The following is a 72089-nucleotide window of genomic DNA, read 5'->3' as shown; positions in this document are numbered from 1 at the left end:
TATCATTAAGGTTTCCTTTTGTCCTTAAGAGTCTGCTAATTATGAGTATAAGTGACATAATTCCTCAGACTATATTACGTCTCATTTCCAGAGGCTCTTAAAATTCATATGCCTACATTTGCTAGACCCTGAAAGAGAAGAGTAGAGTGGCTGGGTAGGTGTATTAGATGGTTCTGTGCCAGCTCTAAGCCTCCATGGGGAAATCTGAGCAGACGTTTCAGCGCTATGCACTGGGTGAAGGTCAATGTAACAGAGCTTCCAGGAGGTGCCTCCACTACCCGGGGCTTCCGAGTAAAAGATGTTGCCCTGATGAACTGGTAATGCTCCATAAAGACAACTACAAGTATCATGAAATATCAGCGGGAGCTGCTCTGAGATCAAGGGCAAGCCATGGCGCACTGATCTTCTGCAAAACCTTAGGACACAAGGTCAAATGACCTAGGCCTCCCATTATTATCACATGATGGGGCTTTTTTCTTCTAAATCCATGTTTTTTAAGTGAGAAGTAATTATTGATTTGAAAACTGTTCTAGTCAAAACAGACTGTTCATATGCTATTTTTCTTGTCCCATTAGAAATTAAAATTTTCTATCCCTTTCAATTATGTCTGGGACCAACAATAGGTTTTCTAGAACAAATGTAGCTACTAAAGAGGGGGAAATATACTATTACATAAGTGAGGAAATGTCCCTCTTTTACAAAGTTTGGAGTTTACTATTAACAATTAAGAACACTAATGGAATTAAAATTTTGAGTTTTAATGAGAGTAGGAGTTCTAATTGGTAGCAATACTTTATGTTTTCTTAAATACAGTTTAAGCTAAATAAGACAAACTTTTCACTTTTCAAATTAGTGAAGATCTGAAAGTATAACAACACTCCATTGCTGAGTGTTAGGGAGACAGGCTCTCTTACATTAATGGTAAGATATGACTTGACAGAATCTCTGTGGCTGAAAACTTGGCAAAACTCTTCAAAATTAAAAATCTGTGTTGCATTAGGTGGGGCTGAGGAAATAAGCCTCAGTGCATGGTAGAAGAGAGGGAGCTGCGGCAGCCTGAGCTGACTGAGGAGGAGGTCCATACCAAGTGAGCCGACTCCGGGGGCCAGGGTACAGGAGGGTGAGAAGGATGTCCAAGTGGGTGGACGAAGGTCACAGCAGACCGCTGCAGGGCATCAGGGCCCAAGAGGATGGGGAAGCCACCTGCATGGTGAAGGGCAGCTCGACACAGGGTTTCAGAGCCCAAGTAGGGAGAGGGAAGGGGTAATCCAGAAAAAGGAATTAAAACCCAGTGGAGAGCCAATGTAGGGTGTCAGCATCTTAATGAGATGAGGAGGGAGTAGGTGCGTTGGCAGAGGTATCATTACTAAATATATTGAGTGTAACATGAGGCAGGATTCTCACTGTTGGAGAGTGGAGTTACAGATATGAGAAGGGAGAAGACTAGAGTGAACCCTGGGGTGCCGGATTATAATTGACGATATCGCTGTGAACTCTTGGCTTCTAGTTTGTAAAGATAGTTATACAAGTAAGTATGACATAAATGTGTGTGTGTGTGTGTCTGTGTGTGTGTCTACACATAGGTTCCAGCTTTGTCCACTGGAAAGGTCTGGGAACTGTAACACCTTAACAGCAGTGAACACACCTGGTGCCTAGATATTGGTTTCTAAACATCCATCTGTACTTAAAGGGACCAGAGATTCTTGCACAAATGGCTGATAGCAGGGCTGGAGCAGAGAAAGTAAACACAGATTCTAAACATCCTGTTACACACACACAAAGAACACACACAAGGAAGTGCTCCAATAATGACGGCGTTGTGTATGAAGTAAGCAAGCCAACTTAAATAGTTTCCCACTGACCAAATCTGGATTATTTGAACATCAAAATAAGTATTGATTCTAATGGATTATAGCCTATTGAGTAAGCCAGGAATTCATGAGTTCATAATGGTATGAATGAATGAACTGCATTGAAAATGTGAAGCTGTATGGGATACACACATGATTTCAAAATACCTCCCCAAAAAATGTTTATTTAAGGGGAAAAAGAGTCACTTGCCTGGTTGACACCCTCTTAGACAAGCAAATAGAAACTAATGGGGGAAATTGAAGTCATGCGCCATCTGATAGAAGGACAAAGAAGACTGCATGACAGCCCTCTGACAGCCGAAGTGTGCACGCTTGAATCTAATCATCAGGAAACAGCAGACTAACCTCAATTGAGGGACGTTCTGCTAAATAACTGACCTCAAATCTTCAAAAGCACCAATGTTGTGAGGGTCAAGGAAAGTCTGAGGAACTCCTAAAGAGAAAACTAAGCGCAACACGTGATCCCAGACTTGATCCTTTTGCTATGAGAACACTTGGGACAACTGTGAGATTTGAATGGAATCTAAGATGGAAGGCATACTGATGCTAACTTCCCGAATTTGAAGTTTATAGTTGTACAAGTGAATATCCTTGTTTGCAGGAAATACGTAATAAATTATTTGGGGACTGGGGCATCATGCCAGCCACTTATTTTATATGTTTGAGGGGAAAAAAAAATCTTTGCAGTATTCTTGTAAATAACTTTTCTGTGAACTTTAGGTTGTTTCCAAGTAAAAAGCTAAAGAATACACATTGAAATTCTACTTTTGTAAGTTACATGTGTAGATTTTTGTCCTACAGATATGTACTTTCACATGTGCAAAATATGTGTATGATAAAATTCACCTGTGCATTGAAACGGAAGATAATGCACAGTGAGAACACAATAAATAAAGCCTTGTTCTCGTTACTGCCTCTGTTCACCATTCCAGCTTCCACTGAGATCACAGTGGGATGAGGAGGTCATCCCTATAGGAAAGAGATTGCTGGGCATGAGTAGGACATCAGTGTGGAGGGTTGGGGTGGCCCGGAAAAAAGTGTGGTTCTCAAAATCAAATGTACAGAAACCAAATGCACTCTTCACCTAGCCTATTAGCTAAGTGGTAACTTAGAATACACTTTTTAAAAGTTCATGTTGGAACTCAACATGAAGAGAAGTGGGAGATTTTCCATCAGTTGTTCCTAACTCTGGCCGCACCTCGCAAAGGGAGCTTTAAAAATCCACCCATGGACTCACACTCGGAGATTCTTATCCAATTGGTCTGGAGTGGAGCCTTAGCATGACTGATTTTTTTGGAAGCCCCCTGGGCAGTCCTACTGTGCAGCTGTGATTGTGAACCACCTTCTGTGAGTTAAAGATACACGCCCAGCTTTGAGGACCCTAATAATGAGATCTTGGAATGTTAAATCAGTGCTTCCCAACAGTGTTCATTCAAATTCCAACTTCACAGATTTTCACCATGTGTGGGTATCATCTACACTATTAGTAAATTTCTTCTTCCAGGTGACCCTGTTTTACTTAATTCTATTGTAAAAAGAATTCTTAAAGAAATGCATCACCGCTGGGTGGGGACACTCAAGACTGCTTGCCATTAAGGGAAGGTAAAGATAAAAATAAATACTTAAATTCCCCTCAAATGTTATTACCTTCTTAATATTTAATGTAAATGAGACAATAATGATAAATCAAATCCATGTGTACAAAAAATGGATATCTGAAATATAGTTCATCCCATGGGATTAAAATGATTCGAGCAGTCATTCGTAAAAGGCATCATTTGGTTAGTTTTTATCTAGGAGGTAAAAGGAGGAATGAGTTTCTAGGCCAGTGAGATGATTGGATTTTCAGTTTTACAGTTAACAAGTTCAGAAACACTCTATCAACACGTCGTACAAAACTATAAAAACAGTGCAAAGGATTATCGGAGCATGGATTTCTAAGCCAAATGTTGTAAGAGACTTCTGTTCAATGAAATATGGTTTTAGGAAGCAATTGTAAATGAGTTCCAGATGCCACTAGTGGACTAGGGGCCAGAATCACTCAACCTTCTTTGCTCCCCTCCCCCTAAACCGCCAAGTCTAGCCACCTCCACTTAAAATCAGCAGGGCTGGCCACCAGTGGGAATCTCTTGCCAGACAGTTACCTGTTTACCAGTTTTTACTTGAGAGCATACATTTCAAATACACCTCTCTTCCTTTCCTCTTGTTCCTCATAATTGATGAGTCTTCTTTACTGCACATGTGCTTTCTGCAGTTGCAGAAAGTGAGGGCTGCTCTACCTTGCCGTGCAAGAGTTTCTCACAGCGGTGGCTTCTCTTGTTGCAGAGCTCAGGATCTAGGGTGTGGGCTCAGTCGCTGGGACCTGAGGGCTTAATTGCTCCGTGGCATGTGGGAACTTCCTGGACCAGGGATCGAACCTGTGTCCTCTGCATTGGCACGAGGATTCTTAACCACCGGACCACCAGGGAAGTCCCCCTCTTTCCCTTTTAAAGAAAAACTATCTCCTGAAATTCCAGGCAATATTTTTAAACAGGGTGGGCTTTCTTCTCCTGCTTCTGTTGCTTCTTTCTTTCCAACCCTGACTCCTGCCTAGGGACCAAGGGTCTCTCCCTCTGTCTCTCTAATCATGCTCAAAAGACCCTTTCAGAGAAGAGTTTTTGAAGGCAAAGCTAGAGATAAAGCTTGTAGGATGCCTGATAAACTCTGGACATCCTTCTGATTGATTGGTAGTGAGGTAAAGATGTTTTGAAAATCTTAACCACCAACCTTCTGGTTCTAACTAATCGGAGTCTATGGGTTTGTGGTCAGTATGCAGTTAACCCGGTGGGAGTTTCAGTATCTGCAAAACAGCTCAAGGAAATGGCTCAGGATATTATTAATGGCTCAGGATATTATGGCCCTTGAGGAACTTAAAGGTCCTTACTTTGTTTCATGGTTAAACCATTATTATTTTGTTTTGCTTGACTTTTTTGTTTCTGTATTTTTTTTTTCATTTCTCTGATTATTTTTTTCTTTTTGTAATTCAGGGAAAGCCTAAAAGACTAAAGCTTTTTTGCAAAGAAGCAAAGGACACAGGTTGTTGTTGGCAGGGGGAGGTCTGTCCCCAGGAAAACCCACTTGGTTTAGGAGTGTCTTGGATCCCTGAGTCACTGCTTGGAGCAGAGCTGCCCTGGAGAAAGCCACTTGGCTCACAGTGGCATTTTCATTGATTAAGAAAAAGTTTTTGAGCCACTAAGATGCCAAGATTTGTTTGTTCCTCTTGAATGGCCTCTTCAAGTACAAATATTCACCCTTATAAAACACTGGAAAGCTAGAAAGCAAAATGAAGACAGTGTCTACATTTCAGTGGTGGGCTTGTCAGTTTTCACTTACTCATCCCAACAAAGTTTTCCTGAGCCCGCGTGCACAGTGCTGTTAGAGGCACAGCAGTTTGGTGACAAGCATGGCACTGTCTCCACTTTAGGGAGCTCATGGGCCTTTCCTATGTCAGAAGACAGGGCAGGTAAGACAGTCTTCAAACAAAATGGAAAACATTTGCAAAAAGAAGGTCCTAAACACCTAAAGGAGAAAATCCTATACCCATAACCTGACGAGATAGAAGTAACTGGGCACACCCTCCATATACCTTTGATGGAGTGTATTTTGTACAAGTTGGTACAAACTAAGATGAGAAATACAGAGCCCCCAAGACGTTCTGTCACGCTTGAGCAGACCCAGTCGTGAACATGGCTTGTCAGAGATTTCATTAGATTGTATAAAAGTGCCACCTCTGTTTAAGACTAGATGTTTGTAATCTTTCTGCTCTATTTGCTGCATGAACATTCATTATTTTAGATCAAAGCAAATGGAGGAAGCCACTCACACTCCCCCAGTGTCTCTCTCATTAAAATTAATTATTTTCCCAGTTCAGCCCTCTTTGTTCACAGTTGTGTCCAGTGAGAGAAACAGGTCTTGGGAAACTCAATTATGTCGGAGGTAGTTTCAGAATCAGATAAAAAGGGCTGGGGGCTGGGGCTTAAGAAATGTCAGGCAGGGAGTAACTTCACACTTCCAAAGCACTGCCATATTAAGAATTCTCCTCTTCGGGATTAGTTTTGAAAGCACTTTGCCTTAAATACATGCATTTTCCAATTCTAATTTTTAAAACTGAAAAGAATGAATTTCATTCAGAAAGGAATAAACCAGCTTTCTGCATTGCTTTATAGCACATGAATTTAATTACCACATCAGCCAATAAAGGAATCCCAATGCATTCTGTGAAGTATTTTGCTAATATTGTGCAGCTCTGGGTTTCACTTGTTTTATTTAAAGAACCCATAACATAGGTATAAATGATTCCTTCAAACACAGGGATTTGATTCTCAGCTCACTGGGGAATGAATATATTGATCATTGTCAATGCATAAACCATACCCAATTAAATGTTTCAGCAGAAATAATCTCATCGAAATGAAGTCCTGACAGCTCAATTTCATGTAGTTTATTTTAATTCTCATTTATTAATAGAACATGAGAGCTTTGTGTTCCAAAAACAATGTCTTGAAAATTTCAAAGGAATGGTAAAAAAAAAAAAAAAGAAATATTACTGCTCTTTTTCTCTTAGACTCATCTTGACAGGATAGGAGAGTGTCAGTGTTAAGTGGATATATGAGCAGTCCAGGAAGGCTCTGGAGAACAGCATTCCACAATACACTGTGGTCTTCTGCGCTGGTAAGCTGGGTACCTAATGATCTGTTTGTCTATACTTGGAAACAATGGCAACCCCCCTTCCTAGGATGTGCAGCTGGCGACAGAGTCCCTGGAGGATGCTTGTTCTCCAGGGAGAGAAAGAATGGTCTGGGTGCGGTTTTTGAAGGATCTTACTGAGTTCAGGCTGCTGGGAAGTACCTTAGGAATGTGGGGGCTAGTAGTGAGAAGGGAGGACTCGCCGGGGCTGCTGCCTGCATGCATTATCTGCTGATGACTGAATGCTACGTCCCCCCAAATTCATACATTGAACTCTAATTCCCAGTCTCCAAAATCACTGCAGAAGTGACTGCAGCCATGAAATTAGAAGACTTTCCCTTCTTGGAAGCAAAGACATGACGAACTGTTTTGCTGTTATTGTTCAGTCACTCAGTCATGTCTGACTCTTTGTGACCCCATGGACTGCAGCACATCAGGCTTTCCTGCCCTTCACTAGCTCCCAGACTTTGCTCAAACTCATGTCCATTGAGTAGATGACAAACCTAGACAGCATATTTAAAAGCAGAGACTTCACTTTGCCGATAAGGGTCCGTATAGTCAAAGCTATGGTTTTTCTAGTAGTCATGTACGGTTGTGAGAGTTGGACCGTGAAGAAGTCTGAGTGCTGAAGAATTAATGCTTTCGAATTGTGGTCCTGGAGAAGACCCTTGAGAGTCCCTTGGATTGTATATCTAGTCCCTTGGCCTGCAAGGAGGTCAAATCAGTCAATCCTGAAGGAAATCAACCCTGAATATTCATTAGAAGAACTGATGCTGAAGCTGAAGCTCCAATACTATGACCACCTGACGCGAAGAGCTGACTCATTGGAACAGACCCTGATGCTGGGAAAGATTGAGGGCAGGAGCAGAAGAGGATGACAGAGGATGAGGCGGTTGGATGGCATCACCAACTTGAGGACGTGAGTTTGAGAAAGCTCCAGGAGTCGGTGATGGACAGGGAAACCCAGGGTGCTTCTGCCCATGGGGCTGCAGAGAGGCAGACACAACTGAGCAACTGAGTAACAATGATAATCCCCAGTGTGATGGTGTGTGAAGTGGGCCCTTTGAGAGGTAGTTAGGTCATGAGGGTGAGGCCCACATGAACAAGTGCCGTTAGAGAAGAGACCCAGAGAACCCTGTCCATCTTCCACTATGTGAGGACAGGGCAAAAGGGGCACTGTTTGTGAACCTGGGAGAAGGTTCTCACCAAACACCAGACATTCCAGTACTTTGGACTGCCCAGACTCCAGAACTGTGAGAAATACATGCATGTTGTTTAAATTACCAAGTCTATGGTGTTTTTGTTATAGCAGCCTGAGTGAGCTAAGACTCAGTGCAAATGTCCACTACAAATATGAGCAGTGAAGATGGTTTTCTTACTTACTTTTCATTACAAGTATTGGTTCATTTTTGCTATAAAATATAATATCACCGCTGCATAAAATGTAAACCATATGAATTAGCCAGAAGAAAGAAAAGTTTAAATCATGTGTATTCCCACTATTTCAAAGAAATAATCATGTCGATATTTGGGAGTCTTATTTCAGACTTTTTCCTGTGCATGTACTTAACAATTTATAAAAAGTGTATATTTTAATTTTTTTTAATTTGATTTTTAATTCAGTCATTTCAATAACACCTTTCCATAATACCATGTATGCACGTGTGCCAGGTCACTTCAGTCATGTCCAGCTCTTTACAACGCTATGGACTGTAGCCAGCCAGCCTCCTCTGCCCATGGGATTCTCCAGGGGAGTGGGTTTCCATGCCCTTCTCCAGGGGATCCTCCAGACCAAGGGACTGAACACTTGTTGTTTATGTCTCCTGTATTGGCAGGCAGGTTCTTTAAGACTAGTGCCACCTCGGAAGCCCATTACTATGTCTGCATCTCCATAATTTTAATTGCTGCAGCCTACTGTTCTGTTACCCCTCATCGAAGGTAAGGAGCAGTGGCTGCACTTTGCTGGAGCAGCCGTGAAGAGATACCCCACGTCCAAGGTAAGAGAAACCCAACTAAGATGGTAGGTGTTGCAAGAGGGCAGACACACTGAAACCATAATCACAGAAAACTAGTATATCTAATCACACTAGTACCACAGCCTTGTCAACTCAGTGAAACTAAGCCATGCCGTGTGAGGCCAGCCAAGATGGGCGGGCATGGTAGAGAGGTCTAACACAATGTGGTCCACTGGAGAAGGGAATGGCAAACCACTTCAGTATTCTTGCCTTGAGAACCCCATGAACAGTATGGAAAGGCAAAATGATAGGATATTGAAAGAGGAACTCCCCAGGTCATTAGGTGCCCAATAAGCTACTGGAGATCAGTGGAGAAATAATTCCAGAAAGAATGAAGGGATGGAGACAAAGCAAAACAATACCCAGTTGTGGATGTGACTGGTGATAGAAGCAAGGTCCAATGCTGTTAAAGAGCAATATTGCATAGAAACCTGGAATGTCAGGTCCATGAATCAAGGCAAATTGGAAGGGGTCAAACAAGAGATGGGAAGAGTGAACGTCCACATTCTAGGAATCAGGGAACTAAAATGGACTGGAATGGGTGAATTTAACTCAGATGACCATTATATCTACTACTGCGGGCAGGAATCCCTTAGAAGAAATGGAGTAGCCATCATGGTCAACAAAAGAGTCTGAAAAGCAGTACTTAGATGCAATCTCAAAATGACAGAATGATCTCTGTTCGTCTCCAAGGCAAACCATTCAATATCACAGTTATCCAAGTCTATGCCCCAACCAGTAACACTGAAGAAGCTGAAGTTGAACGGTTCTATGAAGACCTACAAGACCTTTTAGAACTAACACCTAAAAAAGATGTCCTTTTCATTATAGGGGACTGGAATGCAAAAGTAGGAAGTCAAGAAACACCTGGAGTAACAGGCAAATTTGGCCTTGGAATATGGAATGAAACAGGGCAAACACTAATAGAGTTTTGCCAAGAGAACGCACTGGTGATGGCAAACACCCTCTTCCAACAACACAAGAGAAGACTCTACACATGGACATCACTAGATGGTCAACACCAAAATCAGATTGATTATATTCTTTGCAGCCAAAGATGGAGAAGCTCTATACAGTCAGCAAAAACAAGACCAGGAGCTGACTGTGGCTCAGATCATGAACTCCTTATTGCCAAATTCAGACTTGAAGAAAGTAGGGAAAACCGCTAGACCATTCAGGTATGACCTAAATCAAATCCCTTATGATTATGCAGTGGAAGTGAGAAATAGGTTTAAGGGCCTAGATCTGATAGATAGAGTGCCTGATGAACTATGGAATGAGGTTCGTGACATTGTACAGGAGACAGGGATCAAGACCATCCCCATGGAAAAGAAATGCAAAAAAGCAAAATGGCTGTCTGGGGAGGGCTTACAAATAGCTGTGAAAAGAAGAGAAGTGAAAAGCAAAGGAGAAAAGGAAAGATACAAGCATCTGAATGCAGAGTTTCAACGAATAGCAAGGAGAGATAAGAAAGCCTTCTTTAGCGATCAATGCAAAGAAATAGAGGGAAACAACAGAATGGGAAAGACTAGAGATCTCTTCACGAAAGTTAGAGATACCAAGGGAACATTTCATGCAAAGATGGGCTCGTTAAAGGACAGAAATGGTATGGACCTAACAGAAGCAGAAGATATTAAGAAGAGGTGGCAAGAATACACAGAAGAACTATACAAAAAAGATCTTCACGACCACGATAATCATGATGGTGTGATCACTCACCTTGAGCCAGACATCCTGGAATGTGAAGTCAAGTGGGCCTTATAGAAAGCATCACTACGAACAAAGCTAGAGGAGGTGATGTATTTCCAGTTGAGCTGTTTCAAATCCTGAAAGATGATGCTGTGAAAGTGCTGCACTCAATATGTCAGTAACTTTGGAAAACTCAGCAGTAGCTACAGGACTGGAAAAGGTCAGTTTTCATTTCAATCCCAAAGAAAGGCAATGCCAAAGAATGCTCAAACTACTGCACATGCTAGAAAAGTAATGCACTCATCTCACACGCTAGTAAAGTAATGCTCAAAATTCTCCAAGCCAGGCTTCAGCAATACGTGAACTGTGAACTTCCTGATGTTCAAGCTGGTTTTAGAAAAGGCAGAGGAACCAGACATCAAATTGCCAGCATCCACTGGATCATGGAAAAAGCAAGAGAGTTCCAGAAAACATCTATTTCTGCTTTCTTGACTATGCCAAAGCCTTTGACTGTGTGAATCACAAGAAACTGTGGAAAATTCTGAGAGAGATGGGAATACTAGACCACCTGACCTGCCTCTTGAGAAATCTGTATGCAGGTCAGGAAGCAACAGTTAGACCTGGACATGGAACAACAGACTGGTTCCAAATAGGAAAAGGAGTACATCAAGGCTGTATAGTGTCACCCTGCTTATTTAACTTATATGCAGAGTGCATCATGAGAAACGCTGGGTTGGAAGAAGCACAAGCTGGAATCAAGATTGCTGGGAGAAATATTAACCTCAGATATGCAGATGACACCACCCTTATGGCAGAAAGTGAAGAGAAGCTAAAAAGCCTCTTGAAGAAAGTGAAAGAGGAGAGTGAAACAGTTGGCTTAAAGCTCAACATTCAGAAAATGAAGATCATGGCATCTGGTCCCATCACTTCATGGGAAATAGATGGGAAACAGTGGAAACAGTGTCAGACTTGATTTTGGGGGGCTCCAAAATCACTGCAGATGGTGATTGCAGCCATGAAATTTAAAGACACTTACTCCTTGGAAGAAAAGTTATGACCAACCTAGACAGCATATTCAAAAGCAGAGACATTACTTTTCCAAAAAGGTCCATCTAGTCAAGGCTATGGTTTTTCCAGTGGTCATGTATGGATGTGGGAGTTGGACTGTGAAGAAAGCTGAGTGCCGAAGAATTGATGCTTTTGAACTGTGGTGTTGGAAAAGACTCTTGAGAGTCCCTTGGACTGCAAGGAGATCCAACCAGTCCATTCTGAAGGAGATCAACCCTGGGATTTCTTTGGAAGGAATGATTCTGAAGCTGAAACTCCAGTACTTTGGCCACTTCATGCAAAGAGCTGACTCATTGGAAAAGACTCTGATGCTGGGAGGGATTGGGGGCAGAAGGAGAAGGGGACGACAGAGGCTGAGATGACTGGATGGCATCACCAATATGATGGATGTGAGCCTGAGTGAACTCCGGGAGTTGGTGATGGACAGGGAGGCCTGGCGTGCTGCGATTCATGGGGTCGCATAGAGTCGGACATGACTGAGCGACTGAACTGAACCGAACTGTTCTGTTATGAAGCTAAAACCCAATTTACTTAAACAAGACTATTGACATTTGGTTTTTCCTCCTTTATCCTATTATATGCCATTCCATAACGTTGCTACTTTCTTTTCTTTGTGTACATTTTTTCGATTATTTCCTTAGAACAGATGTGCCAATAAAATGAACATTTTTTTTTAACACTTTTGGCACCTATTGCTAAATTGTCTCCTGGGTGAGCAGCCTCCAAGATGAGGCCCAGTGATCCTCACTTTTGGTTCTTTTGTCGTGAAGTGTGTGGGCTTGAATGTGGCCTAGACGGACGTCTCTGACCAGAAAGAACCGATTACCAGCAGGGAGGTGGGTCCTCCCGGTCGTGGAGCCTCGAGATGACTCACTCCTCCAGCCAGGCTCGTGGCTGCAGTTTGAAAGGGTCCTTGGGCTAGGGACCCAGTTAAGTTGCACCCAGATTCCCAAGGAACTTGTGAGAAAATGTTTGTTGTTTTCATTGGCTAAATTCAGGGCAGCTTACCTGTATCCCCTCATGTCTGTCCTAATCAGGAGCCTCAGCAGTAGTGGGCGTGAGTGTGTTTCTCACGTGGTCTTCAACGGCGTGATACTGGTCCTTGCTGGACTGGTCACATTTCTTCCATCACCACCAAAGTTTAATATTTAAATAAATATGTGTAGTTTCTTTATTGAATTGTCCATTCGTGTCCTTTGCCTATTTTTCTATGAAAGGTTTGGTTTTTTATTGAAGATATGAAGAGTGCCTTTTGTATTTGGGATAGTGCAGACTTCTATTCCACCCCTCTGTGTACAGACGCTACACACACACACACACGTTTTCTTTATAACATCTATTTTAACTTGATATTGTTGTTACAGAAATCTTTTGCAGTTTCATGCCATCAGATTTTTATATAGTAGATTTTGTTCTTTCTTTGATATTGAACTTAACACTTTCTTTCAGTAACTTTATAATTTCAACATTTGTGTGCACCCTTAGTCACGCAGTCGTGTCTAACTGTGACCCCATGGACTGTAGCCAGCCAGGATCCTCTGTCCACAGAATTCTCCAGGCAAGAATACTGGAATGTGTTGCCATTCCCTTCTTCAGGGAATCTTCCTGACTCAGGGGCTGAATCCTGGTCTCCAGCATTGCACTCAGATTCTTTACCAGCTGAGCCAGGAAAACCAGGGAAACACTGCAGTATTTGTAAAAACCTTAAGTCTTTCTAGAATTTAACTTGGCATAAAACATAATATTTTTATATTTTATAAATATACTATAAAATTTTAGCCTTTCCCCACGATAATTAATCAGCTGTCCTATTACCATTTAATAATTCTTTTCCCAATTATTCTAAATACTGAGAAAGTATAATCTGTTTTAATATCATATTAGTCAAATCATCTCTTATTACCATTTTCTAAATAATTTTCCTTAGATATTTTGTGTATTTATTCTCATAAATTTTTAATTTTTAAATAACATAAGAATTAACATCTTTATAAGGTAACTATTCCCATCCAGAAATATAGTATATCTCCATTTATTCAGTCTTTCTTGTGTGTATGTGGGGTGTGTGTGTGTGTGTGTGTGTGTGTGTGTGTTTGTGTGTGTGTGTGTGTGTGTGTGTGTGCTCAGTTACTCAGCTGTGTCTGACTCTTTGCCACCCTATAAATGACAGGCCACCAGGTTCCTCTGTCCATAAAATTTTCCAGGCAAGAATACTGGAATGGGTTACCATTTCCTACTCCAGGGGATTTTTCTTTCTTTTGTGTACTTCAGCTAAAGTTTAGTATTTTCTTTAAAATGATCCTGCACACTTTATTTTACGTTTATTCCTAAGGATTTTGTTCTGTGCTTTATTTTGTTGTTGGCATTATTATGGTAGCAGTGGTGGTGGTGGTTCCTCTGACTCATAGAAAGCACTTGGTTTCTGCTTCTAGAATAAAGGAGTGAATGAATAAGCAAATAAGTGATAAATTGGCCAAATTTTTGAAAACACATACTGAAGCAAAAGTATGAAAGTTTCATAATAAGTGTACATAACTGCTGTACGCATCTATTGAAAGTGAAAATCACTCAGTCGTGTCTGACCCCCTGGACCACACAGTCCATGGAGTTCTCCAGGCCAGAACACTGGAGTGGGCAGCCTTTCCTTCTCCATTGGATCTTCCCAACCCAGGGATCAAACCCAGGTCTCTCGCATTGCAGGCAGAGTCTTTACCAGCTGAGCCAGAAGGGAAGCCCAAGAATACTGGACTGGGTAGCCTATCCCTTCGCCAGTGGGTCTTCCTGACCTAGCAAATCGAACCCGAGTCTCCTGCCTTGCAGGTGGATTCTTTACCAACTGAGCTTTCAGGGAAGCCCACATCTAGAATACCATTAAAAATCTGCAACATGAGAAGAAAAAAAAACTTACAAAAGAGGAAAAAAATCCTTACTGTGCAAATAACTCTTTCCAACAGAAGAGATAACACCAGAAGAAGTGGGCAAAAAACATTAATGGGTAATTCAGAAGAGAAGAAAGGCAAATGGCCAATATCTATATGAAGAGAAAAAAAGCATGCAAATGGAAACAAAATGAGCTATCACTTACAAAATCATGTTGAAAAAAATTTTAAGTTTGATAATAAAAGCCAGTTTTGTTTAGAGAAACAAGCAGTTTCTTATATACCTGGCAGATAGGGTTTTAAACTGGGACAATCAACCCCTACTGAGGGCAAATATACGTCAAAATTGAAAATAAGATTATGAGTAGATGCCGCAATTTAATCCTAACTTTATCTTTATCTCAACTTAAATATTTATTTTTAAAATAATTACACAAGAGAGTACATTTGGAAGAAATTAATAAGACTAACCACCAGGGAACCTACTGCTTGGATAAATCACCTGTATTCTCATACCAGTCCATATCACTGTGGAGTATCTCTTTCATCATCTTATGCTTTCTCTTTTTCCTTCCCTTTTCTTTTTCCCTCTGAGCAAAAATCAAAAATAGTGTTAATTAAGAAGATTAATAAATGGCAATTGAGATCAGTGAAGGGTTAGATACTGTTTGCATGCCCCGAAATGGATATTCCTCAACTCTTGATACCATCATTAAAGTTACGTTTATGTCTCCCCTTTTTGTAGGAAATTGAGTCTTCTTCAGCACTGCTTCTCATAGTGAGTCAAGCACATACACGGTCTCTCCATTCACAGGGCAAACTGGAAGCCAACCCTGGGGATTGCCTTGGCAGGCATGTCTGGACTCACCCAGAACAGGCAGGAGAAAGTGCACTTCCTAAGATACAAAACATATGGGAAACCTTTACACATTTATGACCATTTTCTGAGTTTGCACCAGTTCATTTTCTTTTTGTGCCGTGGTGTCCTGACCCCTGGGGTGAGACACACCCTGGGACCCACTGCCGCAGAAACAACTCCCTCTGTCCCATCACGGGTCCCAGAAGAGATGCTGAACAGGTGACAGGACCTTTTTCTCTTAATCAGAGATCCAGAATCTTGATCGTTGATTCCATGTTTCTTCCTCTTCCTCTACAGTAGGGTTTCTCCATCTCAGGAAATTTGGACATTTGGGACCATTTTTTTTTTTGGACTCATTTTTTTGTTGTTCAGCATTGGATCATGTTTTGTTGTTCTGAGCGTTGGAGGATGTAGGATGTAGCGGGCTCTACCCACTAGATGCCCGTAGGAATCCCCCACCCCGGCCAATTGTGACAATGAAAAATGTCTCCAGACGGTACCAAACGGGGCCTGAGGGCAAAAGCACTCCTAGCTAAGAACCAGGGCTGTGCACCCAAAGTTTACACTTGCTAAACTCATTTGTATGCAAAGCATATACTAGGTTTTTGGTGTGTGTGTGTGTGTGTGTGTGTGTGTGTGTGTGTGTGTGTGTGTGTGTGTTTTGCTAGGCATTCTTTAAAAAAAGGTGGTGGTCGGGGTGGGGGTGCCTTCCCAGGTGTCCCAGTGGCAAAGAATCCACCTGCCAATGTGGGAAACTCAGGTTCAATCCCCGGGTCAGGAAGACCTCCTGGAGAAGGAAATGGCTACACACTCCAGTATTCTTGCCTGGAGAATCCCATGGACAGAGAAGCCGCCTGGTGGTTACAGTCCATGAGGTCGCAAAGAGTCGGACATGACTGAGCGATGGAGCATGCATGCTTAAAAAAAAAAAAAAAAAGGAAGAAAGGAAAGGGGAGAAAGAAGACAGGAAGAAAGCAGACAGAGAGGAAGGAAGAAAGCAGACAGAGAGGAAGAAAGAAAGAAAAGGAGGAAGAAAGAAAGATAAGGAGGAAGAAAGGAAGAATGGAGAGAGGGAAAGAGGAAGGATGGGAGGAAAGAAAGAAAACAGTCAACTTAGGCCAGTATCTCTGGGCACTTACATTTCAAACAAGATGCTGCACAGATGTAAAAATATACATAATGCTTGATATTATGGACTTGCATTTCACATTCAAAGAAAACTAAGGTCAAGTGTCAACCCCTCTCTAGCCAAAAGAAAGATAACTCTTGCATTAATACATGTCACATGAACCCAAGTAGAGAGACCAGGATCATATCCAAATTTTATTCACCTTGAAAACTAGTTAAAAATGCAGGACCAGAAGTTGAGGTGACCAGGTGTCCAATTATAGTAATCCCACTAACAGCTGCTTGGAGAAAGCTGTGTGAACATTTTAAACTTTTGCATCACTCATGTCCCAGGGCTCTGGTTTGTGGAGTGTTTTCAGTTGCACCAGGTACCACCCTACTGGGCTTCCCAGGTGGTAAAGAACCCGCCTGCCGATGCAGGAGACATAAGAGACATGGGTTCAAGCCCTGGATCGGGAAGATGCCCTGGAGGAGGGCATGGCAACCCACTCCAGTATTCTTGCCTGGAGAATCCCGTGGACAGAGGAGCCTGGCAGGCTATGGTCCATGGGGTGGCAAAGAAGTCAGATATGACTCAGCTACTGAACAATAAGATGTATGTGTGTGTGTATATTAATATATATATATATATATTCATATTCATTTTCAGATTCTTTTCCCTTTTAGGTTACTACCCAGTATACTTCCCTGTGATATATAGTGGGTCCCTATTGGTTGTCTATTTTATATATAGCAGTGTGTATATGTTAATCTTAAACTCCTAATTTAATCCCTTCCGCACTTTCCCATTCGATAACCGTTAAGTTTGTTATCTTTGTCTGTGGGTCTATTTCTGTTTTGTAAATAAGTTCATTTACATCATTTTTTAAAAAGATTCCATATACAAACGGTATCATATGGTATATCCTTCTCTGTCTGAATTACTTCACTTAGTGTGATAATCTCTGAGTCCATTCAGGTTGCTGCAAATGGCATTCTTTCATTTCTTTTTATGGCTGAGTAGTATTCATATATATGTATATTTCCTATAAGTATATATGAGCTTCCCTGGTGGCTCAGCTGGTAAAGAATCTGCCTGTAATGCAAGAGACCCTGGCTCAATTCCTGGGTCTGGAAGATCTTCTGGAGAAGGGATAAGCTACCCATTCCACTATTCTTGGGCTTTCCTGGTGGCTCAGCTGGTAAAGATTCTGCCTGCAATGCAGGAGACCTGGGCTTGATCCCTGAGTTGGGAAGATCCCCTGGAGTAGGCTTCCCAGGTGGCACAGTGATAAGGAACCTGCCTGCAATGCAGGAGACCCAAGAGTCATGGGTTTAATCCCTGAGTCAGGAAGATCCCCTGGAGAAGACAATGGAAACCCACTCCAGTATTCTTGCCTGGAGAATCTCATGGACAGATAAGCCTAGTTGGCTATAGTCCATGGGGTTGCAAAGAGTCAGACGTGACTGAGCACGCACTCACACATATACACCACACCTTCATTCACTCATCTGTCAATGAACATTTATTTAGGTTGTTTCCATGTCTTGGTTATTGAAAATAGTGCTGCAATGAACAATGAGGAGCACGTATCTTTTTAAATTAGAGCTTTCTCTGAATATATGCCCAGGAGTGGGATTGCAGGATCATATGGTAACTCCACTTTTAGGGTTGTTTTTTTTTTTAATTATTAGAAACATTTTTAAGGAACCTCCATACTGATCTCCATAGTGGCTATACCAATTTACATTCCCACCAACCGCGTGTAGGAGGGCTCCCTTTTCTTCACACTATCTCCAGCATTTATTATTTGTAGACTTTTTGATGATGGCCATTCTGACTAGTGTGAGGTGATACCTTACGGTAATTTGGGCTTGCATTCCTCTAATAATTAGCGACATCGATGATTTTTCTTGTGCCCTGGATTTTCACTTTGCCCTGGACCCCACAAATTCTGTAGCCTGTCATGCTGATGAGGGAAGTTTTCTCAGGGGTACTTATAAACTAAACTAATCTCATTTATTTCATCTGCAACCATCCCTCCCCTGTCCCATTCCTATCTCTGAGGTTCTTCTTTGAATACCAATAATAGTAACTACAGGTACGTCTCCTGGGCATTTGGCCTGTATCAGTCACTAGATACTTTATAGCTATTATGTCAGTCCATCTTCAAAACATCTCAATAAAATAGTGCTATTATGACATCAATTTCACAGATGTGGGAATAGTTGAGAATGTGCCCAGTGGTCCCCATTATCCACGGTTTTTGCTTTCTGTGGTTTCAGTTACTCATGATCAACTGTGGTCTGAAAATAATAAATGGAAAACCCTAGAAATAAACAATTCATAGATTTTAAATTACATGGGTCCCCAGTGGATCTAATGCCTGATGATCTGAGGTGGAACTGATGTAATAATAATAACAGAAATGAAGTGTACAATAAATGCCATTTACTGAACCATCCCCCCATCCCAGGTCCATGGACAAATTGTCTTCCATGAAACCAGTCCCCAGAACCAAAAAGGCTGGGGATCATTGTTGACAGTTCTGAGCAGTGTAATGAAATCTCACACCATCCTGCTCCATCCCACCTCGGATCCCCAACATTCGAAATCATCTGCTCCTGACATGCAACCGTTGACATCTCATGGCTCATTCAGGATCACCAGAAGCAGATGGTCCTCCTTCTGAAGGTCAATAGTAACATATACTATGTCACAGGGCCTAAAGCCTCATCACAGAGGTATTTTTATCATCTCACATCATCACAAGAAGGATGAGTAGAGTACAATAAGATATTTGAGAGAAACAGAGGCCAAATTCACATGCCATTCATTACGGTATATTGTTATAATTGTTCTATTTTATTATTAGTTATTGTTAATCTCTTAATTGCACTTAATTTATAAATGAAATTAATTAGATTAAATCATGCTAAGTTGATTCTGTCATGTCCAACTCTTTGCAACCCTATGGACTATAGCCCACCAGGCTCCTCTGTCCATGGGATTCTGTAGATAAGAATACTGGAGTGGGTTGCCATGCCCTCCTCCAGGGGATCTTCCCGACTCTGGGATTGAACCTGCGTTTCAACCTCCTGCACTGGCAGGCAGGTTCTTTACCCCTAGCGCCACTTGGGAAGCCCCTTTTCCTTTATTAGCTCCCAATCCCTTGAGCTCAACCTCTCCAAACTACCTCTCTTATGTAGCTTCTGTCTCCCCTTCAGTTTAGTTCAGTTCGGTCACTCAGTCGTATCCAATTCTGCGAAAGCATGGACTGCAGCAGGCCAGGCCTCCCTGTCCATCACCAACTCCTACTCAGACTCATGTCCATCGAGTTGGTGATGCCATCCAACCATCTCGTCCTCTGTCTCCCCTTAAAGGAAGGCAGTTCTCAAAGAGCAGGCCCCTACTGTGTCCACCGACATGCCCCTCACATCTGCAACGTGTCTCCAAGTTCCTAGGAGGCGTTCAGTGTCTGCTGAAGTATCCTGTGAGTGAATGACTCATCACTGCTCATTTCCCTTCCACCCAGTCACGTGCATCACTACCTCCCAATGACCATTCCTCTTTCACAAGCTGAGCGGAGGCGAGGCCAGCCTTACGGTGGAGAAAAGTAAGAGAACTTGCAAGAGGGAAACCACTCCCAAATGAAGGAGACTAGACCCACATCTCCCTCCACACACGTCCTGGATAGGACTTCCACCCTCCACTTTGCCACTCCCAGCGACACTTCCTTCAAGTCACTGCCAACCTTCCGCTGCACCGGTCTTACTGCGCCCTCAAACCCAACACCTCCACACTGCCTCTCACGGAGATTTACGTAAACACAGACACACCTCGCCCTCTTAGAAGAGAACAAAATAAGTCATCTCGGATGAGAGAAATGGTGACTACGTGGGGAATTTAAGGCCCTCAACACTTGTAAGCGCAAATGTGTTCATCATATAAAATTTGCTAGCAGGCATCCACACATCCCAAACTGCTTTAGGGAGCACGTAAAATTTTATGGTGTGTTTGTTGCCAAGGCAGAGGAGAAATTTCCTACATTGCTCAGTATAATCTGGCCACCCTTTCAGAAGAGTGCAAAAGTAAGGTGGTTGACTCGGGGATGCCCTGGGTGTCTGCCCACACCAAGGTCGTTTTCAGGGCACTCCCAAAGCCACAGTCTTGATTTTGTCATCATTTTGATCTATTCTACCAGTGGCATCTCAGATTCAAACCCAGACACCCTCGGCTTATCCACAGAATGTCCCCACCTCTCTCACTCTGACCACTTCTACTAAGTCTCCAGTCCTTCTTGGCAAGACCTCCCAGTTCCTCCCCCGCTCCTTGGGTATGTGGAATGCAGAATCGCTCCCTGCCCGCAGCTTCTGGAACCACACTTGAAGTCCTTCCATCTCTTTCTCTCTGACTCCTCTGCTGCACCTGCACTGCACCGTCTTGCCAGAACCATCTCATCTTCCCCTTCTTCTCTGGTTTCAGCTTCCCACGTTCTCTAAGGACAACATTAACAGGCCAGGCAGCTAACTGACTGCTTTCTCTGTTGGGTCACTGGCCCCCACCGCTCCACCAACCATCACCCACCAACAGCAATACAGACAACTCCACCACTTCCTTCAAGTCTTTCAGGACAGTGAGGACTTCCCTGAAGAGCTGATGTAGCATTTGAAGTCAGAGCTCCCCCACCCCATGATAATCTGATTCCCTTATCCTGATCTAGTATTTCCACAAAACCCATCACCTATCAGTGGTTCCATTCTTCTAACTAATCTGTTACGCTTATTCTTTTTATTTGTCCCCCTCTCCAACTAGAATATTTCCCAAGGGCTTGGATTTTTTTCTACTTGTTCATTGATATATCCTCATGTCTTTTTTTTTTAACCATTTATTTTTTTCTGGCATGGCCTCGCAGTGGCTTGTGGGATTTTAGTTCCTTGGAGGATTGAATCTGGGCCCTCCTCAGGGAGAGCCTGGAGTCCCAACGACTGGATCCCCAGGGAATTCCTTAAGGTCATCTTTTAAAACAGTGTGGTCACATAACAGATGCTCAATAAACATTTCTCAAATACACGAGTGAGCGAACAACTGGTTTCCAACGTACCAGTGGGCCCTCACCTTCACAAGCCCTCTCCCACCACGGTTCCCCTTTTCTGCAAATGTGCGTGACCCTCAGGTACTGTTCTCCGCCTTGCTTTTGGACCCTGTTTCATCATGAAATACGGAAGGAAGGTGACCCCAGATCTCCTCCTCCAAAAGCATCTACACACCCAGCCTCCTTCTCTCCTTTTAAAGTCTGACCCTTCCGCCTGTCCGCGCTTCTCAGTCTTCTGCCCTACCCATTTTTATTTTTTAGGAGGGAAGACTTGCTCAGTTCCCCCAAACTGGTGGGGTTTTTGCACACTGAAAGAAGTACCCTTCTTTCTGTGAAAAGAATTAAGAAAGAGAGAGGGGCGCTCCTGTACCCTGGGGGAGGGAAGATCTAACCAGGAAGTGGGCAGAGCTTTGCAGCTCAGAGTTCGTGCAACTGAAGCAGGATCCCCGGGTTTGGCCAGGACGATCATGAACGTTTGCCTGGGCAGGTTTAGGTTGTAGATTGCTGAGTGCAGGCTGCTCAGCCCCGGTGAGGCCGGTCTCGGAGAGACACCCCTGAACCCAGTGAGTCAGGAGAGGCTCCAGGCAAAGAGGCAGGACCTAGGTCTCCAAATATCGTTTCCTTCTAAGGCGGCGGCTTCACAAGAGTGAGGGAGGGTGGAACCCGGCCAGCAGCCTCCCAGGACTGGGAGCTTTCAACCCAGCTCCCCCCATCCCCCAAGGTCAGGGACAGCAGCAGCCGCTGGAGAAGCAGCGCCACCTCGTGGCCACGGCGGCACCGGCTGCCCTTGCTGACGGAGCCGGCCGCCCCATTCTCTTTGCTTCACACCATTGTCCGGCGGAAGCACGGAGGAAGATGCTTCATGGAGGGGGCTGATCTTAAACGAGATTCAGGGGATCTGCGTGAAGAACATTTATCACACTTTCAACGTGATGATCTCTTTAGGCCTATATATTCATCTCCTAGGGCTGACACAACAAAATACCACAAACTGGGTGGTTTAAAGCAACCACCAGGTGGTCCAGGGGCTGACTCCATCCTCTCGATGCTGGGGGTCCAGGTAAGATTCTTGGCCCAGAAACTAGATAACGCTGAGCTGTAACTAAGCAAGCAAGCAACCAACCAAACAAACAAACCGAAAAACCCACCAGCCACCAAAGGGTGGCTTAAAATATACTGTCTCCTAGTTCTGGAGGCTAGAAGTCCGAAGGCCAGGAGTCAGCTGGGCCATGCTCTGTCTGAAGGCTCCAGGGGAAGATCCTTTCTCTTTTCTTCTAGCTTCTGGGGGTTGCTGCCAAACCTTGGCATTTCTGCCTTCAGTTCAGTTCAGTTCAGTCGCTCAGTTGTGTCCGACTCTTTGCGACCCCATGAATCACAGCACGCCAGGCCTCCCTGTCCATCACCAACTCCCAGAGTTCACTCAGACTCACGTCCATCGAGTCAGTGATGCCATCCAGCCACCTCATCCTCTGTCATCCCCTTCTCCTCCTGCCCCCAATCCCTCCCAGCATCAGAGTCTTTTCCAATGAGTCAACTCTTCGCATGAGATGGCCAAAGTACTGGAGTTTCAGCTTTAGCATCATTCCTTCCAAAGAAATCCCAGGGCTGATCTCCTTCAGAATGGACTGGTTGGATCTCCTTGCAGTTCAAGGGACAGAGCCATTATTCTGACCTCTGCCTCTGCCTTCACTGGGATTTCTCTCCTGTGTGAGCATGCGTCCTCACATCTCTTTCTCTTTGTAAAGACACTGGTTATTGGATTTAGGGCTCAACCCCATCCAGTATGATCTCATCTAAACTGATTACATCCTCAAAGCTCCTCTTTCTAAATAAGGTCACACTCATGGGGTCCAGTGATTAGGGGTTCAACTATATCTTGGAGGGATAGCATAGTTTAACTCATAACAGCCTGTATGTTGGTGTTTTTGCAATGAGAATGCATGACTTTTGTAATCTGAAAACATACTCTGAAAAAATAACACGAGAAGATTTTTTTAAAGCTATCTGTCTAGCAAAGATGAAGAAGAATTATGACTTACTGATAGTCTAGGAGGGAAGAGGGACTCCCACATTGAGGAGGGAGGAAGGATTGGTTCAATCTTTGTTAAAAGCAGTGTACAAATAAGTTTAAAATTTTTAAATGAGCATACCTACCCTTGGGCCATTTTCATTTCAGGTCCAAGGGTAGGTATGCTCTGAAGGTCATACCTAAAGTGAAAATGACCTGAACTTTTCACTGCTGATAATTTAAATGAAAGAAATAGACAAATGCTCAGAAGAATGAGGGTGAGGATATTCACTACAGTGTGGTTTTATGAAACAAGTGAAAAATGGAAACTACTTAATACAGGCAGATGACTGGGGGTGAGTTGGGAGGGCATTCTAGGCAATTAGCAGCAGAGACACAGATGGGCTTGGAAGGGCTGCGGAGAACAGATCCAATGAAGTGCACTTGGATCAACATGATTAGAGTTTAGGGATTATGATGAGTAAAGAGGGATGGAGAAATCAGGCAGAGGTTTGCCATGCTGAGTGTGCCAATTTATGTGGGTCATATATGGAGAGAAGGACTTTAAACAGGGGAGATAATTAATTGGGGATTGCTTTAGAAACAAGACCCAGATGTGTGGATGATAGCAAACAGATGAAGAAGGAGATGAGATTGAATGAAAGCTGGGGGATGATCACAATATTCCAGGCCACCTTGAGGGCCTGGGACAGGAATAAGGGGTCTGGAGAAGTCAATGGATATGACAGATACCAAGAATGGGAATCAACAGGACCGAGCAATTGCTAGTCTTCTGAGGGCAAAGGGGAGGTGTGTTTGGCTTGAGCGATTCAGTGGATAGTGGAGTCAGTCACCGAATTAGAGAATTGAGGAGGAGGAGGAGCAGATTTGGGGAGAAAGCACATTTAGGGACAGGGTGGGTTCTGGGTGCCCGGGAGCCATCTAAGAGAAGAGCAGTTAAGCAATTCCGCGTGCAGGCACAGAGCTCAGGAGACAGCTCCAGGTTAGAGAGAGAAGTGAGGAGTGTGCTGAAGTCATGGAGTGGGTGGAATGCCCGTAAGGTCATGTGCAGTGAGGACAGAGGGGAACTCAAGGCCAAATCCTAGAGTATCACTTAATGTTCTCTTGTTGCAAGGAGAGAAAACAAACCCAATAAATGTAAGCAGTAGATAATGAAAGAATGTACTGGAAGCCTGATGGGTGGATCACAAAATAGTTGAATAACCAGGATGCAGGGAGGAAGGGAAGGAAGGGGGAGAAAGAGGAAGTAAGCAGTCTTTCTTTCTCTCATATGTAAGCTATGTGTCTTCTCTTCTTGGGGTTCAGTTGCTAAGTCGTGTCTGACCCCATGGACTGCAACACACCTGGAGTTCGCCCAAGTTCACATCCATTGCGTCAGTGATGCCCTCCAACCATCTCATCCTCTGTCACCCTCTTCTCCTTCTGCCTTCAATCTTTCCCAGCAGCAGGGTCTTTTCCAGTGACTAGTCATCAGGAAGGGCAGGCTGGGGCTCTCCTGCACTGCTATCCATAGGCAGAATTTCTTCTTTTCAGGGAGGCTTCAGCTTGGATTTTAAGGTCTTTCAACTGGGCCACCCTGATCATCTAGGATAATCTCTCATATTGAAAGTTAACTGATTATGGAGTTTAGCCACATCTACCAAACACCTTCCCCATAACACCTAGATTAGTGTTTGATTGAATCACTGGGGAGTGGAGCCTAACCAAGCTGACACAGCAAAATATTCTTCACAAGCATATTCTAAATATTTAACATACTCTCAATACTATTTCAAATATTCCAGCCAGAACACTCTTTTTGAGGTTCTATGCTTATTCTTTTTTCTTTTTTCTTCTGCAGGTGAAGATGCTAAAACTCAGAATGAATGAACAACTTGCTTAATGCTTTGCAGCTAGTGAAAGGTGAAGCTGGAGTTTGACCCAGATAATCACTCTACAGCCAACCAGCTGAGCCATTTTCCTGCTGTCTCCTTGGAGCAGATGAGGAGTAAATGCCTGGATAGCAGAGACCAGCTGCGCTCATTCTGTGTTCTTGGGACCTAGCCTGGTGGATAATAGGAACTCACTTGTTGAGTCAACTAGTTAAGGTGTAACATTTAAAACTGTGTATGCTCAAGGGAAGATCATTGAAATCCATTTAACAGAGTCTTCAAAGTGCAAACTCCTAAAATAAACTTTCTTAATTACTATTTAATCGTTCTTGGGTTATCTAAAGGAATTAAGCAGTATTTAGTTCTGAGCTGAAGTTTTAAGTAAAATACTTTGAGAGGTTTTTTTTTTTTCTAAATTAGCCCTTTAATTTTCTATGATGTGGCTTTATCCCTTTATGCATGACATGAAGCCAAATTCCATATTTAATTAAAACTCAATACTTTCATGAGAATACAGGAGGTATTTTTATGAGTTCTTTCTTGGAAAACTAAATAGAACATGTTTAAATACATTTAGTGACAAAACTCAAATTGGGGTTTTTCAGTATTTAACTCCTTTTACTGACTATGGAACCAAACAACAAAATTGCAAAATGAAATCTATGTAGCTCATAAAATTTCTTTCAATCAAGGAAAGTAAATGAAAACCAAAATTACTCAAAATTCTGGAAAATCCAAGTGGAAAAACACTTCACAAAAGAAGTGAGAAGTGGGGCACGTAAATCCTGTTGTATTCATGAGGCTTCTTTTAAAACTCAGTGATAGCTGATATTCTAGAAGAATAAGAATCTGAGAGAAATTTGACAGATGTCCATTTGTTTGTGGGTGCTCAGCTGTGTCCAACTCTTTGTGACCCTATGGACTGGAGCCCCCAGGCTCCTCTCTCCATGGCATTTTCCAAGCAAGAATACTGGAGTGGGTTGCCATTTGCTACTCTGGGGATCTTCCCCACCCAGGGATTGAAAACTTGTCTTTTACATCTCCTGAACTGGCAGGCAGGTTCTTTACCCACTGCGCCACCTGGAAAGGGGTCTTGGATATCATCTAATCCCATCCAGGACGTTTTGACAGAGAGACTAGACATAGATGCCCAGGAGGATAAATTAAGTATTGAATACAATGCCCAAGGGCATAACAGGACAGATCCAGCCCTGGATTGTGAGTCCCCTGCCCACCTAGGACGCCGGCTCCTACAGGCAGAAGTTTGCAGGCAAGTGTCCACAGCTCCTGCCCTACCAACCCATCATCGACTCTTCACTCGTTTAATCTGTGATTATTCTTTCCTCTTTGCCTCAGATTCCCAGGCCCACCCTCTCCCTTCAAAATGCCGCTCCTCAATGTAGAACCCAGTTTACCTGCTTACATTCCAGCTCTGTTTCCCTCCTTTGGTTTTGAGGGTCCCTGCCTGCTTTGGCTGGGAAGTCGCTGCTTCCTCCCCTGAACCTGTAGGCAGAGCCCTCGCTCACAGGCAAGGGAAGTGAGACATTCAAACACAGTGCTGCGTCTGGGGTTTGAGATTAGGTTTAGTGAGGAAGCTTACTTGTGAGCTCATGCTCAAGGTACTTTCAGGAGTGGACTGTTTCGTTCTTAGCATCTTGTGCTTTTAAAGACACAGAATCCTGTGTTCAGACCGGCCTTTGGATCCATGTCTTGAGCTAATCTTGTGACCCGTGATTGACCCGGAGAGCGTCCTTGTCCAGGGGTTGGTCCCCACACCAGGAACTACCACCCATTCAACTTTAGAAAATGCTGGCTCTTAGAAACTTGTTTACATGGAGCTAAAAATCCTTGCCTCAGACGCTTCCATCGGGGTGTTGACAATGTTGACTCTTACTTGAGCCCTGGGCTCTTGGAAAACTGTCTCTTCTCCCCTTGTGATATTCCCTTTTCTCTCTTTATTCAACCAAGATTTGTTTGTTTATTTTTTCATTGGAGTATACTTTACAATATCACGTTAGTGTCTGCTGTACAACAACATGAGTCAGCTGTACATATACCGATAGGTATACGTATACAGCTGATATGTGTGTCAGCTATACGTATAACATCCCCTGCATCCCCCATCCCACCCCTCTAGGCATCATAGAGCACCAGGATAAGCTTTCTGTGCTTCGCAGCCGCTCCCACTAGCTCTCTGTTTCACACATGGTACTGTATATATGTCAGCGCGACTCTCGCAGTTCCTCCCACCCTTCCCTTCCCTGCCCTGTGACGTCCATCCGCCATGTCTGTGTCTCTATTCCCACCCAGGAAATAGGTTCATTTGTACTACTTTGCTAGATTCCACTTTCGTATACGATATTTGTTTTTCTCTTTCTGACTTACTTCACTTTGTGTGACAGACTCTAGGTCCAATCCCATCCACAGAAAACTGAAAAATAGACAACTATCTTATGACCCAGCAACCCTGTTACTGGTCATATACCCTGAGAAAACCGTAATTCAAAATAACACACGTACCCCGGTGTTCACTGCAGCGCTATTTACAACAGCCAGGACTTGGAGACAGTGCAGAGGCGCCTTTCCTGGACATCCTTTATCTGAAATAGACCCTCCCCTCTACCGCCAGACCCCCGGCTCATCACTCCATTTACTTCAACCATAGAAATGATCAGTTTCTAGATTTTTCTAACTTGTTTATATTGTACGTTTACACTCTAGATTAGAACCTTCACAAGGGTAGGGGCCTTGTCCATCTCACTCAGAAACCCCAGAGACCCCAGATGGTTCTTGACGTGGTGAAGTGAGCAGTGAATATTTCCCTGCAGGAATAAGTCATGTGATTTAAGCTCATATTAGATTTGAGGGACATTGCCCCCATGTGGTATCCTAAAATTTTTTTCACCAGCACAGCTAGTTCATTTATCTTTATTTTCTTGTTGACTGAGTCAGAGATGTTCCACCTTCTTCTAATCCATGTATGACTTTGATGAAGGGGGTCAATTTGGAAGGCAAAATGAAATCCATTCCCTTAATGGTCTAATTTTTTTGAATGGGTGAGAATATATGAGTTCTGAAATAAGTCAGACAGAGAATATAGGAGTGTATATGTTCATATACTATATTCTGTTCATCAGTGAAGCTTCTATTGTATGATAGGTGATGTGTTAGGCACTGGGATGTGTAAAATATGTATTTCTATATAGTTATATATATATAATTATGCATATAGTGAGATATAGACATAGATAAAAATCTCTATTAAATATAAACAAATACAGATGCTCTCTCAAGACTCAACTGCTCATGAGAATAAAAAAAAAGGAGGGGGATCAGAATCTCAACCAAGCTAAACAAGCTAACAGGATTTGGAACAAGAAGGAAAGATGTGCCAAATGTGTTCTGATTTAATCTCAGTTGCTAATCCCTCAGTCCCACGTCACAGGGTTCCTTCAAGCAATGGGTGAGATGCCTGCATAAGCCTCTTACCACAGAGTCTGGCAGAGAATACATGTTCAGTGAAAGCTAGCTGTTTCTAAGGATGGTTTCTACTCATTGCAAAATGGCCTTGCTGTTGTGACTGCTGGGTGAAAGGGCTTGGCCTCTGGAGGTCGCAGAAGTCCTATGGAGGCCCCTGGGTAGGGGGACAGCTTCCCTCCATGACTTCCAAGGCCTGCACTGCAGTCCATCCAGCAACCAGCCATGCATGGGGGGTTCTGATTTCTCCACGTCCTTGCCAACTTCTTTCTTTTTCCCTTTCTCTCTCTGTCCCCCTCCCTCTCTCCCTCCTTCCTTCCTTTCTCTCTTTTTTCCTTCCTTCCCTCTTTCCTTCCTTTCTTTATTCATAATAGTCAAACTAGTAGAGGCAACGGTTTTTCACCCATGCTTTGATTTGCGTTTCCCTAATGGTGATATTGTCGAGCAGCCAACCATTGCCCTGTCTGGATACAAACCCTGAATCTTCATTTCATCCTCAACTTCATTTTGCCCTGTGTATGCCTCATTTCCTGTTACTTCAAATTGATCTCCCAATTTCATTTGTTCTTAGCATCCCCTTGTGACTGTCCTTTATTGATGCTCTTGGACACGGTAAAATCCGTGATCTCTACCTGCCCACAAGTCTATTTGAGTTCACCATTCTGGCCGTTGTGACCTGACCCATTCCACGATACCCCACCTCTATCAGAACAAAGGTAGATAAAAGGTTTAGGAGCAAAGGACAGAGCTGAGAAGGAAAGAAGCAGGTCACTGCCCAGAGCCTCAGAGACAATTTCAGAGTTAAGGGGCAAAACTGATATGGACAGTTTGTTTCAGCCTCAGGCCTCCTTCAGATATTTCTCATTAAATGTGAAAAGAAAATTACTGAAGAAAGAAATGCAACCAAGTAGATCACAGGTTAGTGTTTCTCGGACCTGGTTGAGGATGAGAATTATTGACAGCACTTTTAAAAACCCTGATTCCTATACCTCACCTCAGAGGCTATGATTTAAATGATCTGAAATGAGAGTAACAGATGAACACTTGAAAAACTTCCCCCTCTCTCTGCTCCCCGTGATGTCCATGAGCAGTGGAGATTAAGAAGCACTAGACTAAGGGGAACCAGGACTACAGTTCTTCCCTGACTGTGGTCAGCAAAGGACAGGACACCTGGGTGAGCAGAACTTACTTAAGTAAGACAGCTACAGTTTGAGAAGAGACTTCCCTCAGCCTCACAGAAAAATACAAGGGAAAATATTCAGCTCAGAAAAGCCATTAGTTAGGGACTTTCTTGGTGGTAAAAGAATGAAAAGGCTGGCTAAAAACTCAACATTCAAAAAACTAAGATCATGACATCTGGTCCCATCCCTTCATAGCAATTAAATGGGGAAACAACGAAAGATTTTATTTTCTTGGGCTCCAAAATCCACTGCAACCACAAAATTAAAAGATGAAGCCATAAAATTAAAAGATGCTGACTCTTTGGAAGAAAAGCTATGACAAACTTGGATAGCATATTAAAAAGCAGAGACATTACTTTGCGAGCAAAGATCTCTATAGTCAAAGCTATGGTTTTTCCAGTAGTCATGTATGGATGTGAGAGTTGGATCATAAAGAAGCCTGAGTACCAAAGAACTAATTCTTTCCAACTGTGGTGTTGGAGAAGACCCTTGAGAGTCCCTTGGACAGCAAGGAGATCAAACCAATCAATCCTAAAAGAAATCAGTCCTGAGTGTTTATTGGAAGGACTGATGTTGAAGCTGAAGCTCCAGTACTTTGGCCATCTGATGCGAAGAGCTGACTCACTGGGAAAGACTCTGATGCTGGGAAGGATTGAGGGCAGGAGAAGGGAGTGTCAGAGGATGAGATGGTTGGATGGCATCACCAACTCAGTGGACATGAGTTTGAGCAAACTCTGGGAAATGGTGAAGAGCAGGGAAGCCTGGTGTCCTGCAGTCCATGGGGTTGCAAAGAGTTGGACATGCCTTAGTGACAGAACAGCAACAACTGGCAGTCTAGAGGTTAAGACTCTGCTTTCCAATGCAGGGGCTGCAAGTTTTATCCCTGGACAGGAAGCTAACATCCCACATACCACTCAGCCAAAAACCCAAAACATAAAAAAATAGAAACAATATTGTTACAAACTCAATAAAGACTTTAAAAAATGGTCCACGATGAAAAGAAAATCATTTAAAAAATTAGTTACAATAGAACATCATGTCCATCTTAGCCATTTTTTCCTAGAATGTTTTCTCTTTAGCATATAGCCCAGGAAAATCACATCAGTATCTAACAGTATATTCATAAACTTTTAAAAATATATCATTTACACAGTTCCATTGCTATGCCTTGCTCAGCACAAGGTTGGAAAAACGGCCCATGTTTATACAGCTTTTCATACCCATTAATCAGAAAAAGGTTCAAGGCTTAGCAAGGACCTGCCTGAGGTACGCTAGAGCGTGCTTGTACCAGCTCTGGAGATCTGATTGTTAGTATTTCTCAAATCCACATCCAGTCACACTGCATTGTGGGAGTATTTATAATATGAAAACTGGTAAATGCTGCAAATCAAGATTTTCCTTTTGAACTTCTGATTCTTGTTCGCAGCACACCTCTGGACCTGATACAAAAGTTTGATGCTCACTCTTTGATAAACTCATGCCAAGTATTCCCCTGCATCTTTTGCTTTCAATGAAATGAAATGCTACTGCTGACTGTGCAAAGGTGTGGTGGGGAGTCCGTGCACCAGGACATTGAACCTGGAGCCATCCCAGAGTCTGAGCCTGGTGGGATAAACAGCAGATCCATCCGTTTAGTCATGCAGCTCATCTCCGTTCCACTTTTATCCACAGTGGTTGATCTTCATTGGCTTTGCATGTTTTATCCTTTAGGGAACTTACGTTGGTTAGAATTCTATATCACTTAATAATTAGACAGTTCTATCGACAGTAATTCTAGATGCTCTTTTAAGTCTTGCAAATTAAAAAACATAGACTGTGACACAGGAAGCATCTGAAAAGAAAGCGTGAAAGGATGTTCTTCCATCAAACTACTGGAAGTGAAATTCCTTTCTCATTAGTAAAGACTATGCCATTTTTGTTCCTAAGTTAATGTATAGGCTATGTACTGACCATGTATACATATATTTATATATGTATATGTACACACACATATGTGTATGTGTATATTTTAAATTTTGCCTAGTTCTTTTAACTTTTTATATTTTTTATTGAAGTATAGTTGATTTACAATGTAAAACATTGTAACACATATATTGTATATATATAAAGACTAACATTTTTGCTTGAAGTAGTGTCCTGGAAAATTTAGAGACAAAGCCAAAGTCATCTCAGTTCAGATCATATGTGTGTCAGTTGTGTCTGACTCTTTGCGATCCCATGAACTGTATCCTGTCAGGCTCCTCTGTCCATGGGGATTCTCCAGGCAAGAATCCTGGAGTGGTATGTCATTGCCTTCTCCAGGGGATCTTTCCAACCCAGGGATTGAACCCGGGTCTCCTGCACTGCAGGCAGATTCTTTACTGTTTGAGCCACCAGGAAAAGTTCATATCATAAAATTCTTAAATATCTTGTTTTCAGAGGTCAATTCCTATCCTATCCCAGGACTGGTAGTCTTGCTTCCTATTGATCTAAATCATTTTAATGTAGAAAGACAGGTCCCTTCTGTTACCAGTTGGTGAGCACTCCTCACCCTCGGCCACAGCATTTAATCTTCATCTGACATGGTATATGTAGTTAGGTTCATTATGCTCTGAAGGGCTAGAGATGCTGAATTATTATCTATTGCCTCACACCATCAGCCCACCTAGTTATCTCTATATTCTTGGCTTATTATTTGTTAATGTTTGTCATCGTTCAGTACATATGGTACTGCTGGTGACGGGAAATAGGGCAGTTATTCACCTCAAGATGGAATGTAATTAAAGATTTCTAGATTGTTTTCTAAATGTCTAATCTACGCCATGTGGGGTTTTTGAAATGATGGTTACTTCCAAGAAAAGTTGAGACAGAAGTCTGAATTAGCATCCACTTCACAGGGTTGCCAGAAATGCCTATTTTTGGTCTAGGGTCAATGAGCGCAATACATTTATGAACAGAGCAGAAAGTTCCCAGTACTCGAGGCAGCATCTCTCTTCGGGGTGATCCTGTTTATATGCCACCGCAGTGTAAAGGAGATCTGTGCAAACCCTTGAGGTTAAAAACGTCCTCCAGTGATTCCCACAGTTTACCAGTAGGGGCGCCAAAAAAGCCAGTCATCCAGCTACAAAGCCAAGTGTGAAAAGTTCCAGGCAAGAGTACTGGAGTGGGTCGTCATTCCCTTCTTCAGGGGATCTCCCCGACCCAGAGGTTGAGCCTGGGTCTTCTGCACTGTAAGCAGATTCTTTACTGTCTGAACCACCAAGGAAGTCCCGCAAAGCCAAGAGGCAATCAAATACATTGACGGACGTATTTCACATAGAATTTGCCAAGTAATTCTGCAAATGACCCAGAAAAGGACTCTCTTAACGCCAAACAGTGACAACCTCATTTCCCAGAATCAATTGTTCTCTTCTCCCATGTTCTTTTGTTTCCCTTCAGAGCCCAAGCACATGAAGTCTTCATGCCTTTCTGGCATGTTTACAGAATTTCCAAACATTTGTCTGTTTAAATGTCTAGATCCTTTTAAGGAGCAGAAGAAAGAGTTACTAATTAGGTATGCAGAAGGAAGATTCAGTTCATTACAACTGATCTGGGAGCTGTATGCGCCATTCCAGCTATGGAGAATCAGTCCTTCTCACGGAACTAATGAACCCTAGCATCTGCATTAAATTGCTGCCTGTCATTTAAAATTATACACGGAGGTATACATACCTGCATGTGGGGTGAGTTATTTATATGTAAATAGTACATATACCCAGCTTTTCTAAAAAGGTATTTATTTGCTCCAATATACCGTTTTTCTACAAAAGAATTTATTTGCTCCAGACTTTAACATCTGTACTTTAAAATTAAAAAAAGGTTTTATCAGAGCTCGAATTTAAAACTCTTTCTTCAGTCAGCACGTGAGAGGAGCATGTAAATCTTTGAGGAGATACGTGATGCAAAAATAAATGTTCATTAAATCATATCTGCGTTTCTGATCCCAAGCTCACACCCGCTTCCAAATAGTGAGAGTGGCTCCCCGCTCCCTCCCCACCAAAGGGTATTAAGGTGTGGGATTCTGTTTTCATTTTCTCTCTTCATCAGCACTGATATCCAGTTTCCATCACAGCTGTCAGGGCTGCTGAGCGGAGCCACACGACAGGATGCGGAGACTCGGCAATGGCTCAGATGAAAACAAACGCATTAATAAAACAAGTAGCTGCAGTCTGTGGCTGAGGAAGGCGGAGTCTGGAGTGAAGGCTAGCCACCTCCGCAGGAAAAGTTGGGTGAGTCAGCACACTGACGGGAAGCTCGTAGTCCCAGGATGGGGGAGATTTAGGCATCCCGAGCAGAGTTGTTTGTTTTGTTAATTGGCTTGTCAGTTAGTTTCCACTCCTCTCACCACTCCTTATCCTCACCGTATTTTTAAAACAAGGTCTGCAAATATTCTCTGTCGGGAAGATCCCCTGGAGAAGAAAACGGCAACCCACTCCAGTATTCTTGCCTGGAGAATTCCATGGCCAGAGGAGCCTGGTGAGGTAACAGTCCATGGGGTCTCAAAAGAGCTGGACATGACTTAGTGAGTGAGCGCTAATGCACGCGCAGGACATATATAGGGGGAAGTGCTGGTCAGTGCTTGCTCCAGGGTTGTATATATTACACACATATACATAGAGAGATAAATTTGTAAGTGGTAACTGTCAATCATGCTCTTCCTCTGTGGATATAGTCATGTGATTGGCCTCAGCAGATATGCATCTGCCCAAATTTCCAGGCAAATATTTATCCCATTATTTACAATATTTTTGGAATGTGGAGACCTAAAAATGAGACTGAATAGAAATATTTAATGTAATGCCCCTAATGATAAAGCCCAGAAAAAAATTTAGAGCAACAATGAAAAGGTCAATTTTAATAGCACCAGAAATCTCAGAGTTTCACATTCAGCTGGCACAGATGTTGAAGTCTTCATCGCTATAATTTTTAAATCTTTGAGACTAGAGTGACAGGTTGGTGTCAATATACAATAGAACATTTATGAAATATTAGGGTCTGTCCTACCTAAAATTTTGTAAGAGGTAAGTTTGTCTTCCAGGGTCCCAGCCTCGGTTTGGAAGAAATTTTTCTTTGCACCCTTGTAACATCTTCTGTCTTCAAGATTTATTTATTTATATTTTACTTTTGAAAAACTAATCTCAGAAAAGGAGCTGATAAATTCACTCATGATAAGGTGTAAAAACAACTGGAGATGGACTCTCAGGGGTTATGCCTTAAGCCAACACTAAAACAAATTCTGACAGTGGAATTTTAACCAAAATCATGAAAAGAACCAAATTTGAAACTTAAAGTATTAGAAAGGGACTGACAGCTTTGCCCTCAGGCATAAAGAATACCCATAAATGAAATACCTTGGCTAAGTTCTTTAATTATAAATGAATGTAACCTAAAAGTTTGCCGTGGTTTAAAATTTTATATCAAAATTCCATGGTTAGCTAAAGCCACTTTAGAAAAATCTCTTTTTCCAGTGAGATGCCTGTGACATGTTTGTTCAGATTCATGACAGCAGTATTTGTAATAGCAAAAAATCTGCAAACATAAATGTCCATCCATAGGCGCATGGTAAAATGATTGCAATGTAAAGAAATACATCTATGCAATCATTTTTTGGTGTTTAAAAATTCTGATAAAATACATGTATAACATGCCACATTTTAACCATTTTTAGGTAGACAGTTCAGTGATATGCAACGATTTTAAATCCAAGTTGATCTCTGTGTGCTAGAATGATTAATACCCTCCAATATATATGGTTAAATGGAAAGAGTACAATGCAGAGCAGTATGTGTTGAATGAATCTACTTTGTTTTTAATTTTTTTATTTAAAATACATTTAAAAATAAATACAGAGAACAAGTTTCACCCTACTCCTGAAACTGGCAGTTCTTTTTTTTAATTTATTTTTTTATTGAAGGATAATTGCTTTACAGAAGTTTGTTGTTTTCTGTCAAACCTCAACATGGATCAGCCATAAGTACACATATATCCCCTCCCTTTTGAACCTCCCTCCTATCTCCCTCCCCACCCCACCCTTCTAGGTTGATACAGAGCCCCTGTTTGAGTTCCCTGAGACATAGAGCAAATTTCCACAGGCTGTCTTATTTTTTTACATCTGGTAGTGAAAGTTTCCATGTTACTCTTTCCATACATCTCACCCTCTCCTGCCCTCTCCCCATGTCCATAAGTCTGTTCTCTATGTCGGTTTCTCCATTGTTGCCCTGTAAATAAATTCTTCAGTACCATTTTTCTAGATTCTGTATATATGCATTAGAATATGATATTTATCTTTCTCTTTCTGACTTACTTCACTCTGTATAATAGGTTCTAGGTTCATCCACCTCATTAGAACTGACTCAAATGTGCTCCTTTTTCTGGCTGAGGAATATTCCATTGTGCATATGTACCACAACTTCTTTATCCATTCATCTGTCGATGGACATCTAGGTTGCTTCCATGTTCTAGCGATTGTAAATAGTGTTCAATGAACAGTGGGACACATGTGTCCTTTTCAATTTTGGTTTCCTTGGCGTATATGCCTAGGAGTGGGATTGCTTGGTCATATGGCAGTTTTATTCTTAGTTTTTCAAGGAATCTCCATACTGTCTTCCATAGTGGCTGTATCAAATTACATTCCCACCAATAGTGCAAGAGTGTTCCCTTTTCTCCACACCCTCTCCAACATTTATTGTTTGTAGACTTTTTGATGATGGCCATTCTGACCAGTGTGAGGTGATATCTCATTGTAGTTTTGATTTGCATTTCTCTAATAATGAGCTACGTTGAGATCTTTTCATGTTAGTCATCTGTATGTCTTCTTTGAAGAAATGTCTATTTAGGTATTTTTCACACTTTTTGATTGTGTTGTTTGTTTTTCTGCCATTGAGTTGTATGAGCTGCTTGTATATTTTGGAAATTAATCCTTTGTCAGTTGTTTCATTTGCTATTATTTTTCTCTCATTCTGAGGGTTGTCCTTTCACCTTGCTTACAGTTTCCTTTGCTGTGCAAAAGCTTTAAGTTACTTGTTTACTTTTGTTTTTATTTCTGTTACTCTAGGAGGTACGTCTAGGAGGTACGTCATAGAGGATCTTGCTTTGATTTATGTCATCGAGTGTTCTGCCTGTGTTTTCCTCTAAGAGTTTTATAATTTGTGGTTTTACATTTGGGTCTTTAATCCATTTTCAGTTTATCTTTGTGTGTGGTGTTAGGAAGTGTTCTAATTTCATTCTTTTACATGTAGCTGTCCAGTTTTCCCAGCACCATTTACTGAAGAGGCTGTTTTTGCCCCATTGTATCTTCTTGCCTCCTTTGTCAAAAATTTTGTGCCCCATAGGTGCATGGGCTTATTTCTTGGCTTTCTATCTTGTTCCATTGGTCTATATTTCTGTTTTTGTGCCAGTACCACACTGTCTTGATGACTGTAGCTTTGTAGTATAATCTAAAGTCAGAAAGGTTGATTCCTCCAGTTCCATTCTTCTTTCTCAAGACTGCTTTGGCTATTTGGGGTCTTTTGTGTTTACGTATGAATTGTGAAATTTTTTGTTCTAGTTCTGTGAAAAATGCCATTGGTGATTTGATAGGGATTGTATTGAATCTGTAGATTGCATTTGGTAGTATAGTCATTTTCACAATATTGATTCTTCTCACCCAGAAACATGGAATATCTCTCCATCTGTTTATATCATCTTTGATTTCTTTCATTAGTGTCTTATTTTCTGAGTACAGTTCTTTTGTCTCCTTAGGTAAGTTTATTTCTAGATATTTAATTCTTTTTGTTGCAATGGTGAATGGGATTGATTCCTTAATTTCTCTTTCTGACTTTTCATTGTTAGTATATAGAAATGCAAGTGATTCTGCGTATTGATTTTGTATCCTGTAACTTTGCTAAATTCACTGATTAGACTATCTATCTTTAGGGTTTTCTATGTAGAGTATCATGTCATCTGCAAACAGTGAGAGCTTTACTACTTCTTTTCTGATCTAGATTCCTTTGATTTCTTTTTCTTCTCTGATTCCTGTGGCTAGGACTTCCAGAACTATGTTGAATAATTGTGGGGAAAGTGGACATCCTTGTCTTGTTCCTGATCTTAGGGAGAATGCTTTCAGTTTTTCACCATTAAGAATAATGTTTGCTGTAGGCTTATCATATATGGCCTTTACTATCTTGAAGTAAGTTCCTTCTATGCCCATTTTTAAAGAATTTTAATCAAAAATGGGTGCTGAATTTTGTCAAAGGTTTTTTTCTGCTGTATAATCTCTTCAAAAATTTTCTCATACCCTTTCTTTTTCTCAGACCCCTATAATTTGAATGTTGGTGTGTTTGATATTGTCCCAGAGGTCTCTGAGACTATCCTCAGTTATTTTCATTCTTTTTACTTTATTCTGCTCTTCAGAAGTTATTTCCACCACTTTATCTTCCAGCTCACGGATTTCATGCTTCTGCTTCAGATATTCTGCTATTGATTCCTTCTAGAGTATTTTTAACTTCAGTAATTGTGTTGTTTGTATGTGTATTCTTTAATTCTTCTAGATCTTTGTTAATTGATTCTTGTATTTTCTCCATTTTGTTTTTAAGGTTTTTGATCATCTTTACTATCATTATTCTGAATTCTTTTTCAGGTAGTTTGCCTATTTCCTCTTCATTTATTTGGACTTCTGTGTTTCTAGTTTGCTCCTTCATTTGTGTAGTATTTCTCTGCCTTTTAATTATTTATTTATATTTTAACTTATTGTATTTGAGGTCTCCTTTTTCCAGGCTTCAGGGTTAAATTCTTTCTTCCTTTTGGTTTCTGCTCTCTTAAGGTTTATCCAGTGGTTTGTGTAAGCTTTGTATAGGGTGAGATTTGTGCTGAGTTTTGTTTGCTTGTTTGTTTGTTTTTCCTCTGATGGGCAAGGCTGAGTGAGGTGGTAATCCTGCCTGCTGATGATTGGTTTTGTTTTGTTTGTTGTTTAGATGGGGTGTCCTGCACAGGGTGCTACTGGTGATTGAGTGATGCCAGGTCTTGTATTCAAGTGGTTTCCCTTGTGTTAGTTCTCACTATTTGACACTCCTTAGGGTTAGTTCTCTGGTAGTCTAGGGTCTTGGAGTCAGTGCTCCACCTCCAAAGGCTCAGGGTTTGATCTCGAGTTTTGCACGGTTCTACATATACTTTTCTGCTTGTCAGCTACTCCTGTCTACTCTCAGATGGTGTTCTGCATGCACTTCTGTGTCTGAAGGTGTATTCCTGATGTATCTGTGGAGAGAGATGTACTCCACATCCACCTACTCCTCCGCCATCTTGTTCCCTCCTGAAACTGACAATTCTTAACATTGATCATGTTTCCTACAATAAGTGTATATGTAAAAAATTCCAGGTACATCTGAGGTCCTTTACTCCTTATCCCTTGCACCTTTCTCACCTCTTGAGAATCGTGAGTTTAATCTATTTTTATACCTTTTCACATATCTATAAGTAACATGAATATATTATTATTATTTTGTATGCCCTTTAAAATTTGCTTAAATGTTATGACCTCTTCTGGAGAAGGCAGTGGCAACCCACTCCAGTACTCTTGCATATGACCTCTTCAACTTGCTTTCTTATTTATCACCCTGAAGCTTGTCTTCTTCATTCAGCAGTTTTTGAGTAAGAATGCCAGTGTGCTTTTTGTTTAACAAGACATATGTTATGTCTTGTTTTATGCTTGGTTTTAGAAGACAGTTTCCTGGTAGCACATTTAAGACCCTGTTAATAGCATTTACATTTTGCAAGAAACATGGAGATCAGTGTGTGTGTTGGGGAGTGGAGGGGAGTAGGATTTTTCTTTCATTTTCTATCCTCTGAAGTGTTCGAAATTTTATTATAGTTATTTTTTTAGTGAAAATAATTTGTTGAAAGATGTAAATTTAAAAAAAAATTATTTGTTTATTGTTGGCTGCACTGGGTCTTCGTTGCTGTGTGTGGGCTTTCTCTAGTTGAGGTGAGTGGAAGATACTCTCTGGTTGTGGTGTGCAGGATTCTCACTGTGGTGGGCTCTCTTCTTGTGGAGCACAGATTCTAGGCCCTCAGACTTCAGTAGTTGCTGCAAGTGGGGCTCAGTAGCTTTAGCTCTCAGGCTGTAGAGCACAGGTTCAGTAGTGGTGGCACATGGTTTAGCTGCTATGAAGCATGGTCATCTTCCTGGACCAGAGATTGAACCCATGTCCCCTGCATTGGCAAGTAGATTCTTAAACCACTGGACCACCAAGAAAATCTAAAAGCTGTGGATGTGAACGTATCATGGCAACCTAGATGGGTTAAATGATTTTTCCCAACCCACACACCATGTTACCACGTGAAATGGGGCTGTCAAGAACATGATGTATTACAGTGAAAGTGGTAGGACTTTTATAGAAATTATAGATCCTAGGAGAAAGGAGGCTGAGAGATTACACAGAAGAGGCCACTCAGCTCCCAGCTTGTTGAGTTTGTGAAAAGTGAAGCAAATATGTCTGCTGGAAATGCATTGAATAGGAGCAGAGAAGGTGACTGAAAGGGACACCCAAACAGGTAAACATCACAATGGGAATCCATAGATTGGATTTCATCTATGAAATCTATTTATTTCATCTATTTCATCTGGTTCTGTCAGTAACAACCACATATCGTGACCAATTCACTTGACTTTCTCATTGTAGTATTTCTCCTCCATAGAGCGAGAAGATACAGATTTCTTCATTCATTCAATATATGTTTATAGAACCTCTAGGTGTCAGGCAGTGTATTATGTACTAGAAATATAAAAATGAACAAGATGAAATTCTTAGCCTCATCCTATAGGTTGCCTGACATTCTAAGAGTCCAGCCACCAAAGGTTAAAAATAGAATGCCAACCATCAGAGGCCAGTGAGTTCTAGCTGTTTCCCTGGGAAGACTTGATGGTGCCAAGTCAAAGGCCAGATGACAGGTGAGAGAATAGTTATTCCAAGGGTCTCAGCAGAAAAAAACAGAAAAAAATGGGGCCAAAACAGAAAAAAATCCCCACTTTTCTTGGGATTTGGGGGAACTCAGCTTCAGCTGAGGAACCACAGAATGAATGAGAAGAATCATAGCCAGGCTGATAGAGGGAACCTTGAATGTAAAAGTATTAGTCTCTCAGTTGTGTCTAACTCTTTGTGACATAGACTGTAGTCTGCCAGGCTTCTCTGTCCATGGGATTCTCCAGGCAAGAATACTGGAGTGGGTAGCCATTCCCTTCTCCAGAGGAGGAAATGGGAGGGGGGATGCAATAGTGAGTGAGTTGAAGAGGATATTTGATTCTTTTGAGGATATTTTGATTCTTTTCACTTCAATCAAGTTAAAGGAGAATATGGGATTTATTCTACATCTTAATAGTTTATAGTTTGAGACTCCCTTAAATATTTAAGTGTATGAATTTTAAAATGGCTGACCACAAAAACTGTACCCAAATGGGTCATAGAGGAGACAGAGTCATTTGGGGCGGGGGGCAGATTTCCCTTTTCATATTATAATTGCCTATCTAGTGACTACAGAGATACTGTGAGTCACACAGAGGAGATTCCTATGTGCTGGGGGCTGAGAAGTGGCCTGGGCATTGTCTAGGGTTCTGTCCACCAGAAGTGGAGCCAAAGTTGTAGATGAGAAAACAATAACACCACCAAAGCACTTCCCACCTTGAGATTAAACTTTGAGGCCCATCATTTAAGAAACTAAATTAGTATCTTATCAAATGGGGTTAATGAAGGTTTCCCTGGTGGTTCAGTGGTAAAGAGTCTGCCTGCCAATGCAGGAGACATGGGTTCTAGCCCTGATCTGGGAAGATCCCACGTGCCATGGGGTAACTAATGCACCACAACTACTGAGCCTGGGTTCTGGAGCCCTGGAACTTCCACTACTGATCCCACGTGCTGCAACTACTGAAGCACGTGCACACTGTAGGGCCCATGCTTTGCAAGAGGAGACACCACAAAGGCAATGAGAAGCCTGTGCATCAGAACTGGAGAGTAGCCTCTGCTTGCTGCAACTAGAAGAAAGGCTGCACAGCAATGAAGACCCAGCGTAGCCAAAAATAAATAAATATTTTTAAAATAAGGTTAACGATACTTACTTTAGAGAGCTACCATGAGAAAGAGTAAATTTTAAGATGTGGACACTTGGTATAAACCTTTATAGTTTACAAGCTTTACAAGCATGAGGCTATCATTATTTTTGTTGGATTTTTGGAAGACATAGGTAGTATATTTCCAGGAATTATTTCATTCCCTGGACTTACAAGGTGAGTCAAAATCCTAGTTGGCTCTCTGTCAAGTCTCATTGGTGGAAAGTCACCTTATCTCCTACTCTCATTCCTAAGGAGTGGATTATGTGACCTAGAGAGGTCTGAGGACATTTAGGGACTTCCCTGGTGGCTCAGATGGTAAAGCATCTGTCTACAATGCGGGAGACCTGGGTTCGATCCCTGGGTCTGGAAGATTCCCTGGAGAAGGAAATGGCAACCCACTCCGGTACGCTGGCCTAGAAAATCCCATGGACGGAGGAGACTGGTGCAGGCTACTGTCCATGGGGTCACAAAGAGTCAGACACGATTGAGCAACTTCCAAGAGGGGAATTAAGATGGGTATTTAATTCAGGAAACACAAACATACCAGAACCTTTAAGTCCTTATGGGGTTTGACTCATGATGGCAAATAAGGAATTGAATTATGAGGTCTGACTTTCTTCAGTTGTTCTCAGTTGTTCCTAATTGTGGCAAATATATTGTCATAAAAATCTAAACTCTAAAAAAGATGTTTTCAAAGACTTCTGAGACAATAATGACAATGATCAAATTTGACTTGCATCTTTTTTAAAATCTTAATATCCTTACAATTTTTGCCACAAAAGATACAGGGCTCAATAGCTACACATTTAGAGAGAGATAAGTCCAAAGATAAAACACTTTCGCAATTGCATATTCTGTTTTCTGTAAACACAGACAAGAAAAGCAATTTCTTAATGCAATCCAATCAATATCCTTCAAAGATTTTCCAGTGTTCCAATGATGAAATGCTTTCTGCATGCATAACTTAAATTTAACAATTTCTAGTCATTATTTAAATGAGAAACTTGAGTATGTTAACAATTTAGAAAGATATTTACATAAAAAGAAATCATTTCAACTTGATAATTATCTAGTCCATGAGAAAATTATGGGGCACTCCTCTGAGAAATACAGAACAGAACAAATGGAAAGAAAAAGAAATAGAATATAACGGAAATTTGGAAAACAAAAAGAGGAAAGCATGTCATTTGAAAAAGGACAAGATGCCTTGATTAATGCAATAGCTTTCGGCTAGTTTGTGAGAGAGAATTCTATGCCTTTTGGACCCAGATACCTATCTGGGGGGACAGTTTGAGAACTAAACAATTCCCCCTTGGGATTCTTGAAACTTTTGGTGATTTGGGGATAAAGTCAAAGCCCTAAGGTTATTAATGCCAATGTGTAACTGAAAGTGGGGACTGGGGGGCTGCACTCCTCAAAAACCACTAAAGAGACTAGGTTGGTGGAAGGGGAAGTTTGCTTTACTTTGGGTGCCAGCAACTGGGGTGGGGAAGGGCAGATGCCTATCCAAAAGCTGACTCCTCACCTTCCCCTGACCCCCGCCCCAACAATCAGTGGGCAAGAGCTTTTATAGGCTGAGGGAGGGGTCTACATGCAGAAACAGCACAATCAGCTCTGACCGTCATCTAGAAATTGGTCATCAGTTGTCTGACCAGCTACACCTTGATTGTTTTAGGTACAGTTAACCTTCAGTTACAGGGTCAGCTTGTTTCCATTTCTCTGAGGCCAATTCTCAGTATTGGGCTTCCCTGATAGCTCAGTTGGTAAAGAATCTGCCTGCAATGCAGGAGACCCTGGTTTGATTCCTGGGTCAGGAAGATCCCCTGGAGAAGGGAAAGGCTATCCACTCCAGTATTCTGGTGCTGGAGTGGCTGTGAGGAAATACCCCCACGTCCAAAGGCAGAGAAGCCCCAGCAAGATGGGAGGTGCTGGAGTGGTGGATGAGTAGTGCTAGAGAAACTTTGAGGAGATACCCGGCATCAAAGGGCAAAGGAGAAACCCCAGCAAGATGGTAGAAGGGGCAAAATCACATTTAGAATCAAACCCCATACCCTCCAGAGACACTCAGAGGGCTCAAACAAACCTTGTGAACTCTGTTTGAGCGTCTCCTGTGGAGGAACAGGTCAGCAGTGGCCTGCCACGGGGGCAGGGGCTCTGGGTGCAGCAGACCTGGGTATGGCATAAGCCCTCTCAGAGGAGGTCGCCATTAACCCCACCATAGCGCTGCCAGAATGTACACAGGACTGGGGAAACAGACTCTTTGAGGGCACAAATGGAAACTTGTGCTCACTAGGACCCAGGAGAAAAGAGCAGTGACCCCACAAGAAACTACCCAGACTTGCCTGTGAGTGCCCAGGAGTCTCCAGCCGGGATGTGGGTCGGTCGTGGACTGCTGCAGGGTTGGGAGCACTAAGTGTAGCAGCACATGCGTGGGATCTTTTGAAGGAGGTCACCGTTATCTTCATTACCTCCACCATGGTTTGGCCCTGGGTAAGTAACAGGGAGGGAACACAGCCCCACCCATCAACAGAAAATTGTATTAGAGATTTACTGATCTGCCCATCAGAACAAGACCCAGTCAGTCAGTCTCTCCCATCAGGAAGCTTCCATAAGCCTCTTAACCTTCTCCATCAGACAGTAACAGAGTGAAAATCACAATCACAGAAAACTAACCAATCTGATCACATGGGCCACAGCCTTATCTAACTCAATGAAACTGTGAGCCATGCCGTGTAGGGCCACCCAAGACAGACAGGTCATGGTGGAGAGTTCTGACAAAACGTGGTCCACTGGAGAAGGGAATGGCAAACCACTTCAGTATTCTTGTCTTGAGAACCCCATGAACAGTATGAAAAGGCAAAAAGATAATACACCCCCCAGGTCGGAAGGTGCCCAATATGCTACTGGAGATCAGTGGAGAAATAACTCCAGAAACAATGATGAGACGGAGCCAAAGCAACAACAACACCCAGTTGTGGGTGTAACTGGTGATGGAAGTAAAGTCTGATACTGTAAAGAGCAATATTGCACAGGAACCTGAAATGTTAGGTCCATGAATCAAGGCAAATTGGAAGTGGTCAAATAGGAGATGGCAAGACTGAACATCAACATTCTAGGAATCAGTGAACTAAAATGGACTCTAACGAGTGAATTTATCTCAAATGACCATTATATCTACTACTGTGGGCAAGAATCCTTTAGAAGAAATGGAGTAGCCATCATAGTCAACAAGAGTCTAAAATGCAGTACTTGAATGCATTCTCAAAAACGACAGAATGATCTCTATTTGTTTCCAAGGCAAACCATTCAATATCACCATAATCCAAGTCTATGCCCTGACCAATAATGCTGAAGAGGCTGAAGTTGAACAGTTCTATGAAGACCTACAAGACCTTCTAGAACTAATACCCAAAAAGATGTCCTTTTCATTTTAGGGGACTGGAATGCAAAAGTAGGAAGTCAAGAAATACCTGGAGTAACATGCACATTTGGCCCTGGAGTACAGAATGAAGCAGGGCAAAAGCTAATAGAGTTTAGCCAAGAGAACTCACTGGTCATAGCAAACACCCTCTTCCAACAACACAAGAGAAGACTCTACACATGAACATCACCAGATGGTGAACACCAAAATCAGATTGATTATATTCTTTGCAGCCAAAGATGGAGAAGCTCTATACAGTCAGTAAAAATAAGACCAGGAGCTGACTGTGGCTCAGATCATGAACTCCTTATTGCCAAATTCAGACTTAAATAGAATAAAGTAGAGAAAACCATTAGACCATTCAGGTATGACCTAAATCAAATCCCTTATGATTATACAGCGGAAGGGAGAAATAGATTCATTGGATTAGATCTGATAGACAGAGTGCCTGAAGAACCATGGATAGAGGTTTGTGACACTGTACAGGAGGCAGGGATCAAGACCATCCCCAAGAAAACAAAATGCAAAAAGCCAAAATGATCGTCTGAGAAGGCCTTACAAATAGCTGTGAAAAGAAGAGAAGCAAAAGGCAAAGGAGAAAAAGAAAGATATACCCGTTTGAATGCAGAGTTCCAAAGAATAGCAAAGAGAGATAAGAAAGCCTTCCTCAGTGATCAGTGCAAAGAAATAGAGGAAAACAGTAGAATGGGAAAGACTAGCGATCTCTTCAAGAAAATTAGAGATACCAAGGGAACATTTCATGCAAAGATGGGCACAATAAAGGACAAAAATGGTATAGACCTAACAGAAGCAGAAGATATTAAAAAGAGGTGGCAAGAATACACAGAAGAACTGTACAAAAAAGATCTTCATTATCCAGATAACCACAATGGTGTGATCACTCACCTAGAGCCAGACATCCTGGAATGCGAAGTTAAGTGGCCCTTAGGAAGCAATACTACAAACCAAGCAAGTGGAGGTGATGGAATTCTGGTTAAGCTATTTCAAATCCTAAAAGATGATGCTGTGAAAGTGCTGTACTCAAAATGCCAACAAATTTGGAACACTCAGCAGTAGCCACAGGACTGGAATAGGTCAGTTTTCATTCCAATCCCAAAGAAAGGCAATACCAAAGAATGCTCATTCTACCGCACAATTGCACTCATCTCACACACTAGTAAAGTAATGCTCAAAATCCTCCAAGCCAGGCTTCAAGGTATACTTGAACTATCAGGATTTAGAAAAGGCAGAGGAACCAGAGATCAAATTGCCAACATCTGCTGGATCATAGAAAAAGCAAGAGAGTTCCAGAGAAACATCTATTTCTGCTTGATGACTATGCCAACACCTTTGACTCTGTGGATCAGAACAAATTGTGGAAAATTCTGAAAGAGATGGGAATACCAGACCACCTTACCTGCCTCTTGAGAAATCTGTATGCAGGTCAGGAAGCAACAGTTAGAACTGGACATGGAACAGACTGGTTCCAAATCGGGAAAGGAGTACGTCAAGGCTGTATATTGTCACCTTGCTTATTTAACTTATATGCAGAGTACATCATGAGAAACACTGGAGTAGATGAAGTACAAGCTGGAGTCCAGATTGCCAGGAGAAATATCAATAACCCCAGATACGCAGATGACACCACCGTATGGAAGAAAGTGAAGAACTAAAGAGCCTTTTGATGAAAGTGAAAGAGGAGAGTGGAAAAAGTTGGCCCAAACCTCAACATTCAGAAAACTAAGATCATGGGATCCAGACCCATAACTTTATGGCAAATAGATGGGTAAACAGTGGAAACAGTGAGAGACTTTATTTTGGGGGGCTCCAAAATCACTGCAGATGGTGACTGCAGCCATGATATTTAAAGATGCTTGCTCTTTGAAAGAAAAGCTATGACCAACATATACAGCATATTAAAGGACAGAAACATTACTTTGCCAACAACGTTCTGTCCAGTCAAAGCTATGGTTTTTCCAGTGGTCATGTATGGATGTGAGAGTTGGACTATAAAGAAAGCTGAGCACTGAAGAATTGATGCTTTTGAACAGTGGGTGTTAGAGAAGACTCTTCAGAGTCCCTTGGACTGCATGGAGATCCTACCAGTCCATCCTAAAGGAAATCAGTCCTGAATATTCATTGGAAGGACTGATACTGAAGCTGAGTCTCCAATACTTTGGCCACGTGATGTGAAGAACTGACTCACTAGAAAAGACTCTGATGCTGGGAAAGATGGAAGGTGGGAGGAGAAGGAGATGGCAGAAGGTGATATGTTTGGATGGCATCAATGACTCGATGGACATGAGTTTGACCAAGATTGGTGTTGGACCGGGAAGTCAGTGATGGACAGGGAAGCGTAGTGTGCTGCAGTTCATGGGGTCACAAAGAGTTGGACACGACTGAGCGACTGAACTGAAATGAACTATAAACAACTTCCCAGGTGTCATAACTCGGCTCTGGGGCCTCAGTTACAGGCCCATGCTTGTAACTTTGGGGACAGCCTTGTCCCCCCTCCATCATGCTATAACTGTGTGACCTCTGTGTGACCTCTCTGTCTCTCATTTAGCGACAAATTGGTTAGTGCATGTCATCAAGCCCAGTGGCCAAGCAAACACTCATTCAGGAAACAAGCAGCCAGTTTTCCTTTTAAAAATAAGACTGCACGTCTTAAAAGTCATTCTCTAGGCTGGAGAATCATTAGTGACTTCTGTTGTGAAAAGACAGGGTGCCAGAGGGGTCCCCGCGGTGCATACAGTGAGGCAGTACATTATCTGTGGAGAATTTAAAAACAATAGTAAACTGAATGTGAAGAATCTGAAAAAGAAGGATATATGTATGTGTATAAATGAATCGCTTAGCTCTACCCCTGAAACTAACACAATGCTGTAAATCAACTGTACTCCAATATAAAACAAAAATTTAAATTTAAAAATTAAAAAAACAGTAATAAACTATCGGTTGCAGTGCTTTTGATCATCACCATATATCACCAGTTCTCAACAACATTAGTGACAAAATATTTCTCTGTGTAAGTATCTTTGTTGGTCTAAGTTCTAAACAATTATTTGTGTTTGTGTGCTTCAAACGAATATATTTTTATTGCTTTTTTTAAAATTATTTTCACCTCTGGCATACGAGATCTCAGTTCCCCAACCAAGGATTGAACCCATGCCCTCTGTAGGGGAAGCATGGTCTTTTTTTCACTCCACTTATTTGTATTTTTATCCATCTGTTCAAAAAATAATTGAACAACTCCTGTGTGCTAAGCACCAAGGATTCACGAATAAGTGAAGATTATCCTTGTGTACAAAGATCTTACTACGGAACATCTCGTCTTAAATATTTACTTATCTGCTGAGATACATGACTGATGACACGTACAGGATGCATTCCCATGGCTGATTTACAATTACAAGCTGCCAGCTATCATTATTTCCTTCCTCACAATACAAGAGTTTACATGAGAATGTAAGCGACTGAAAATGTTATTGTGAAGGTTAATCTTGAACCCATACTGATTCGTCTATTCAAAAATATCAGTATCATAATTACAATCAGTAGCAATATTCTTCACATATACCTCAGAAATGATTATGACATAGAAGAGCTGATAATAGATCCAAATAATATAACCTAAACAAAAGACAGCTGTAGACAAAAGGCTATAACTTATACTTCTTATTCAGAGTGTACTTAAAAAAAATTTTTTTTTGGAGTATACTTGATTTACAACATTATGTTATTTTCAGGTATACAGTAAAGTGATTCAGTTATACATATACATATATCCACTCTTTTTAGATTCTTTCCCCATATAGGCCATGACAGAGTACTGAGTAGAGTTCCCTGTGCTATACAGTAGGTCCTTCAGTTCAGCTCAGTTCAGCCGCTCAGTCGTGTCCAACTCTTTGTGCCCCCGTGAATCGCAGCACGCCAGGCCTCCCTGTCCATCACCAACTCCCAGAGTTCACTCAGACTCACGTCCATCGAGTCAGTGATGCCATCCAGCCACCTCATCCTCGGTCGTCCCCTTCTCCTCCTGCCCCCAATCCCTCCCAGCATCAGAGTCTTTTCCAATGAGTCAACTCTTCTCATGAGGTGGCCAAAGTACTGGAGCTTCAGCTTTAGCATCAGCCCTTCCAAAGAAATCCCAGGGCTGATCTCCTTCAGAATGGACTGGTTGGATCTCCTTGCAGTCCAAGGGACTCTCAAAAGTCTTCTCCAACACCACAGTTCAGAAGCATCAATTCTTTGGCACTCGGCTTTCTTCACAGTCCAGCTCTCACATCCATACATGACCACAGGAAAAACCATAGCCTTGACTAGACGGACCTTAGTCGGCAAAGTAATGTCTCTGCTTTTGCATATGCTATCTAGGTTGGTAATAACTTTCCTTATTAGTTATCTATTTTATATATACTAGGGTATAGATGTCAATCCCAAACTTCCAATTTATCCCTCCTCCTCTTTACCCTCGGTAAACCGTAAGTTTGTTTTCTACACCTATAACTCTATTTCTGTTTTGTAGATAAGTTCATTTGTACCCCTCTTTTAGATTCCACATATAATTGATAACATATGTATTTGTTTTTCTTTGTCTGACTTGCTACACTCAGTAAGATATCTCTAGGTCTATCCATGTGGCTGCAAATGGCATTATTTCATTCTTTTTTATGGCTGAGTAAGATTCCATTCTATAGATATATTACACCTTCTTTACCCATTCCTCTGTTGATGGATGGTTAGATTGTTTCCATGTCTTGGTTCAGTGACATATTTTATCTTTTGGGGCTCCAAAATTACTTCAGACGGTGACTGCAGCCATGAAATTAAAAGACATTTGCTCCTTGGAAGGAATATTACAACAAACCTAGACAGCATATTGAAAAGCAGAGTCATCACTTTGCCAACGAAGGTCCATATAGTTAAAGCTCTGATTTATTCAGTAGTCATGTGTAGATGTGAGAGTTGGACCATTAAGAAAATTGAGTGCCAAAGAATTGATACTTTCAAATTGTGGTGATGGAGAAGACTTTAGAATCTCTTGGACAGCAATAAGATCAAACCAGTCAATCCTAAAGGAAATCAGTCCTGAGTATTCATTGGAAGGACTGATGCTGATGCTGAAGCTCCAGTATTTTGCCACCTGATGCAAAGAGCTGACTCACTGGAAAAGACCCTGATGCTGGAAAAGATTGAGGGCAGAAGAAGTGGGCAACAGAGGATGAGATGGTTGGAAGGTATCAGTGACAATGGAAATGAGTTTGAGGAAACTCTAGGAGATAGTGAAGGACAGGGAGTCCTGGTGTGCTGCAGTCTGTGGGATCGCAAAGAGTCAGACATGACTTACTGTCAGAACAACAACAACATCTTGGCTATTGTAAATAGTGCAGCAATGAGCTTTGGAGGGTATATATCTTTTCCAATTATGGTTTTCTCCAGATAAATGCTCAGAAGTGGAATTGCTGGACCATATGGTAACTGTTTTTAGTTTTTGAAGGAACCTCCATACTGTTTACATAGTGGCTGTACCAGTTTACATCCCCACCAACAGTGTAACAGGGTTTCCCTTTTTCCACATCCTCTCCAGCATTTATTATTTGTAGGCTTTTTAATGATGGCCATTCTGACCAGTAAGAGGTGATACCATATTGTAATTTTATATTTGCATTTTTCTGATAATTAGTGATGTTGAGCATATTTTCATGTCTTTTAAGCCACTATATGTCTTCTTTGGATAAATATGTAGATCTTCCACTCACTTTTTGATTGGGTTGTTTGTCTTTGTTTTTTTATTGAGCTGCATGAGCTTTTTGTATATTTTGGAGATTAATCTCTTGTTAGTTGCTTTACTTGCAAATATTTTCTCCTATTCTGAGGGTTGTCTTTTCATTTTGTTTATGGTTTCTTTTCCTGTGCAAAGGCTTTCAATTTAATTAAAACTTAATTAAATGCATGCCCTCAAACCTGTGTCCTCTGCCATGGAAGTGCAGATTCTTAACTAGTGGACTGCCAAAGAAGTCACTATTGTTTACCTCTTAATAAATATTTATTCTGTGTGGAAGTTAATTTGAAGAACTCCCCATTAATCAGCTGGCTCTCAACACACAGGAATACTATTACTTGCATTCCTTCCAAGAGTAAGTTCAATATTTTTTAAGGTTCAATTTTGTCATAACTACTGTGGTGCGCCGTATTCCTTCTTTCCAGCTGAATCCTTCTTTCAGTGATTCAAAGTTAAATAATGGCAGTTTGGGATTAATATATACACACTACCATATATAAGGTAAATAATCAACAAGGATCTACTGTAAAACACAGGGAACTATACTCAATATTTATAATAAAATTTGTAATTTGTAGTAATAATAACAGAAAAGAATCTGAAAAGAAGATATAGATGTATATATAACTGAATCACTTTTCTGTACATCTGAAACTAACACAACATTGTAAATCAACTAAACTTCAATTTTAAAGAAGTGAAAAGAAGAAAGAAATTTTAATTCTTTAATTTTAAAGAAACAAATAATGATAGCATAGCAGTTGTGAAGAGAAAGAAACAGAACTAAAGAACTTCAATTCTGTTACTTTACGCAGCCACTTAGAGTTTTGTTTGAAATGTATAAGAGTAGAACTGCAAACTGTGAGGTATGATATATCTGGTTGGTTTGTGTAAATTTCAGTTTGTACAGGTAATATTTTACTCTATTTGATTACTATCTTTAAAGAGTTGAAATATAGTCTTTTTAAATTGCTAACTAAGAAATGAATCAAGAAAATAAAACATTAAATCAATGGTACTGATGTAGGAGATAGATGGGCTCCAGGTTACATACAAATATAAATAACTGGTCTCCTGTTTGTATTTCATGGGGCATGAAGAAGTGGGCTTCAGGATGGATGCTTACAACTGTTAGCATTTTCTGAGACAAGAGATAGTTGGGCTCCTGTTAAAGCATTTACAATCAGCCTCCCGTTTGCCCTCTGAAAGGGAAGTAACAATAGAAGCAGATTAAATAGCCAGTGTATGTCTCTTGTAAATACCTTACAGTAATCATGGCAATAGAAAGAAAGAAAGTGAAGTTGCTCAGTCCTGTCCGACTTTGCGACCCCATGGACTGTAGCCTACCAGGCTCCTCTGTCCATGGGATTTTCCAGGCAATAGTCCTGGAGTGGATTGCCATTTCCTTCTCCAGGGGATCTTCCCAACACAGGGATTGAACCCGGGTCTCCCGCATTGTAGACAGACGCTTAACCGTCTGAGCCATGTCTCTTGTAAATACCTTACAGTAATCATCATGGCAATAGTTAATAGTCTTGGGAAGGACAAAGAGGCGCAAAGCCCTGTTTGAGTTAAGGTTTAAGGGAGCTCCACTCCCCCTTTTTTTAAGACAAGGGAGACACTACACATGGGCACAAAGGCTCCTTGTGGGTCGAAAGTCAAGGAGTAACTCCAGGCCATAGTGAGTCTTGCTCCTCCCAGAAGCCTTCACTTTGAGATCCATCTTGGCTGAGAGATGTGTGCACACCCAGGGGAGGGTCCCAGGGTAGGTCGGGTGTATAAAAGAAACCAGATAATTGGGCTGATGGAAGAAAAAGACCCAGAAGAGCTGACCTATACAAGTGGCTTAACTGCCTCTTTCCTACGCTCCTCCTCATGCGGGGCCCGCACAGCCTTTCTCTCCAGGTGTGCATCTTTGCCTTGCTTCTGCCTTAACTAGACAAACCATTTCCCTATGTGCTCTTCCACTTCTTGCGCTGTGTCTCTAATAATAAACTCTGTACCTACTTTATAGTTTCTGCCTCCATGATGAATGCATTTTTCACTGGAGGCAAAGATCCAGGAAAAAATAGCTTCCAGCCTCTAGCCCTTACTGGTCCAGTGGCCTGGTTCTCATCCAGGCTACCCAGGTTTAATTTCTGGTCAGGGAATTAAAATCTCACTTCCTGTCACCGCTTACTGCTGCCTCGCTGAGATCAGTACCACTTAATAGAGGCAGATATTTCAAAAGCACAATGCTTAGGAATCATTTCTGGTACTACTCTTCATGTTTCATACACTAATCAGACTTGCAAAGTGGTCAGACAGATCCATATTGAAGATGTTAAAGTTGGAATAAAAGAGTCACTTTTGGGTTCATCTGCTACTTCTGGAAAACTCATTATTGAACCCACAGAAGAGATGTTGAAACAGCTGAATGGTGACAAAGCTGAAACTATGGCAAATACTTACAGTGGTGTCAGGCATCAATCAAAAAACTGCTCCCAATCCTGCGTGTCTTATGTAAAGCACTCTGAACTGTTGCAGAGTTCTCTTCTTTTGGAAGTGTCATGGTTCTTCTTGAACTTTGGAAAATGTTTATTCATTCATTCAGTTTCCCCCTCACTGCTGGAAAATACTTCAGAGTATGTGTTGAACAGTGAAAAGACCTTCCCAGACTAAATGTCACACCCATTACGGATCTATACAGTCAAACCAAGTTTGAAAAATTGATTTCAATCTTCAATGTACAGTACAATCCAAAAGAAAATGTGGACATAAGAGAATTAGCTTACATTTCCTCTCCGTGGCATGCAATGTTTTTTTCTGAGTTACCTTTTTTTCTAATGTGAAGTATTAGATGAAGTTAATCAGACCTCAAAATATTTGCAAACAGCCCAAATCAACCCTGAGTAACATATAGTGAAACAGCAAGTTTTAAAATGATTGCTTGAAGATCAACATCCAGAAATTCTGGAGGCCGTAATTACACCACATTACATTGAAAGGAACAAAAGTCAACCAAAATGTTATCAAAGTGAAAACATCTGAGCTAGAGCAGAAGCAGAAAGAAATCATGCCTGAATTACAAAAATCAGCTATCATTGAGGCAACTGTCCTTAGGCACTGGAATATTTTTTTTTTAATGGGTAAACAAGCCTCGTCAGAATCTTCTTCCATCCTTCACTGCTCTAACTCAGCACCCCTTCCTATATGGGGTAAGCTGGTATAGAAACCTTTATCCCTACATGTCTCTGTAAAGTACTCCCACATGTGTAATACATTTTTGTCCTGTTAATCTGTCTGTTAATTTTTGTCCTGTTAAATTGCCAATTAATTCGCAGGCCCCTGACCATACAGTCCTAAGGTGGTAGAAAAAAGTTTTCCTTCCCAATAAGATACAAGAAAATGGATGTTTACATAGAAAAAAAATTAAAATTTAAAGAATGCCAAGAGGAACAGCAAGAGATGCTAGTCTTACATCACTAGAATATATTAAAAACAGCTAGAAAAGGTCCATCTAGTCAAAGTTAAGGTTTTTCCAGTAGTAATGTACAGATGTGAGAGTTGGACTGTAATGAAGGTTGAGTGCCAAAGAACTGATGCTTTCAAATTATGGGGCTGAAGAAGACTCTTTTGAGAGTCCCTTGGACAGCAATAAGATCAACTGGTCAGTCCTAATAGAAATCAACTCTGAATATGCATTGGAAGGACTGATGCTAAAGCTGAAACTCCAGTAATTTGGCCACCTGGCACAAAGAGCCAACTCATTGGAAAAGACCCTAATGCTGGAGAAAACTGAGGGCAGGAGGAGAAGGGTTTGACAGAGGGCGAGATGGTTGGATGGCATCACCGACTCAATGGACATGAATCTGAACAAACTCCAGGAGATGGTGAAGGATAGGGAAGCCTGGTTTGCTGCAGGCCATGGGGTCACTAAGGTTGGACATGACTGAGCAGCTGAACACCAACAACAAAGGACTGAACTGCCTCATTGTCTGCCAAGAACTGGAGTTTGGTTCTAAAGTGAGGGATCAATCAAATAGCCTCTCTGGTTTTTTCAAAAGAAAGAAAAATCTGAAAGTTTGTATGAAAAAAGATAAAAGTATACGTTGAATTTACTAACTGAAGATATTTTAATGGAAAGGTTTTTGATGGAGATGTCTGGGGAGTATGTAATTTCCTCAGTTCTGTCTCACCGCAGCAAAAATTTGAAGTGATGGATGGACCAGTGCTACAGCTCGGAGTTACAGCTTAACTTTATTTGGAACACAAAGGAAAATGCATCCTTGAGGCATGAGGGCGGGCTGAGACAAAAGAAGAGGAGAGAAGAGGGAGAGAGAGAGACAGAGGGGCTCGGTTTTTGGCTCTTCTTTTTATATGATTTTTCTCCTCACCCTGAGCTTGCCCTATGTAAACTGGGGCCTCACCTGAGGTTCCACTCTGGTCCTTGGACCTTCCTTTGTTCTATTTTTGTGGGCTTTTTCTTTTCTTTGTCTTTTAGCCACTGCTATTTTGGACTCCTTTTTCCTATTGTAGCTACCTAACAGAGACATTTGAAAGCTGCCAGAATTGAGTCCAAAGAAACAATGACATGCTCAGTACTGAAATTTTTGGAATTTATTTTGAAATGCAAATTTTATAAATCTCTGCCAAACTTACCCTTTGCTTAAGACTTTTCACTGTTATTTGTATATGTAATGCATCATGCGAAAAAATCTTTTGAAATTAAAATGAATAGAAAGTAGTTTTTCAACCGACCATGAGGGAAATAGATGGACAAAGGCAGCAAAATATGAATATGTGAAGAAGATCCATTTTGAAAACATTAAGGCTTGAAAATAGAAATTGTAATATTATTCATTACTGTGCTAGGCCAATATGAAGGAATATATTTTTCCTTTTCTCAAGAAATGTATTAATATAATTAAAATCTATTAAGCAATTATTTTTTACCTTTTTCTGAAATATTTTTATTTTATTTTATTTTTCTGGCATGATTGTAGTTACAGAAATTAACAACACACTTTTCACTGTTTGCATTTCTTTTCTGTCCATTATTATGTACTTGTTTCAGCCTGTGATAATTACTGAAATAATTTCATGATGGAGGGTATGAAGATACTCTCAAATACCTTAGGGGGCCTCTAGATGTACCACTGCTTGAGCCCCCTCCTCAGTTTCCCCCCACAAACTTGCCTCCCACCCAGCCTCTCCTTCTCCCTCTGGGCCTTCTCATCTCAATCATAGAGGAGAGGCTGAGGTAGAAATGCAGGCTTTGTGCCATTAAGGACAATCAGCAAACCACAACCCCACCTCCAACATGCCAAATCATTCTTTGAGCTAGAATGTCAGGTACTTAGTACCGTTTATTCTCAGAATTGCTGTTCTTTTAATTTTGGAAAACAGGAAAGATTTTGATCAGCCATCACACTACCACACATTTTAAAACAAGTAGGAGATCAGTTCTTGAATCAATTTCTTCTACTGAACTTGATTGCACCAGATTGGCATTATTTAATGTGAATATATAGTAGTTTTAGTTTAATGGGATAATTTTGAGACTTTCCTTAATAATCTTTTTCTTAAATTCTCACCTTTAAGTATCTGTCACTTAGACTTGTTCAGTTCAGTCGCTCAGTTGTGTCCGACTCTTTGCGACTCCATGGACTGCAGCACACCAGGCCTCCCTGTCCATCACCAACTCCCAGACCTTACTCAAGTCATGTCCATCGAGTCAGTGGTGCCATCCAACCATCTCACCCACCGTTGTCCCCTTCTCCTTTCACCTTCAATTTTTCCCAACATCAGGGTCTTTTCTAGTGAGTCAGTTCTTCACAATAGGTGGCCAAAGTATTGGAGTTTCAGCTTCAGCATCTGTCCTTCCAATGAATATTCAGGAGTGATCTCCTTTAGGATGGACTGGTTGGATCTCCTTGCAGTCCAAGGGACTCTCAAGAGTCTTCTCCAACACCACACTTCAAAAGCATCAATTCTTCAGCACTCAGCTTTCTTTATAGTCCAGCTCTCACATCTATACATGACCACTGGAAAAACATAGTTTTGACTGCTGCTGCTGCTGCTAAGTCGCTTCAGTCGTGTCCGATTCTGTGTGACCCCAGAGACGGCAGCCCACCAGGCTCCCCCATCCCTGGGATTCTCCAGGCAAGAACACTGGAGTGGGTTGCCATTTCCTTCTCCAATGCATGAAAGTGAAAGTGAAGTCGCTCAGTTGTGTCCGACTCCTAGTGACCCCATGAACTGCAGCCTACCAGGCTCCTCCGTCCATGGGATTTTCCAGGCAAGAACACTGGAGTGGGTTGCCATTGCCTTCTCCATAGTATTGACTAGACAGACCTTTGTTGGCAAAGTAATGTCTGCTTTTTAATATGCCATCCAGGTTGGTCATAGTTTTTCTTCCAAGGAGCAAGCGTCTTTTAATTTCAAGGCTGCAGTCATCATCTGCAGTGATTTTGGAGCCCCCAAAAATAAAGTCTCTCACTGTTTCCCCATCTATTTGCCATGAAGTGATGGGACCAGATGCCTTGATCTTAGTTTTCTGAATGTTGAGTTTTAAGCCAACTTTTTCACTCTCCTCTTTCAATTTCATCAAGAGGCTCTTTAGTTCTTCTTCGGTTTCTGCCATAAGGGTGGTGTCATCTGCATATCTGAGATTATTGATGTTTCTCCCAGCAATCTTGATTCCAGTTTGTGCTTCATCCAGCCCGGCATTTAACATGATGCACTCTGCACATAAATTAAATAAGCAGGGTTGTCATGGTCCAGGCGCAGGTTAGAAAAGAATTTCCAGACATGAGACAGAATGAGAGGGAAATTAAGTTTATTAGAGTGGGAGATGCTGTTATAACAGTGGGCCAGCTCAAGGGAGAACTGACGTTGAACACAGGACTTTAGTCCACTATTATACCCAGGGTACAAGGAGTGGAAAAGAGGTCTTGCATGTCATTTGCTGATTGAATGAGGCACAAATACTGGGTGGGTGGGTGGGGAGAGCAAGGCAAATACCTTCTCCCTATATATAGGGTAGGAGGGGAGACAGGTTATACTGTTCAGTTCAGTTCAGTTCAGTTGCTCAGTCATGTACGACTCTTTGCGACCCCATGAAATGCAGCACGCCAGGCCTCCCTGTCCATCACCATCTCTCGGAGTTCACACACTCACGTCCATTGAGTCAGTGATGCCATCCAGCCATCTCATCCTCGGTCGCTTCCTTCTCCTCCTGCCCCCAATCCCTCCCAGCATCAGAGTCTTTTCCAATGAGTCAGCTCTTCACATGAGGTAGTCAAAGTACTGGAGTTTCAGCTTCAGCATCATTCCTTTCAAAGAAATCCCAGGGCTGATCTCCTTCAGAATGGACTGGTTGGATATCCTTGCAGTCCAAGGGACTCTCAAGAGTCTTCTCCAACACCACAGTTCAAAAGCATCAATTCTTCGGCACTCAGCCTTCTTCACAGTCCAACTCTCACATCCATACATGACCACAGGAAAAACCATAGCCTTGACTAGACGGAACTTTGTTGGCAAAGTAATGTCTCTGCTTTTGAATATGCTATCTAGGTTGGTCATAACTTTTCTTCCAAGGAGTAAGCGTCTTTTAATTTCATGGCTGCAATCACCATCTGCAGTGATTTTGGAGCCCAGAAAAATCAAGTCTGACACTGTTTCCACTGTTTCCCCATCTATTTCCCATGAAGTGATGGGACCAGAGGCCATGATCTTCATTTTCTGAATGTTGAGCTTTAAGCCAACTTTTTCACTCTCCTCTTTCACTTTCATCAAGAGGCTTTTGAGTTCCTCTTCACTTTCTGCCATAAGGGTGGTGTCATCTGCATATCTGAGGTTATTGATATTTCTCCCAACAATCTATATTCCAGCTTGTGTTTCTTCCAGTCCAGCGTTTCTCATGATGTACTCTGCATAGAAGTTAAATAAGCAGGGGAACAATATACAGCCTTGACATACTCCTTTTTCTATTTGGAACCAGTCTGTTGTTCCATGTCCAGGTCTAACTGTTGCTTCCTGGCCTGCATACAGATTTCTCAAGAGGCAGGTCAGGTGGTCTGGTGTTCCCATCTCTTTCAGAATTTTCCACAGTTTATTGTGATCCACACAGTCAAAGGCTTTGGCATAGCCAATAAAGCAGTAATAGATGTTTTTCTGGAACTCTCTTGCTTTTTCCATGATCCAGCAGATGTTGGCAATTTGATCTCTGGTTCCTCTGTCTTTTCTAAAACCAGCTTGAACATCTGGAAGTTCATGGTTCACATATTGTTGAAGCCTGGCTTGGAGAATTTTGAGCATTACTTTACTAGTGTGTGAGATGAGTGCAATTGTGCGGTAGTTTGAGCATTCTTTGGCATTGCCTTTGGAATTGGAATGAAAACTGACCTTTTCCAATCCTGTGGCCACTGCTGAGTTTTCCAAATTTGCTTGCATATTGAGTGCAGCACTTTCACAGCATCATCTTTCAGGATTTGAAATAGCTCCACTGGAATTCCATCACCTCTACTAGTTTTGTTCATAGTGATGCTTTCCAAGGCCCACTTGACTTCACATTCCAGGATGTCTGGCTCTAGATGAGTGATCACACCATTGTGATTATCTGTCCTGAAGATCTTTTTTGTACAGTTCTTCTGTGTACTCTTGCTACCTCTTCTTAATATCTTCTGCTTCTGTTAGGTCCATACCATTTCAGTCCTTTATCGAGCCCATCTTTGCAGGAAACATTCCCTTGATATCTCTAATTTTCTTGAAGAGATCTCTAGTCTTTCCCATTCTGTTGTTTCCCTCTATTTTTTTGCATTGATCGCTGAAGAAGGCTTTCTTATCTCTTCTTGCTATTCTTTGGAACTCTGCAGTCAGATGCTTATATCTTTCCTTTTCTTCTTTGCTTTTCGCTTCTCTTCTTTTCACAGCTATTTGTAAGGCCTCCCCAGACAGCCATTTTGCTTTTTTTGCATTTCTTTTCCATGGGGATGGTCTTGATCTCTGTCTCCTGTACAATGTCACAAACCTCATTCCATAGTTCATCAGGCACTCTATCTATCAGATCTAGGCCCTTAAATCTATTTCTCACTTCCAATGTATAATCATCAGGGATTTGATTTAGGTCATACCTGAATGGTCTAGTGATTTTCCTTACTTTATTCCATTTAAGTCTGAATTTGGCAAGAAGGAGTTCATGATCTGAGCCACAGTCAGCTCCTGGCCTTGTTTTTGCCAACTGTATAGAGCCTCTCCATCTTTGGCTGTATAGAATATAATCAATCTGATTTCGGTGTTGACCATCTGGTGATGTCCATGTGTAGAGTTCTCTTGTGTTGTTGGAAGAGGGTGTTTGCTATGACCAGTGCATTTTCTTGGCAAAACTTTATTAGTCTTTGCCCTGCTTCATTCCGCATTCCAAGGCCAAATTTGCCTGTTACTCCAGGTGTTTCTTGACTTCCTACTTTTGCATTCCAGTCCCCTATAATGAAAAGGACATCTTTTTTGGGTGTTAGTTCTAGAAGGTCTTGTAGGTCTTCATAGAACCATTCAACTTCAGCTTCTTCAGCATTACTGATTGGGGCATAGACTTGGATTACGGTGATAATGAATGGTTTGCCTTGGAAACGAACAGAAATCATCCTGTCGTTTTTGAGATTGCATCCAAGTACTGAATTTCAGACTCTTTTGTTGACCGTGATGGCTACTCCATTTCTTCTGAGGGATTCCTGCCCTCAGTAGTAGATATAATGGTCATCTGAGTTAAATTCACCCATTCCAGTCCATTTTAGTTCGCTGATTTCTAGAATTTCGACATTCACTCTTGCCATCTCTTGTTTGACCACTTCCAATCTGCCTTGATTCATGGACCTGACATCCCAGGTTCCTATGCAATATTGCTCTTTACAGCATCGGACTTTGTTTCTATCACCAGTCACATCGACATCTGGGTATTGTTTTTGCTTTGGCTCCATCCCTTCATTCTTTCTGGAGTTATTTCTCCACTGATCTCTAGTAGCATATTGGGCACCTACTGACCTGGGGAGTTCCTCATTCAGTATCCTATTATTTTGCCTTTTCATACTGTTCATGGGGTTCTCAAGGAAAGAATACTGAAGTGGTTTGCCATTCCCTTCTCCAGTGGACCACATTCTGTCAGGAGGACCTGAAATCCATTAATAGTTACAACATGCGGGAGGGAAGGATGATAAGGGTCTGGTTTTTCCATATCTGCACTCCAAGACCCTCCTCGGTTTTACCTGCTCATTTGTCCTTGGGTCACCACAAGAGTGACAATATACAGGCTTGATGTACTCCTTTCCCAATCTGGAACCAGGCTGTTGTTCCATGTCCAGTTCTAACTGTTGCTTCTTGACCTGAATACAGATTTCTCAGGAGGCAGTTCAGGTGGTCTGGTATTCCCATCTCTTTCAGAATTTTCCACAAAATAGAACAGTAAAAACATTTAAAATATGTGATCATACCCCTTTAATGCACCGGAGAAAAAAATCAGACAAATTCACTTCTTTGCAGCTGCTGCAATACTGACAGATCTGTCGGTAATGGATACTTTGTTTTTATTCCCCAATTGAGAAAGACAAAAATGGTTCTGAAATGCACAGCCAGTTATTTTGCAAAGATATGTATTTATTACAGTAAGTTTAAAAATTTGAGACTATCTTACAGAAATCCTCTCTGCAATTGTTCAGAGCTGCTCTCAGGCAAGTCATCTTCTGATTTCTTATTTGCGTTTGCTTCTCCATGCTGCAAGAATGAGAGTTTGAGGGCAAATTATCTGTGTGGTTCCCTCCTGGGGAGAAGTCATCAGGGCAGGATTGACGGAACACGTGCAGTGAGGCTGTGTTCCTTGGAGGATGAGCCAGAAGGCTGGGCAAACGGAAGCCGGCTTTTGTTTGTTTTTCTTCCTGTTACCGGTTGGCGATTTAGGGTCTTGAGATCAGTGTGTACTTGACCTTTCTCTTTGTAACAAAGCCGTTCAGGTACGGCCTTTGGAGTAACTTTGCAGAAAGGGAAAGAGAAAAACAAAATCACGAAGCTTGTGTGTCTCTCACTTTGGAAGGGTGGTTTGTACTTTGCTTAGTGACTTCTTTACAATATACACTGCACGTAAGGACAAAGGTTTTTGAACCTCTGTTCTCCATTTACAGAGAATATTAGTTCTGGTTCACTGACACAGAGGCAGGAAAGTTGCTAAGATGAATTCAGTCAAAATAATTGATGGCTTCCTGAGAAAACTTTTAAAATCATACATCTTTTATCTTTTAACGAGAGGCTATCTAGATCTGATTTTTTTAAAAGTCCAAAAATGTTTACAGACTGACACTTCAAAGGAAAAAATCTTAATCATAATGGCCACAGTATGGTCTCCATCTATACAATAAGGTTATTTAATTGGGTGGGCCACACTACAAGCATTAGGAAATTTCCTTTTTATCATTCTTTAAAATGTCAATACTTCAATAAAATACACTGGGACCTGAAATAAATATTTTCCCAAGTAATTAAGTTTGGCTTCCTGTCCTGTAAGTCCCAGACCGCTTGGGTCGGGTGCCTAAAAACCTTTTCAAAATGCCTGTAGTGTATGCCTATTGTAAGAAAAACAGCTGTGAAACTCTAGACGCTCACTAGAAAGAGAATTTCTGTGGACGAAGAGCCTGGTGGGCTGCTGTCCACAGGGTCGCACAGAGTCGGGCACAACTGAAGCAACTTAGCATGCATGCATGCATTGGAGAAGGAAATGGCAGCCCACTCCAGTGTTCTTGCCTGGAGAATCCCAAGGACGGGGGAGCCTGGTGGGCTGCCGTCTATGGGGTCGCACAGAATTGGGCACGACTGACGCGACATAGCAGCAGCCGCAAAGGAAAATACTGGTTGTGTGAGTCTTACTAATGTATGGTTAATGAAGTTGACTGAGCCCGCGACTGGATTTTGTCTTCTCAACAAATTTGCCAATCCCATTCTTCTCAAAACACAGGGCTAGGATGAGCTAATTAATCCTCATGCATTTTCTACTTTGGCAACTATATTAATCAAAATGTGTCCTTGTCCATGCAGGGCAACTCCTTCCTTGGAGTTGATAAAGAAACACACAGAGGAGATGGCTAATGGCTCAGTGGTAAAGAATCCACCTGCTAATACAGGAGGCGTCTAGAGCGTGGGAGCCGTAAGCACTGAAGCACATGCGCCCTAGAGCCTGTGCTCCACAAAAAGAGAAGCCACTGCAATGTGAAGCCCTCGCACCCGAAAGAAGAGTAGCCCCTGCTCGCTGCAACTAGAGAAAAGCCGGCACAACAACGAAGACCCGGTATAGCCGCAAAAAAGCTAAATAAATAACAAGTAATTTAAAAATAAAAAAATAAACCAACACACAGAGGGAAAAAGTGATTTCTCTCTGCTAAATTAGGACTGCCAGGGGACAGATTCCCCTGCCACAGGCGATCAGTAGGAGAGAACAACCATGAGAGGACGACCCAAAGCCAGATGCGGAGAAAGAATGGCCCCAGTGACCTCCAGGACCTCTTAGCTCCGGTTCCTGAAGCCCTGCCGCCAGGTCCGTCATCTACCACAGGAGCTCATCTGGACTACCTGAGCAGTCAATCAGCTCTCTCTTTTTTTGTTTTGCTTAAAAATCCTTTGCTTCTGGACGTCCCCGGCTGTTCAGGGCTCAGTGGTTCAGTGCGTGCTTCCATGCAGACAGGCGTAGGTTCCATCCCTGGTGGGCAAACTATGGTCCTACATGCTGTGCAACCAAAAAGTTTAAAAAACAAGAATCATTTGTTTTTGCGATGTGCAACCCCAAAGTCCAAACTCATACATGAGCCATTTTTACAGCATTCATTTTTGCCCTGTTTTTTAAATTTAGGTTTTAGTTTACATACAGGAAAACTCACTTTTTTTTTTTTTTTGGATGTGCAATTATTTCACTTAACTTAGCTTTGGCACATGCCTAGAGTCATGTAACAACCACTGTAACAAAACACAGAACAATTCCATCAGGCTCCAAAATGTCCTTAAGCTCATCCTATATGGTCACTCCCTGTACCCAAGCCCAGCCCCTAGGAATCAGCAATCTGTTCTGCATTCTAATAATTTTGCCTTTTCCAGAATGTTATATAAATGGAAGCATAGAATATGTAGTCCTTTGTGTTTGGTTTCCCTCACTTAGCACAGGAATTGGCAAACTTGTTCTGTAAAAGGCCAGGTAGGAAATAGTTTTGTGAGCCATATGGTCTCTATTGTAAATATTTAAGTGATATAGTAGCATGCAAGCAGCCACAGACAATACATAAATGACTAGGTGTGGCTGGAGTTGGCAGACCAAATGGTTTGCTGACTCCTAACTTCTCATAGGGCTTCCCTGGTGGGTCACTCAGTACAGAATCCACCTGCAATGTAGGAGACCCAGGTTCGATCCCTGGGTTGGAAAGATCCCCTGGAGAAGGAAATGGCGACCCACTCCAGTATTCTTGCCTGGAGAATCCCATGGACAGAGAAGCCTGAAGAACTACAGTTTATGGGGTCCAAGAGTAGGACACGACTTAGTGACTAAACCAGCTTAAGTTGTTAAGTTGGCTACCAACTTGAACATATTGCTTTCAAGATTCCGCCATCATGTTACCTGTTTATTCATTTTGATTGCTGAGTAATATTCCATTGCGTGAATGTACCATAGTGTATTTATCCATTCAACAATCAAAAGACACCTGGATGGTTTCCAGTTTTTGGTGATTATGAATAAAACTTCTATCAACTTTTGCATAGCATACATGTTTTTGTATGAACTTGTTTAGTTTCTCTGGGGTACAATATCCAAGTGTGAGATTGCAAGGTGGTTTGGTTTTTGTATGTTTAGCTTTTATTTTAAAACTTCCAAACCATTTTCTAGAGAGGATATTCTATTTTGCACACCCTCCCACAATACATGATGATTCTATCTGCTCCTTGTCTTCCCTAACACTTGATACTGCTAGCTGTTTTCTTTTTTTTGCCATTCTAATATCTGAGTGTAATAGTATCTTACGCTTTTAACCTGAATTTCCCTGTTGAGTAATGATGCTGAGTATCTTTTTAGGTGCTAGTCATCTATCTTCTTTGGTAGAGAGTTTATCCAAATCTTCTGCCTATTTTTAAATTGGGTTTTTTGCTTTCTTGTTATTGTTGAGTTTTAATACTTTTTCTTATATTTGAAATACAAGTTCTTCCTCCTATGAGATTTGTAAATGTTTTCTCTCAATCTGTTTCTTTGCAGTCTCTTGACAGTGTCTTTCACAGAGCAAGTTTTAAAATTTGATGAAGTCTGATCATTTTGTTGTAGTCATGCTTTTGGAGTCATATCTAAGATTTCTTTCTTCAGTTCAAGGTCGCAGAGCTTTTCTCCCATCTTTTCTTCGGAACGTCTTACAATTTCATATTTTATATTTAGAATCATAACCTGTTTGGTGTCCATTTCTTTGTTTATGGCTGGACAACTATTCTTTCTCTGTTTAATTGCCTTTGCATTATTGTTAAAAAGCCAGTTGACTATATTTGAGTGAGTCTGTTTCTGGACTTTCTGTTTCTTGGAACTACACATCTATCACACTATCTTAATTACCGTAGCTTTATAGGAAAAAAATCTTGAAAGCAGGTATCATTCATTCTCCAACCTGTTCTGCTTTGACAAAATTATTTTGGCTATTCCAGTTTCTTTGCCTTTCTATATAAATTTTAGAATCAGATTTTTGCTAACTAAAGAATATTCTGTCAGCGTTTCTATTTGGATTTTCTTGTATCTATAGATTTGGCAAGAATTGACTTCTTGATGGTATTGGGCTTTCCGTTAACATGGCATATGTCTCTAACTGTCTAGTTCTTCTTTGATTTTATTCATCAGGGTTTTATAATTTTCAGTATGGAGAAACAGCATATTTTTAAGCATAAGAATTTATACTTAAGTATCAGGATTTTTTTGAAAGGATAATTTCTTAATATTACTAGTACATAAAAATACAATCGATTTTTCTGTATGAACATTGTATCTTTGAAATGAAACTTGTCGTTTGAAATGGCAACCCACTCCAATATTTTTGCTTAGGAAAACCCATGGGCAGAGGAGCCTGGTGGGCTGCAGTCCATGGGGGTCTCAAAGAGTGGCATACTATTTAGCAACTAAACAACAGCAACAAAGCACTGCTTTAGTTACCGTCGGAAATTTTGATCTCCATTCAGTTCAAAATATTATAGAACTTTGAAGTTTCTTCTTTGTCTCATGTATTATTATTTAGAATTGTGTACTAAATTTCCAAATATTTGGGGATTATTAAAATATCTTCTTCTTACTGTCAAATAGGCACATGAGATGTTACAAAACTATTTAAGCTTTCATAAAAATAAAAGCCTGAAAAATTGTGGCAAAAATCACTAACACATAGAAACGTTAACTGTAGACAAAATTGTTAGTCAATTTTTGTTCTCCTCTCTTCTTTCCCTCCCAAGTTTTTATACTTTAGAAATTCAGGTAAATGTTTTCATACTCGATATATGGTTAGCAACTTGCTTTCCCCTTCAGTTTAGCCTGAGATTGATACCTGCTGTTTCAGTGTGACCAACTCTATTGTTAGCCATTGAGCAGTGACTGATAAAAGCATTTATTTATCCATTCTCCTCTTGGTAATGCTGTTTCCTGACTGATGCTATTGCCAACAATAATGTCTTGTTTCGACCATCTTACTTCACATTTTTTTGTTTATCTTTATTTTTATTTTCTTTCGTTTTCCCTCTTTCAGTTTGGAAGCCGTGGCTTGTATTTTATGCATGACAAATTACCTTTAATTTTTAAATATAAGTATTTAACTATATATTTTTCAAACAGTACTTAGTGTTTTTCAGTATTTCATTTATTTCCCTGAATAGGATACAAGCCACAGCATGATTCAGCTGTTCAGTGAAAAACTCCTTCCTTCCTGTTATTTTTATCTTTTAATTTTTTGACACACAAAAATAGTACAAGCTGTATTTTCAGTAGCTAATTTAAGACTTACTTTAATCTCTTTTTGCGATGAATTTTGTTTCTTGTAATTCAAGACTTAGGAATTCATTTCTTTTTGAATAGTGCATTCTTTAAGAATCCTTTAGTGGGGATATGGGTTAAGAAATACTTAGCTTTGGTCTGAAAATGCCTATTTTTGAATCTCATTCTTGAATAATAATTTACCTAAGTTTAACAAAATTCTAGGTTGATGGTTACTGTCCCTTTCGTACTTGGAAGATATTAGTGCATTGCCCTCTGTCATTCTTTGCTGCCTGTGACAAATACGCTCTCAGTCTAATCGTGATTTCTTTGTCATAATGGCTAACACTCTTTAACTGCCTGCTCTGTACCAGTGTGCTAAGCACAAATAGGAACTTGCACTTCTCAGCAACCCTCTGAGGTAAGCATTGTTAATATTTTTGTGTTATAGATGAGGAAACCAGCACACCTAGGGTTAAAGCATCTTGATCAGGGTCTGCAGTCACTTGGTGGCAGAGCTGGAACGGTGTATTGATCTTTCTCACACTCAGTACTCTGAATGTGCTGCTGTTGCTGCTGCTGCTAAGTCGCTTCTGTGCGGGTTAATAAATCGTGTCCTCCAACGCTGGAAAATTCCCCATTCAAATCTCTTCAACACGTTTTTCCATTATTTTCTCTTCGTTCTCTTATCAAATTTCTGTACTGATAAAGGTTGAGCAGGGAGTGCACTGCACAATTCCAGGGGCACCATTCACATCAGAGGTTATGAGCCTTTAAATTTTAACTCGTTTCAGTCAATTAGCATAGAGACTGTTTTGTCAGTTCTCAAAGAACTGATACTTAATTCAGGAATTTCTACTACATGTATGTAAAATAGCAACTACCTACATACTTCGTGCTCCAGAAAAGAAGACTGTTTTTGATGACAAATTACTAAGTCATTCAGAACTGTCTCAGATTTTAAACAGCAATAATAAAACAATAAGTGTGAGTGTATGCTCAGTCATTCAGTAGTGTCCAACTCTTTGCCACCCCATGGACGGTAGTCTGCCAATAATGATGGTTATAACGTTAATGATAAAACCTTTCTCACGTGTCACATTCCACCATCTTAATAATGACTCACGTCCATTATTTAACCTGATTCTCATTGCAGTCCTGTGAGATTGGGATAGTTGGGGAGTATGGTATCACTCCTATTTATTAAATAAGGAAACCAGATCTTAGTGAAATCAAGTGGCTTACACAAGCTCACAGGGTTACAAAGCTTTGAATGACGACTGGACTCAAGTCTTCTGAGTCTAAAATAGCACTCAAAACACTCTCAAAAAAAATAGTGATGTGTCAGCTTCCTTGATAATGCAGTGGATAAGAATCTGCCTGCCAATGCAGGGGCCATGGGTTCAGTCCCCGGTCCAAGAAGATTCCTCATGCCTTGGAGCAGCTAAGCCCATGTGCTGCAACTACTGAGCCCACGCTGCAGCTACTGAAGCCCATGTAACCGAGCCCGTGCTCTGCAAGAGGAGAAGCCAGCACCGGGAGAAGACTGACCGCTGCAACGAAGCGGAGCCCCTGCTCTCCACACCTGGAGAAAGCCCACGTGCAGCAGCAAAGACCCAGTGCAATATAAATACATACACAAAGAAATGGTGGTGTGTGCAGTAAGGCCCAAGGCCAAAGGAAGTCCTGTGGAAATCAAAGAGGTCTGTCGTACCACCCTTAACTTGTCATTACTATTATCAACTTTACCATAAAATAAACTGCATTCAGTAATACAATTAACTATGGTATAGGGTAAAAACTTTTGATGCGGCATACAATTATTTAACATAAATATTACCCAGCACTTTCCCATGACTCAAGGACAAAATCTAAGCCCCATAGCATTCCACACCTTGGCTCCTCCTTACATTTTTCTTGTCTCTTTGCTTATTACCCCTGTCCCATAACTTTTCAGCATTCCTGAACATCTCAAACTGCTTCAGAGTTGATATTTCTCTTCTCTCTGATTTTTGCGTCCTCTGCCCCTCTGTGGAGCCATGGGGCAGGAGACCACCTATGAGATGAGACAGTCATGGATGACATCACCTTTCTGTGACTTCTTTACCAGTTTCTTCTTTGCTGTGCCTGCATCCCTCCCTCTAAACTGTGAGTTGCTAGAGAGTGGGAGCTAGTTCTTAGTTGTCTGTGAATCCACATTTCTCAGCACAGCACAGCGAGTGCCTAACGTTTTGCGGATGAATAAATTAAATGAAATACAAAAAGTAATTCCAGATATGACAGTTTCACAGTTTGAGAATCCTTTCATATGTAAAATACCTAACCTTTTATTTTCAAGCTCTCTGAAAAAATACCAAACATTGCATTCATATATGTTAAAAGAATAACCAACAAATTAACTGATGAATAAATTACTGGATCATAGTGATAAAATAATGCAATATATCATTGTGTATTTAATAATAACTCTCACTCTAAAATTTAACATAGGATTTTGTGCAATTAACTCTTAACCTTTACTGACATGTAAATCTATAAGCTCACACATTTAATCTGTAAAATGAATGCAGAGTCAAATGTTTAAAGTTTGTCAGGGAATCTGAACAAAAAGGGATAACAAATACAATTTGCCATGTTAGATATTGATTTCATCATTTCTGACCTGGGACTATAAAATCAATGTTTAATATGGCAGCCGATGAGGAATGCTGGGGGCCAGATGAGCTTCCTGTATGTATTCATTCTGATGATAAGTGAAACAAAAGGGATCCACTGTGAATTACGTCTGCATCGAAGCTGATTAAGCCTGCATGCGCAGTCACAGCGTGACTGAAATATCGTCGTATCCATGATGGGTTGCCCCTGCAGAGGCTGTTTGCCTTGAGGGAGCAGCAGGCAGCAGACCCTCCACAGTTCAGGGATTTTACTGCTTATGTACGATTTCAGGCAAGTGCAACGGAAGATGCTCAAAATAAGGGCAGCGCTGGAAAGACAGCCAAGCCATAAATGACAGACTGGCTGTTCCAGAGACCCCAGGAACAGGGCAGCTTGATAAGCATTAAGAAAGGAGCAATGGATGCCTGGCATTTCATTCCATCGTCAAAGCCAGGCTAGAAAAAAATCTTGTCTTTGCTGGGTTTGTAAGCAGTCTAGGAAGGAGAAAGATAAGCAAATATTCAAGGAGAGGAAACTGGAAAAGCACTCTTTTCGCAGATGGCCCAAGTCCACTATGCTAGATTAGAAGAGGAGTTTAAGACCTAGAGAGGGAGGCATGACTACAGGGAAAGATAATTCCATCATGATGTGGTCTGTGCGGGACGACTTCATTTTTCATTCAACAGATATTAGTAAGGATCTTGTTAGGGAATATAGAAAATGCAAAGGGAACCGGTCACCTCTGTGCTCAGGTGGCCTTGCTTGGTTAACAATGCCCTTTACCATTATGGATGTGACTGTAGTTGGAGGTTACAATGAAGAACATCTTGTTCTTGCCTGAACACTTTTTCCCAGAGTCCAGTGAATTCTTTATTACGCCTGATCCCATTGTTATTATGTCATCTAAGAAACATTTACTTTGGGAGGTGTTTAGCATCTTTGGGGCCATCAGAATGTTGTTTGGGGAGTGGTTTCTCTAATCCTGAGCATTAGGATCCATTTCAGGAAAGGGTAAGAGTCAGAGGTGTTTTATTTATTTATATGCTCAAATTCGGCAATTTATTTCTAACCTAAGGCTTTTTGTTAATATGGTATTTTCCCAGGTCATTTTAGACATTTCTATGAGGCATGCCCATTAAAACTGAATCTTACTTCCTGAGCAGCTAGATAAAGTATTAAGTTTAAGTGTCAGTAACTTGGGTTTACCAAATGGCACTCCTACCAATGCAGGAGACATAAGAGATGCAAATTCAACCCCTAGGTAAGAAGATCCGCTGGAAAGGGAATGGCTACCCACTCCAGTATTCTTGTCTGGAGAATCCCAGGGACAGAAGAGTCTGACGGTCTACAGCCAATGGGGTCACAAAGGGTTGGACATGACTAAAGTGACTTAGTGTGCATGCCTGTCAGTTACTTATACAGTCTGGTCAGCTTTTATTTTAATATAATCTTAAAATGAACATGGATTCAGAAGTTCATAGGCTAAAATAACTGACAAAGAGAAATTGCAGGATGGTCTGTGTTTGTGGGTTTTCAGAAGAACTGGATGTTAATCACTTCACAAGTTGACCTGAAGGAGAAAACATCAGCAAATGTGAATACAAAGCATTTTGCGGGTCTTTTTCTATTTTATTTATTTTTTAGGTTTATTTTTGGCTGTGTCATGCGGCATGTGGGATCTTAGTTCCCTGACCAGGGATTGAATCTGTCCCCCTGCAATGGATAATCACTGGACTGCCAAGGAAGTCCCTCTTTTGCTATTTTAAATAATTCTCTGAAAAATTATGCTAGGCTTCCAAATGACAAGTGGCCTTTATCAGTATTGACTGTATTTTTTCAATTATTTGGCATTTTGAACATACACCTCACTTTCCATTATGTTATACTTGTTTAATTCAATTCAATAAACATTTTAAACTTCTACTTGTACCCTTTTTATCTGAGAAATGTATATCCCAAGGGCCACATGCTGGAAAGTCTAACTAGCTAAAAAGCAAAAACTGCAAGGCAGTTTCTAGAGTCTAAATTTTACACAGGAGTCAGTTTAAACATTTTTTCGTGAAAATTACTAATATTACTGATAGATTTGAATGTAAAATTTACTTGAATTTTTAAGATAAAGCACAGCTTCAAAGAAATTTTATCCTAAAGCAATATGGAGGCACATACTCCTTTGCTCTGAGTAATACCTGGGGGGAAATGTGAGAATGTTCTATGCAAGGCAAGGAACTAGTCCCATAGCCCTGAGAAGCGCAAAGAGTCATTTTCCT

General features: G+C 41.3%; 1 long non-coding RNA gene across 1 annotated transcript; it reads left to right on the top strand.

Annotated features, from left to right (window-relative positions):
* Window positions 1–33943: 33943 nt before the first annotated feature.
* LOC132660192 (uncharacterized) lies at window positions 33944–64939 on the top strand. The gene is made up of 2 exons (XR_009601503.1): window positions 33944–34114; window positions 63231–64939. It is a non-coding gene; the product is annotated as an uncharacterized LOC132660192 (long non-coding RNA).
* Window positions 64940–72089: the final 7150 nt, after the last annotated feature.

This window comes from Ovis aries, chromosome 8 (genome assembly GCF_016772045.2).
Source record: "Ovis aries strain OAR_USU_Benz2616 breed Rambouillet chromosome 8, ARS-UI_Ramb_v3.0, whole genome shotgun sequence".
Taxonomy (NCBI): Eukaryota; Metazoa; Chordata; class Mammalia; order Artiodactyla; family Bovidae; genus Ovis; species Ovis aries.
This window is presented reverse-complemented; position numbering and strand designations above follow the sequence as displayed.